The 72,089-nt window shown below is 39.1% G+C and overlaps 1 protein-coding gene across 4 annotated transcripts; it reads left to right on the plus strand.

Moving 5' to 3' along the window:
* Positions 1-12,812: 12,812 nt before the first annotated feature.
* On the plus strand, positions 12,813-52,227 carry LOC148125478 (uncharacterized). Of its 4 annotated transcripts, XM_087936583.1 has the most exons (5): positions 12,813-13,514; positions 15,926-16,097; positions 27,207-27,353; positions 47,192-47,261; positions 50,883-52,227. In XM_087936583.1, the coding sequence occupies exons 2-5, from the start codon at positions 16,043-16,045 to the stop codon at positions 50,944-50,946; spliced, it is 336 nt and encodes a 111-aa protein (XP_087792709.1). In that variant the 5' UTR covers positions 12,813-13,514; positions 15,926-16,042; the 3' UTR covers positions 50,947-52,227. The 4 variants fall into 4 exon arrangements, 2 of the variants coding, with proteins under 2 accessions (XP_087792709.1, XP_087792710.1); XR_015744164.1 differs by lacking the exon at positions 27,207-27,353; XM_087936584.1 differs by lacking the exon at positions 12,813-13,514 and having other exon boundaries at positions 15,134-16,097.
* Positions 52,228-72,089: the final 19,862 nt, after the last annotated feature.

Consider the following 72,089-nt stretch of genomic DNA (forward strand, 5'->3'; position numbering starts at 1 on the left):
AAAACACCTTGAGAAGATCATCAAACCAACAAAAGACTCCATAATTGCTGTAACAATGGTACCTAATCCCCACAACCAATTGTTAGATTCATTTATTTATTTTTATGCCAGAGCCTAAATTATTTTTAACTGCAGCCTCTTACTGGTTTGCATTTCTGTATCTGGTTTAGATGTCACTACTGTATTGAGAACTACATATATATCAAATTTGTTCAGAAAGTGAGATATCTAGGACCTACCAGTCCAAGTTAATCAAAAGCATCATTAATCATCGATACTATCCATATCTCAACATTAACAGAATATCAGAACTTCCATCCACAAAGTAAGCAATAGGGAAAGACTTGGGGGCGAAGTGTGTAAAAAAAAACTCTCAGCCCGGGTCTATAGGAAAATCCATTGCATATTGTCTGTGTCTTTACTTATGCATTATCTCAACAATGTCCATGGGAATGGGTTTGATGGGTTTAAATATGGAGGCCTCTGGTTTAAGGAACAAGTGACAGGAACAATACTACACAATAGTGCTAACAACACTAAGCTTGCAGGGATACTCAACACCCCAGAAGACAAGCTCAAGTACCAAAAAGATATTGACAGATTTGAACACTGGGCCCTATTTCACAAAATGAAATTCCATGTAGACAAAAATAAGGCTTTATGCTTAGGCAAGAAAAACCAGATGACTAGGTACAGACTAGGTGATACTTGGCTTAAGGACAGTAACTGTGAGAAGGATCTTGGACTCCTAGTGGACAATCACTTAAATATGATCCAGTCATGTGCAGAAGCAGCCAAAAAAGCCAATTCAATCCTAGGCTGAGTGAATAGAGGAAGAGAATCAAGATCACATAAAGTTCTAGTACCGCTTTGCAAAGCCTTAGTAAGTCCACACTTGGAATACTGCATCTGATTTTGATCACTACAATATAAAAAAAAAAAAAATGGTGAGATTCTGAAAAGAGCAACAAAAATGATTAGGGGAGTAGAAGCTAAAACATACGAAGAACGGTTACAGAAATTAGGTATGTCTCTAGTTTAATGAAAAGAAGGACTAAGGGGAGACATGATAGCACTGTTCCAATATTTGAGGGTCTCCTACAAAGACTAGAGAGTCAAACTATTTTCCAAAGCACCAAAAGGCAAGACAAGAAACAATGACTGGAAACAAACCGAGGAGAGAAGCAACCTAGAACTAAGGAGAAGTTTCTTAATGGTGAGAGCAATCAACCAATGGAACTTTTGGGTGTTTCATCACTGGAGGCTTTTAAGAAGAAACTGGACAGAAATGGTATAGGTTCTCCTGCTCAAATAGAGGATTGGACTAGAAGGCCTCTGTGGTCCCTTCCAACTCTACTATTCTACGTTCCATGAAATCAAGTCTTCCAGCTGCACATTTTATCTCTGAAAAATGCTCATCGCCCTAAAACTTGATAAACTTCTTGTTTTGCTGTCTTCATAGGACTGCAGTAACGCAAGGCATTCTTCTGAAACTAAAGGATATGCTTTAACATTTTTTGACAGCAGCATTCAGACTGGTGGAGCTAAGGCCATAATGGCCTGCACTGCACTGTATTTGATACCTGAGACCTGAAATTAATGTGGCAGCTCATAATACTGTGCCTTTTCAAAATATCATGTGACAAACAGGCTGCAGTTACTGTATTTTCAATCCCCCTCCAAAGAGTTATAGCTATATTGATTTACAAGGTCTATCTGCATCCAGGATAAATTCTGGAACTGTCGTATTTGGATGCATTCATTTTCTTTCTTTCTTTCTTTCTTTCTTTCTTTCTTTCTTTCTTTCTTTCTTTCTTTCTTTCTTTCTTTCTTTCTTTCTTTCTTTCCTTCCTTCCTTCCTTCCTTCCTTCCTTCCTTCCTTCCTTCCTTCCTTCCTTCCTTCCTTCTCTCTCTCTCTCTCTCTCTCTCTCTCTCTCTCTCTCTTTCTTTCTTTCTTTCTTTCTTTCTTTCTTTCTTTCTTTCTTTCTTTCTTTCTTTCTGCTTATGCCTTCTCCCTCATTCTCCTTTCCCTTCCTGTCAAGCTGGTGTTGTTGTTGTTGTTGTTGTTTTTCAAAATATATTTTTAATCATTATCCAATAAGAGGTTAATCACTTTCACGGCTGACTAGTTTAATACCCAGATGATCCAAAATGTAGCTTTTTGTGCATTCTGAGGTGCATGTTATGACCGTTAACAAAATTCATCAGCAGTTCATCAAAGGAGCTTATGAGCAAAGCTCATTAGCACTTCAGTGGGAGTTAAGCCTACATGAACTCTTGAGAGCAAATGATGAACTCTATCCATTGGGGCAACTTATGCCCCAAGTCACTGCAAAAGCTGATAATAACTGCATAATAAGGGGAATGATCCTTATGCAAGCTGTCTACATATAGAGACTGAAACTTGGATGAGAATGGCTATGTTAATTTTACTTTAAAGTGCATTTGCTTGTATTTCAAGATACAATTCTCAGGGAGGAAAGGAGATTACAATTGTATCTGAACAATTTCATAGGTTCAGGACCTTATTTACATATTACAATGTTATTTATAGAGCACCCTTTTTCTGATACAGACATTAAAAGGCAGGTTGGCATACTATATTAAAAAGCTGAAGTGCACTACAATCTGCTTCACAAGATGTTAGATAATATGGTATTAATAAAATCTAGGAGAACTTGAACATCGCAAGAAAATCCATCTTTCTTGCTCAGTTAGACAGCATTACTTTTTTGGGGGGGGATATGGATTTTATATGAACTTGCTAAAACTGTGCGCTAGTTTACAAATGAACGTATGAATTTTCAGCTAATTGATTTTACTGACATTTTATTGTAATCATGCCGCTGTCCTGGTACGATCAATTATCCTCCACTTTCAAAGAAAAAAATAATAAGAGGACATTTATTAAAGTGTGAAAATGATACTGAAAAGGGATGGAATGCCCTTGTAACCATAGGAAAAAATAAAACAAAACAAATAATCATAGAGCAATAATTTTAGAAGGACTGGTAGAGGAGTAAAAAACAGAGGCATCAGCCTAGAATCATTACATAGCCACAAATGAACTAAGTCCAATCCTTCCAACCCTTTGATTGCCATTGACCCTTATTTAACTCTAATCAGGTGAGAAGATTCCTGCACATAGACTTTTAGCAATAAATCAATTAAATTGAACCTTGGCAGATGGACCTGATCTTTTGCATATGACAGTAATACCTTTATTAAGCGGAGTAATTTTTTTTTTACTAATTCTAAGCTTATTCACCAGGCGCTGTAATTAAAAATATAACTGGATTTCTGTACTATATCTTGAAACAAATTGCTTTTTGCCAAAAGATTTGTGAGATTCACAAGCTGGGAATTGCAAGGAATAGTTTTGCAGAAAAAAGAACTGAACTTCCATCATGAAACTTTCCAGAATGCTTTCAGCATTTTCCTTTCAGCTTCTGCCCCATCTGGAAAATTATGGATTATGTCCTGTTCCAGAAGATTTACTTTGAGTAAATCCGCAAAGAGCTGGCTCAGTAGAAAGCGGAGCATGTTATCCCTAGGTCTTTTGGGTAACGTCTGGCTGGAGAAATCTGGAAGTTGAAGTCCATTCATCTTGAAATTCCTAAGGTTGAAAAACAGTGATCTACAACTGAAGGCAAACATACATGTTTCCGGATAATATTGCAAGGATCCAATATGGGTTGATCACTGGGACTACAATGTGAGAGAGACACATTCTAGTGAGAGAGAAGTTTCATATGTGTATATGTATATGTATGTGTGTGTGTGTACATGCATGCGTGTGTGTGTGTGTACCACTCATGCATCATCACAAATTCTCCAGAACCGTAAAGCCTACAAACTTGAAATTTAGTACAATTGTTCTTCTTGGCTTCTAGGCTCACTAAGAAAGGATTTTTAGAAATGATCATCAGGGCATTAGTATTTCCTATATTGTTATTATTAACACGCTCTGATGCTAAGGAGTTCCCCCTCCCCACCTGAAAAGAAATCTGTTCCAAATGCAAAACACAAGCAGAGGAGAGGAGTTTCACTTTCAGTTTTAGTTTCACACCACCAAGCAGCTTTAGTACAGAGTTGAGCTAAGCCACACCCAGGCTCCTTGCTGTCTCCTTGCTCACACAGCAAATACTGCTTCAGTTTCCAAAGAGCCCTCAACTCTCACATATATTGACAGGACGCTAGACAGACGGATGCTGGTAGGTAGAGACATAATTTTTCCCCTTATTTTCTTCCCCCCAAATTAAGCCCGACCACATAGTTTGATAGTGAAGCACAGGTATAAAGCTAGTACATTAATAAGTGCAAAGAGAGAGTGAGAAAGTAATGACATCTAACTCTCTTTGGTACATCAGACTACAAAAATCACACAACGTCAACTTTTTACTTTATATTTCACAACTTTCAACCAATGGAACCGAAGTTGCCTTCAGAAGTTGTGGGAGCTTCATCACTGGAAGCTTTCAAGAAGAGACCGGACTATCATCTGTCAGAAATGGTATAGGGTCTCCTGCTTGGGTGGAGAGGTCAGACTAGATGACTTACAAGGTACCTTCCCACTCTCTTAATTTGTTAAATATTCCACAGTCGATATCACTATCTTGTTAATTCCATCAGTTTTACTATCCTCTCTTCCTGTATGGGAATTAAGTGTGTCTTTGTGCATAGAAGATGAGTTTTATATTTAAGAATTTTGTGAATTAAAGTTAAAAATTTGATCCCAGGATTTCTTTGCTTTATTACAACTCTACCAGAGATGGTTTTGAAAAATACCCTGTGGCTTCAAAGTTGTTCTGAGACATTGTCCTTCTCACTTATCCCTTAGCTATATGTTTTCAATCACAACGTACCCAATCTTGTTAAGTTAATTTGGAATGGTATTAGATTTCAAGCAAAATTCTTCTGGTTTTTTTTTTTTTTATAAAGCTACGATTCCCTAAAAAAAATAAAGCTGTGCTAAAAAAAAATCACCTGCATTTATGCACAAATGTATCCTTCATGAATCAGATAGAACACCAATTTTCAAAACTCTTGTGGGAGTCTTGGATTAAGTGTGACAATTAAAGGAGAGAAGTTTATGAGTGTTGAGTCTTCCGTTGTACAATTCTCATTCCTGCAGGAAGCAACCTCCTAGAAATCTCTTTTTTTTTTGTCCTAAATGTATATAAAAGCATGAAATCAAGATCACCCAAGTTTCTTTCCATAACTTTGTGGGCTAACTCACTCCAAATCTTTTACTTTCATTGCCAGTGATTTTGTAGCCCAAAGGAAAGCTGAGAGGAAAATTAATATGTGCAGTTATCTCCTGCGTTCTTTAAGCACTTGTTGGGAAAGGTATGAAAGTATCTGAAATACTTCCAGCTCATTTTATTTGCACTATGCCTCAATATATATTTTTTTTCAGTGTATAACCATTAATAGATTTTGTGCTGGAGGTGTTTCATTTTGCAGTGTATTTAAAGGTCACAATGTACTCTGAGAATACAAGAGAAATCCATTCCTCCTGATCAGTAAACAACTTTGCCTACTCTTACCACAACTGCATGTACTTATTTTGTCTTAACTTGTTTATGGGATTTTTAAGGTGTCAATGTTTTCATGCTTCTACAGCAGAGGGTCACTTGGATTGCAGTGAGAGGTTGTAATGGAATACAATTTAACCCCTGGCATCTCCTCTATATTTAGAATATCTGTAAAATCCTTCCTTTTTAATGATCGTTCACCCCTAATTGATTGGAGAATAGACATTCTTTATGCCTGGATACTTTTGTTCTATTCTAATTGATTATTTATTTATTTATTTATTTATTTTTATATTATCTCTGGATTGTTTTGTTTTGCCATGGTGAATGAACAAAACTAGATAAATATTGAGGATATACTAAAAGAAAACAAGCAGTCTTAATAAAACCCTGCATCCAAGATTGACACTACACATCTGATAAAGTGATTGACAAAATTGTAATAAAAGAGGTGACCTTACAAGAAAAATGTCTGTTATTTCAAAAAAAGTTATTAGGGTCTCCTATTTTGTTTGGAAAACACAATGAGGTTGTTGTTTTAAGCATTGCTTTTCTAAAATTTATTTTACACTATCAATCTGTGCCTATTGAAAATAGAAACCATTACAAAAAGGAACGTGGTTACATCAGATATTGTATATGTTTTGTTTGAGCAATGAGAGGCTGAACCGGAAAAGTGTCCACCTTGTCATTCTAGGGGAAAGGACTTGAGGTGTCTGTTTGTCGCCGGCCAGTAGGCCCAGGAGGGGCTTATGGTCGGTGACCAGTTCGAAGAAATGGCCAAAAAGGAATTCGTGAAACTTTTTCACGGCTGCAACAGCTGCTAGGGCTTCCTTGTCTATTTGGCTGTAATTTCGCTCCGTGGCCGAGAGCGTCCTGGAGAAAAAGGCGATGGGGGCCTCGGCGCCATTGGGGAGTCTGTGACTAAGGACCGCCCCAATTCCAAAAGGGGATGCGTCTGCTGCCAGTACTAAAGGAAGGTTGGGGTCGAATTGGATGAGCACTGCCTCTGACGTAAGTAGTGATTTGACGGCGTTAAACGCCTGGTCTTCTTTGTGCCCCCAGTGCCACGGTGACTTTTTGTCTAGTAATCTGTGTAGGGGTTCGGCTACTGAGGCTTTATGGGGCAAGAAGGATGCATAAAAGTTTAGGAGCCCCAAGAAAGCTTGTAGCTCCTTTTGGAGGTCGGTGTGGGAGCTTCGTGGATCGCCCTAACCTTGGACTCCAGGGGGTGAATGCCAGAGGCGTCAATTTTATAACCCAGAAAGTCCACCTGTCTAGTGGCAATGGCACATTTTTCTTTTTTTAACCTGAGGCCATGCTGTCTGAACCTCTCTAACACTGCTCGCACTCTCTGGAAGAGTTGGGGTCTGTCCCTGGCCGAGACCAAGATGTCGTCGAAGTAGGGTACTACACCAGGGAGGCCCTGTAAAATCCGCTCCATGAGGGACTGAAAAATACCCGGGGCAACACTTACGCCAAATTGGAGACGCTTGCATCGGAAGGCACCCCTGTGAGTGACGATGGTCTGAAGTTCCGCTGTTTGGTTATCAACAGGGAACTGTTGATATGCTTGAGACATGTCCAATTTAGCAAAAATACTGCCCGGTTCGAATGTGTGCAATAAGTGCTGAATGACGGGCACAGGGTAGGCGCTAACTTGTAAATATTTATTGATTGTTGTCTTGTAGTCCGAGCAAATTCTCAGGCTACCATCTTTTTGAGGGTGTGACAATGGGCGTCTCCCACTTGGCGAAATCTGTTGGCTCAATGCCCCTTGTTTTAGTAGCTTATCCAATTCAGCGTCTAGTTTTGGTCGAATAGCAAATGGAACTCTACGTGGTTTTAATCTGATTGGGACTGCCTGGGGTCAACGGTGAACGAGATGGGGGTTCCATTATAACACCCCAGCTCCTCACTGAACACATCTGCGTAGTCAGCGAATAAGGAGTCAGTGTCTGAGGTTGAGACAGCATGGACTCCTGTTAACCCTAGGCCGAGGTGGGGAAACCAATCGAGCCCCAATAAGGTGGGTAGATTGCCGTTAACTACCACTAGAGGTAGGTGGCCTTTAAAAGCTCTAAAACTGCCAAAGAACTTGCCTCTGCCGATCACGGGAATGGCCTTCCCTGGTAGTCCTTCAGACCGAACTGGCATCTCTGAAGCCGGGTAGTAGATAGGCTGGGGTGGAGTCTCTTGAGGGTGTTCCACGAGATTATTGAGAGCGCTGACCCTGTGTCAACCTCCATGTGGCACGGTTTACCTTCTAGGGAAACGGAGAGAGAAATTTTACTAACAGTGTGGCAAGTACGCCTGGCAAGGCGGTGCGTGCGACAGTTTAATACTTGCCTCTGTGGTCCCGAGTGCGAGGACGGGGTCTGTGTGCAGCGCTTTGGGGGCTTGGCAGACTCTCGCAATGTGCCCCTCTTATGGCAGTTGTTGCAAACGGCTCCTTTAAACTTGCAGGTGGCCCTTTGATGTGATCCCCACAGGCTAGGCACAGAGTGATGTGCTTGGGTGGACCGGTGTATTCTTGTTTGGCCCCTACCTGCGACCGTCTGTCATTGGTGAGGCGATGGACATCGTTCTCATCGTTGTGGGCTTCCTCCGCTTCCACCTCTTCGGAATGGACTGGGAACGCTGCTAGCTTGGCGCTTGGGCCCTGAATTTCGGTGGCTGAGTTCATTGCTAGCTCGGCTGCTAGGGCCTCCTCTACGCTTGCGCGAGGTTGAGGTCTTTTTTAGCTAGCAGTCGCCTCTGTAGGTTGAGATCCTTGACCCCACAAACTAATTGATCGAGGAGCATGTCCTCCAGGTATGTTCCAAACCCGCAGTGCAGGGCTGCTGTTCTGAGGGCGGCCATATATTGGTTGATGGTCTCCTTACTTGATTGCTTCCTCATTCGGAACGTGAACCTCCTGGCGATTTGTGAAGGCCTGGGAGCATAGTGGTTTGTGAGGATCTCAAGCAACTCGGACCACGGAACGTTTTTCAATTCTCTCGGCGCCACGAGTGCTGCAGCGGTATCGTAAACGGTGGCTCCGCAGTAGATTAGGAAATAGGATTTTTTCCGATGCTCTCCCGCATCCGCCAGGCCGACCGCATCGATGTAATGATTGAAACGGTTCTTATACGATTCCCACTTCTCTTCGTCTGGTTTAAACGCCGGGAATACTGGATTGGAACTCATGGTGCTGGAACGGCTGGGCTACCTGCGAAAAAATCTCTCTGGGACTACGAACGCTTGTGAGTTACTAGTGATATCAGCTCTGGAGAGGTTTTTTGCTACCCTCTCTTTCTCTCTCTCTGGGTTACCACGTTGGCTGCTAGCCGTTGGAGGTGTCTTGATTCGCGCCAAAAAAAGTGGGCGTTAGTGACTCTCTACAGCGCTGTGCTGTGATTCCTACTGGCTCGAAATTCAAATGACACCCGTTTGAATTTCGCGCCAAATGTAGAGCGGCTGCGCTCGCAGCGCTTCACTTTCCCCGTAGCGGGCTAACAAGCGCTACAGACGCTTCTAACTATTTGACTCAGACCGCTTTCTCTGGCTGCGGATCTGTGTTTGCTCTTTTTGATCGCTCGTTTCGTTAGCTGACCGCTCCCTCTGGCTGCGGATCAGCGTTTCCCTTGTCGCCAGCCGATCGCTCTCTCTGGGCTGTAGATCGGTGGCTAGTGACTCAGCGGTTGCAAGGTGCTTCTGGTAGCCATCCCACCTTCGTCGCCAGTGTTTTGTTTGAGCAATGAGAGGCTGAACCAGAGCATGAGTGCAACAATACTTTATTTTACAATAAAGGGCTGACCGTGCTTGCCAAGCCTGGAACTGGCTCGCAGCAATCAGCAACCAGTTGGACCCCGCAGCCTGCTTTTATAGCTGGCTGCTGGGGAGAGCCAACCAATGGGAATGGGGGAAATAACGCCCACGTAAAGTGAGTGGACCTGAGTGAGAACTCCTTGAGTCCTCAGGACATAACAGTATAAGATTCTATTTTTCATGCAAGCTCTTTCATATTCTGAAAATGTTATATGATCGAAGGCAATCAAAGGTATTAGTCTATGATTCTCCAACCTAGATAATGGGAAACCTGAACTCCGAAAGTCCAACATTTGTGAATCAGGAACAAGCTAAGATATTGAGGTTGAGATCATGAAGTGAGCTAGATGATCATTCCATAGCTGTAATGTATTTATATATTAAAAAACCAACCATTTTAATAAGATGATCACAGGCTGAGCTTTTAAAATAAATATAACCAACTTTTCGCTGCACTATTATGAATTCTCCATGTTTGAAATAGTTATGTGATGGCCTACCTACCGCTTTTCCTAAGATTGATCTGCTTTTCTTGGACATTCCAGATAATCCATGAGAAGTATCAATGTTATGAAATCCAGTTTCTTACGTCCAGTATTATTAGTTGAAGAAGAAAAGGATAATGTAGCCTAAAGGGCTTATTAATTTTCAGATAGCTACCCATGGAACAGGACAGTATGGAGGAAGTGTTCACAAGAGGGTAGATTTTACACTTCAATTGACAACCCAAGGATTTGCTGATACAGTTCTACTATATAGGAATTACTGGATAATCATTGAGTCTGTCATTGTATGTTGTACATTGTACATTGTATGTCTTTCTGGTTTGGCACAGCAACCAAACAGGATAGAGACAGACTCCAATGGATAGTTAGGACTGCAGAAAAAACAATTGCAGATAATAAAATCTAGGAAACAAGGGAGGGAACTGTAAACTTAAAGAGTGAGATAGAACAGACCACACAACAAATAGAACAAGGAAAAAAGAAGGAGGAGACTATAAAGTTGGGTGAAATAAAGTGGGGAGAATATGAATTAGGAGGTAGAAAAATGGAAAAGAATAAATCGAAAGATATTTTTTGGAAAGAAAGAGATATGATTCGGCAGACTCATGGGTGGACTGGCAGGAAAAAATAGTGTGGATGGAAATGATGGTTGGGTTGAATATGAAAGATGTAGATAAGGACCCAAGGGAGGGGTATGGGAAACAAGTCAAAAAGGGAAGAAGTGAAACTTCCAAGAGAATGAGAGATGATGGATAGAAAGGATTCTTCTTTTTTTTAAAAAAAAAAAAAAAACTAGATTTGCTGTACTAAAAAATAGAATAGATTAAAAAAATTAGGAATAGGGGGAATATTGTTATACATATTTTACATAACACATCCAAAGTAGAATGTTAGAGGTTAAGATCAGATTTTGAAGAAGGATGTAATCAGGTATGCTAAAAAATAATGCTATTACTATTAGAAGGATGTAGCAAATATTGAATAATTGAAAAATGAAGGATTATGTGCTGATATAGATATGTATAATAACATTAAAGTAAGTCTGATTAATGTAGTAATTTTTATTTGTACCAATATTACTTTTGTATCAAAATGAATGACATTCAGATGCCACACTGTCCATGAAATGATATTGGTGTATGTTTAAATTTTTTTTAAAAAAACTTTACATTTAAAAAAAGAAAATAAAAATCAGTTGCAACCCATCTTTCTTCCACTAAGGATCTGTACATTACATGAGTCAGAAACAGAGCTGAGAAAATATCTACAACCCTTCGCATTCTGGATATAAACTGTTTCAACTTCTCCCTTCAGGATCCCGCTATACGGCATTGCATGCCAAAACAAGTAGACAATGAGACAGTTTTCCTCCCATGCTGTCACTGTGCTGAACACCTAATTCCTATGGCACTGTCTTATGTCTAAGTATATTTACCCATGTAGTATAGCTGTATTACTATTATCCTTTTCATCTTCTCATCTTTCTCATTTTCTCATCCCTTGTCATTTGTATTGAATGATTTGTGATTGTACCTTATGATTTATCATCTTATCACTTACCACTTAGTGGTTTTGCACGTACACTGAGATCTTATGCACTGGAGACAAATTCCTTATGGGTCCAATCACACTTGGCTCATAAAGAATATTCTTATTCCTATCATTTGGTAATAACTGTCATGGAACAGAGGTGTTTTAATTGAAGTGCTCTTTCTTGTTCTCTTTCACAACAGTTGATATGGGGGAAGAGTCAGGCAAACCTATTTAAAAAGATAAATAATTCAGAGAATCTCAGGTGCAAATTAGAATTTTTTTATAGATTACTTTTCAATACTTAAACTAAACCAATAATTTGTCTGGCTGTAGTTAAGGAAGCTAAAGCAGAACTATTTATGAGGCCACTTACTAGAACAGGCAAACCGGGGCTACTGTAGCCAACTGTTTATCAGAGATGGATGAATCATCAAACTCTCATCCATTTGAATTACCCCTATATTCAATCATCCCACTATTTTGCCCTATTGCTGCAATTATCTATGAATATCCTTGCATCTTTCATAGAACTTTTCATTCTTCTCTGATTTTCCTAATACATGCATTTAAGTATGAAGCTTTCCCAAAGAGAGAAAAACAGAGAATATATAAAAATGTTAAGCAGGGAATTATAGCACAAAAGTCAGAGCTATGTGAAAACCAAATAATTGATTATAATTAATATTTTAACATTAATATAAATTTATTAATATCCATCATAATAAATAATAAAGGATGAAACTTAAATAAAACAATACAGAAAGCTAATGCAAGCTAAAAAAAAATGTGGAAGAATTTAAAAAAAGAGTAGAAGTTTCAGGAAAAAAGGTAAAATAAAGAATTAAAGAAACACAAAAAATAAGAATACAGTAAAGGAATATAAATAGACACACACATTACATGTACCATACACACACACACACACACACACACACATATATATGTGTGTGTGTGTGTGTGTGTGTGTGTGTGTGTGTTTTTAAAGTTTTCGGGTACTTACATCTATGGTATTCAGCTTTGTTTGGATATTTTCCCGTCCATTATAGTTGTGCTTTTAAAGTTGTAGCAATGTTCGCAGAATCTCATCTGCCATCATCAGGCTTCTGTATGATGGCAGATGAGATTCTGCTGAAACGTCGCTACAACTTTAAAAGCACAACTACAATGACGTGGAAAATACCTGAACAAAGCTGAATGCCATACGTCGCGCGTACGTCGTACATACATACATACATACATACATACATACATATATATATATATATATATATATATATATATATATATACACACACACACACACACACACACAATATACACACACACACATATACACACACATTTATATATGTGTGTGTGTGTGTGTGTGTGTGTAGTACATTTCTGTTAACATATTAATATTTACTTCTGATTCAACTTTTGCATTTTCAATAATATCCTTCAATACGTCTAATGTTAGAATATTTTGTTCCATTCTGCAAAATTGTATGCTGAATTTATGTGTTCTCCTTTAATTATAAATATATTCTTATAATGTCCAATTTTAAAAACATTATCTTATTATACTTTTTAAAAATAAGTTCAAAACTAAAGCATTTTTCAGGAAATGGGTAAGAAATGGACTTAATTCATCTGTAGCTTTCCAATTTAAACCTTTAATCACCTTTTTGCTGTATTTTTTAAAATTAGTTCTTAAACCTGAAGTTATTTTTTTCTTTCTTTAAAGATTGAAGGGAAACTTACCCAGTGTTGTCAAACCTGTCAACACAAATGTTGAAAAGATGTTAACAAGCAATTTTTGAAAGTTACAGACTTACTATCTTTTCTAAGGCCTCAATTGTTGTTTGAGCAAGATGGTTATTCTGTTATGTCTTAGACTCTAAACTTATCAGAGACTTCTATTTGCACCAGCTCTCTGGAGCACTTGTGAGTCATCTCAGGTCCTCTCCTTGTCCAGAGAGGTTTGAAGAGCTGGTCCACTTGCCAAATGGGATGCAGTGGCTCAGTGGCTAAGATGTTCAGCTTGTTGATCAGAAAGCTTGGCAGTTCAGCGGTTCGAATCCCTAGTGCAGTGTAACAGAGTTGAGCTCCCATCTGCCAAGCTAGCAGTTTGAAAGCATGTAAAAATGTAAGTAGAAAAATAGAGACCACTTTGGTGGAAAGGTAACAGCATTCCATGCGCCTTCGGCATTTAGTCATGCCGGCCACATGACCACAGAGACATCTTCGGACAGTGCTAGCTCTTCGGTTTTGTAATGGAGATGAACACCACCACCCTAGACCCAGAAATGACTAGCATGTATGTGCAAGGAGAACTTCTACCTTTAGTTTACTAGCCCTTTTTTTTTTTTCCTTTGCCAAAGTCTTCATTTCTGTTTTTCATGGAGCATTCTTCAGTCCATTATTTTTCCTCCAGAAAGACATTAAAAATTAATTATATTCTAATATGCATATTGCTCCAGAAAATATAATCAAGTTCAATATATTTGATTTTTTGCTTTCTTTTTGCTTTATTCCTTTATTTTTTCTTCCTTATTTTATTTTAATTTGGATTTAGTTTTCAACTTTGTTTTTATAAAAAGTTTCCATAAAATTATATTAAAAAAAAAAAAAGATTGGAAGGCAGGAATTCTTAAAATGAGATTCAGAATGAGAGTTACGGCAGAAGAGGGGATGGCCGCCAAATCAATTTAAGACAAAGCAAGCTATCTTCTGAATCACAAAATCAGAAGCCAAACTTAATATTGAGAGTCTTACTATACAAGGTAAAAGAATATTACTATTTCTTTCACTTCAAAGAATATCCATGCTAATATTCCCTGGTACTCTATCACTATCACATCACCCCAAATCTTTATCACTCTTCTAATATCTATTTACATGTTTTCTTATGAACAAACTTCAAAACTGATATTTAGATAAAAAATACATTTGGGTACACGGAAATGAAAAAAAAGCGAATAATGTAATACTAAAGAGTAAGCATAAACTACACAGGTATTCATAACTGCTGTTAAGAGTTCAGAAGTCACTTTTTATAGCTTTTTTATCTCATTCCTTGTCTTTTTTCTTTTCCTTTATTTTTTTCCTTCCTTTTTTCTTTAAATTTCTAATTTTACTTTGTAAAAAAAGTTTGCTAATTAAAACTAACTTAAAAAGGGGAAAATACACAAAAATTCATATACTTCTATACCACGTGTATTTCTAACATGTGATGAACACTACTGATTGTCTGCATTAGCATGGCAATTTAAATTTGTCTCTCTAATTATCCATGTTCCCATCAATTTTAATTATCTTTTTAAATCCTATTGATTTTGAAAGAGGAAATTGAAATATATCCTTTGCTTTCTAAGTGATTATGATTAATAAACTCAAACTTGCGTAAATTGCATTTGTTCACAAGCCATGTTTGCAAGGTTTAAAAAGATGAAGAGAAGAATGTCAAACCAGTGATGGAGATGACTTCCTTCAGAAAATAGAAGGTCACCCATAATGAGAACAACAACAACAGCAACAACAAGATGCACACACAGAGAGATAGACACAAAAAACCAAAAACCTACTGTCAAATTCTTCCAGATCTTTATTTTCTTATATAATCCACAAAATAAATCATTGCTAGTCAAGTCTAGCCAGATATGGGATATCTGGTAGCGTACCAATCTTTAGAGAACTAAATAAAATTAGGGTAGATAAAGGAAAAGGAAGGAAAGGAAAAGTAAGGAAAGGAAAAAGGAAAAGAAAGGAAAGGAGGGAGAAAGGTAGGTAGGAAGGAAGGAAATCGAATTCACATGAACTTTAAGATGAAGAAGAAGAAGAAGAAATCAAAATCAGGATTTATCTACATGAGGAGAATTTGTGATGGGCATGATAGTATTTACATCTTCATTTCCACAGAAGAGCATGACTGAATAAGGTAGGAAAGTAATAGGGAGATTTACTTAGACAATAACTACCTGCTAAGCCAGCTGGTGCAGTCTTTCAGGAAGGAATAAATGGGTCAACATATTCCTTCATCAGCATTTTTCTTTTCTAGCCAAACCACCTGCCTTTCTGAAAGACAACATGTAGCCCCATTGGAACCAAATTACATTATTAAAGAGACAGATTTCTAAATATGTGGACTATCTAGACTCTCCTCACCCCACCCTTAGAAAGCAACTATACCTTGTCACGAGGAAGTCCTTCTCTTGATAAATGTGTTTCAAGCAAAAGTACGGTCCTTTTAGCTGTCATGAAAATGTGTGCAGTATATTGGAGTTTAATTGCTGGACAATGTGACATTCTATTAATCCTCTAAGATGATGTGTTAATAAATTCTGTATGGGCTTCAGCTTTATCCTCCCCTTCCTTCTCTTTGAACTCTTCAACAATACGAACAGGTTGACTGTGTCGAAGATTACTTTTGAAATATTTGTATCAAATTTCATAGCTGGAGTCCTCCTCCCCTCCAACAATCTTCTTGGTACAATGTCTGGCCTTTAGATAAGAAGCTCTATTCCAGCTGCTTTGTTTTGTGTTTGCTTTTAAATCTAGACAAACAGCAACTTGTTATCGGAAGAAATATCCATCTGGTTCGGTTCCAAGCTGAGAGGAAGACACTGGAAATAAAATGAAGGCTGGAGGCTGATCAAAAAGAAGGTCCATTTATTGATGAAAAGAGGACCACATGAGTTCTGGGCAGCTGACAAAATGGAGTTGAGAGTGGGTGAGTTTTTATACCTTCTTTGGGCTTTGTATTTGTGCTTCCTGTTCTTCTGCAAGAACACGTCCTTTAATATTTTATTGGCTGTTGTCAGATTCGTAAGGAATCGTGAAGGGGTCATGTAGGGGTCATAGCTGGCTCTATAGGCAAAAGAGATGCAAATCCTAGGTGTTCATCTGAGCTAACTTGCTTGAAGTTTGGACTGCTCTGAGGGTGGTGCAATGAAGGGCTTTTGTTCTAAAAGAGTGTTGGATAGTTCCTATTGTAGCTTAAGGGCTTTCGTCCTGTGTTGGATCTTGGCTGAGGGGCTGCTTCTAATGCTACCATTCTGCCTTTGTTTCAAAATATCCTGTCTTGAATGGATTACCAAATCTGCATTTCTAAAAGCTGGCCTCCTCAGTTTCTGCTCGGGGACCACGGAGACTGGGGCTTCTAAAAAACACCTCTCCATTTCTCATTTAGGAAAATATAATATTTTGCCTTTTTAACATCTCTCAAAATATTTCATTTTTTCTGGGGTGTACTTTTAAAGGTATGAAATATGGAGGGAAAAGTATACTTATGTAGTTAGTTGACTTGTCCATCCTGTGTTGGACTTAATCACCACCATTTTCAAACCACCAGATGCAAAATCTTATTAGCTAGGAAACTATAGGATTAAAGTCCAACTGATATGCAGGATATATAGAATAGATGATAGATAGGTAATAGAAAAAAGATAGATAGATAGGTCGGTAGATAGATAGATAGATAGATAGATAGATAGATGTCGGTAGCTTGCTAGCTAGGTAGATAGGTAAATAGGTAGGGGATAGGTAGATAGATAGAAAGATAGATAGATAGATTGATAGATAGAGATGCACTTAACAGATAATGTTGTAAAAGAAAAGAATACAGAGAGAGAGGGGAAAGATTTATCTTCACTAGGGTTAATAGCTTAACAGATAATCACAGTTGGAAGGGACCTTTATAGGTCATCTAGTCCAACCCCCCGCCCAAGTGGGAGACCCTACACCATTTCTGACAACTGGTAGTCCAATCTCTTCTTGAAAGTCTCAAGTGATGATGCTCCCACAACTTCCGAGGGCAAGCTGTTCCATTGGTTGATTGTTCTCACTTCATCTCTCTTCATCTTGCTGTTCTGATAAGAGTTTTCATTTCATCCCAAATCATTGATGGCTAAAAAGAAAACATATAAGTGAAGGTGTTGCTTCATGGTCAACAAAATATGATTATTTCTGAATTATCAGCTGCATGACTGCACTCTGTACCCTCCAAATTGTCAAATTTATTGACACCCCCCCCCCACTTACATAGTTACAAAATGTAGATTTGCTTGATTCAGATCAGTGGTGGGATTCAAAATGTTTTACTACCAGTTCTGTGGTGTGGCTTGGTGGTGTGGCTTGGTGGGCGTGGCAGGGGAAGAATCCTGTAAAATCCCCATTTCCTCCCCACCCCACTAACCTGCTTTCCAGTTCCGTTCCCCTGAGGAGGGCAACAAAAGAAGACCCAGACAATCAGCTGGGACTCAATGGGAGTCAGGGAATAGATGGGGTTGGCAGGGCCAGTCAGAGGGGGTATTTGCCAGTTCTCTGAACTACTCAAAATTTCCACTATTGGTTCTCCAGAACTGGTCAGAACCTGCTGAATACCACCTCTGATTCAGATGATCTTAGTTCTACAGGAAGTTATACTCTTATATTTATGGATACTCAGGCACGCTATGTTTGATCTTAGGCAAAAGATTGAGAAGGATTTAATGGTAAATGGCTAGAAACTGATCTGGAATGATTGATAGATTTTAATCAGTTGCCATGATAGCAAAGCTACAGAAATAGTACAAAGGGCTGAAGGGTACAATGTATTTTTATTTCTTTCTTTCCAAAATGTGTTGCTTTCATGAAATAAGTCAAGCTTTCCAAATCTAAACAACAGTTAGTTGGGGATGAGGGGGCTGGGGTGCTAAGAGATTCCAAGCATAAACAAAGCCCATAGAAAACAATCAAAGTAATTAGAAACAGATGGGCTACGTAATATGCAGCCTCAGTTTGAATAGTAGCTAAAATACCATGTGAACATCTGAAAGTCAAAGCTATTCTCCCTGGACTGAGTTGTGAAGGGTTGGCTTGCAGTAAAAGCTCTTGATGTTCAGAAGGAGAGTTGAAGATCTAGGGTTTGTGAATTAATTAGCATATTCATGCAATGGAAAAGGTTACCTGTGGCATAATGTTGGCCGAATATTAATTTATTGAAGGGTTGTCCATGTTGTCAAAGAAGGAGAAGGAGATGGGGAATGGGAAAGAAGGAAGGAAGGAAGGAAGGAAGGAAGGAAGGAAGGAAGGAAGGAAGGAAGGAAGGAAGGAAGGAAGGAAGGAAGGAAGGAAGGAAGGAAAGAAAGAAAGGGGAGGAGGACGAGGAGCTCAAATCCAGAACTGGAAAACAAAACAGGGATAAAATGTAACTGCTTCTGGATATCTTTTTTCCAGGCTGATGTTTAAAAATCTTTACTGAGTAGATTATTTTTACATATGAATAAAGTTTTTTTTTTTATCTTGTGTGATGGTGCTGGGCCAGAATGACAAATTTGTGGAAGAAAATATGCTGCAACATATTCGGCAACATGACAACATTCAGCAGCTACCATCTTTGATAGCATAGCATTAAAGCAAATTTTAAAGGCCTGGAAGCTAAACCACACAACCCATGATAGCAGGAACTAGGTATGTCTAATCTAAGGAAGAGAAGAGGACATGATCAAGAGTTGTTTCAACACAAAGAGAGGAGAGGAGAGGAGAGGAGAGGAGAGGAGAGGAGAGAAGAGAAGAGAAGAGAAGAGAAGAGAAGAGAAGAGAAGAGAAGAGAAGAGAAGAGAAGAGAAGTCTTCTAGTCCAATGCTCTGCTTAAGGCAGGAAATCCTGTACCATTTCAAACAAATGTTTGTCCAATCTTTCTTAAAAACCTTCTGTGTTGGAGCACCTACAACTTCTGGAGGCAAGTTGTTACACTGGTTGATTGTCCTCCCTGTTAGGAAGTTTCTCCTTAGTTCTAGGTTGTTTCTCTCCTTGATTTGTTTCCATCCATTGTTTCTTTTTTTTTTAAACAAGTTTTATTGATTTTACAAACAAACAAACAAAACAAAACATCATTAAACATTAAAAACATAAAACCTCTTTCCATTGTAGATCTTTACAAGGCAGGTAACACATTGCTTTATATCACATACTTATAATTTATCCCATTTCCATATAAACACGTAAATTCCCTTTACCAAATTCCACATTGTTTCTCTTTAATCATTATTCAATCATATTTCCTTTCTAATTCATCTGCTATTCAATCATCACATTTATATTTTCCTCTGGCTTGTTTATAATTGTTCTCATCTAGTCTTCCTCCGAGATTTTATTATTTAATTCTTAATTAAACACACACACATAAGACGTAAACATAAAAACATAAAACTTTCTTTTAGAAAGTAACTTGGCCCCAGATTACCTCTTTTTGTATGGACTTCAATTGAATTCATGCTCTTCTTATATACCATTACCTATCTTGTTTACCATTCTATATCTATTATATAACTCCTCTCCACTTTTGCCTCATCTTAATTCTGTTTTATATATTTAATCGTGCTTTAAGGAAAAATATTTTTATATCTTTTGTCCATTTCTCCATTTACATCTGTCTCATTTCCAATATAAAAATGAATAGTTTCCCCATCCATTGTTTCTTGTCCTGCCTTCAGGTGCTTTGGAAAATAAGTGGACCCCTTCTTCTTTGTGGCAGCCCCTTAGATATTGGAACACTGCTATCATGTCATGGGAGCACCATCACTTGAGACTTTAAAGAAGAGATTGGACTCCCATCTGTCAGAAATGGTGTAGGGTCTCCAGCTTGGGCAGGGGGTTGGACTAGATGATCTACAAGGTCCCTTCCAACTCTGATTTTCTGTTATCTGTTATGTCACCTCTAGTCTTTCTTTTCATTAAACTAGACATACCCAGTTCCTGCAACCTTAGGGTTAAGGTTCATTATGTCATTAAAAAGCCCATCAGAAGTTTAACTGCAGATAAGAACTTTGATGCTCCCAAAGTAACTTTCCCAAAGTGATAAGGAACGGAAAGCCTTTAACAATGAAAACCACCAATGCACATATCATCTATAATATGCAGTTGGAGCAAGCTAAAAAGTAAAGGGCAAAAGGATCAGCTTGGATTAGATCGGATCCTTTTACACTTCATCCGTTGAAAGTAATCTTTTACACTCCAATGTGTAAGGCACATTTAGAAAAACCATCGTTATGGGTAGCTAGAGTTTTTGCCGTTAAGTTGACGGCATAGTTTTCCACAAGTACCCCTGTATAAGGTTACACAGAAACAAAATCCACATGGAGGCATGAGTGTGCGCACACACAGGGAGATACCCACCACTATAACTCTCTGGTTTGGCACAGCAACCAAACAGGACAGAGAAAAACTCCAATAAATAGTTAGGATTGCAGGTGGAAAAAAATAATTGCAACCAGCCTTCCTTCCTTAGAAGACCTGTATAGTTCAGGGGTCAGAAGGAGGACGGAGAAAATATCTGCAGGCCCCTCACATCCTGGACATAAAGTGTTTCATCTCCTCCCTTCAGAATGCCACACGGCACGCCAAAAAAGCTTGGCACAAAGACAACTTTTTCCCTCTCAGGCCATCCCTCTGCTGAACACCCAATTCACACATTACTGTTTTCTGTCTAAGTATATTTACCCATGCAGTAGGGCTGTGTTACTATTACACTTCTCATCTTCTCTGCTACCCTCTCTTATTGGTAACATATTATGATTTTAATTACTCTGTTGCTTTGCCTGTACACCGAGAGCTTCTGCACAGGAGACAAATTCCTTGTGTGTCTAATCACACTTGGGCAATAAAGACTATTCTGTTCCGTCCCACTCCATTTTTCTTTCCATTCTTCATTACATTATCCTATCCCAGGGGTAGGGAAACTTGGCTCTTCTACCACATATGGACTTCAATTCCCAGAATTCCTGAGAGAGCCAAAAAAAGGTTCCCCATCCCTGGCCTACTGGTTTTTCAGTTGAAGTCTATAAGTGATAGAAGAGGCAAGTTTCCCTACCCCGTCCTATCCTATCCTATCCTATCCTATCCCATTCTACCCCACCCCACCCCACACCATTCCATTCCATTCTTCATTTCATTCTTCTGTTCTGTTCTGTTCCATTCTTCTTTCTATTTTTCATGCCATTATCTTATCCCATGCCATGCCATGCCATGCCATGCCATTAATTCTTCATTCCATTCCATTCTTCATTCCAATTATTCTGTTCTGCTCCATTCTGCTTTCCATTCTTCATTCCATTATTCCATTCCATTCATTCCATTCCATTCTTCATTCCAATTGTTCTGTTCTGTTCTGTTCTGTTCCATTCTTCATTCCATTCTTTCATACCATTCCATTCTTCATTCCATTATTCCATTCCATTCTTCATTCCATTCCCTTCTTCATTCCAATTGTTCTGTTCTGTTCTGTTCTGTTCCATTCTTCATTCCATTCTTTCATACCATTCCATTCTTCATTCCATTATTTTGTTCTGTTCTGTTCCATTCCATTTTTCTTTCCATTCTTCATTCCATTTTCCCATTCCATTCCATTATTCTGTTCTGTTCTTCTGTTCTGTTCCATTCCATTTTTCTTTTCATTCTTCATTCCATTATTCCATTCCATTCTTCATTCCATTCCATTCTTCATTCCAATTGTTCTGTTCTGTTCCATTCTTCGTTCCATTCTTCCATTCCATTCCATTCCATTCTTCATTCTGTTATTCTGTTCTGTTCTGTTCCATTCTTCTTTCCATTCTTCACTCCATTCTCCCATTTCTTTCCACAGGGAATATAAAATGGAACTTATTCTAAATAAAGGTTAGCTATACGGGATAAAATAATGTATTATGTGGTTCAGAACATCTGTATCTTTGTTTTTGTCTTGGTCTTAGAATAAGTCGCAGGATATGAATAAGTTATTGGGGTTATGTAGCTGCTTGGATGACAGCCAAAATGTGGTACATACACTAAGGATTCAAATTTAAAAAAAGGATATTAAGACAGCTTGGCTGCAGCACAGATGCTTAATGAAACCTTTGTTTCTGTTTTTAGGAAGGATTAGAGCATTAAAGAGCAGTGTGGTTAATCTAAATGAGAATCAGTTTTTACTTAAAAGGAGCAGGTGGGAATTATTTTCGCATGGCTGGTAATAAAAAACAGATATAAAACATGGAGCCAATAATATGTGAGATCTTCCTCCTCCTCCTCCTCCTCCTCCTCCTCCTCCTCCTCCTCCTCCTCCTCCTCCTCCTCCTCCTCCTCCTCCTCCTCCATGAGAATCCAAATGTATCTATAAATTTCATTTCTTCTGCTAAATTCATCTCACTAATTCAAATTGTGCTTCCTCCTCATCTTCCTCCTCTTTCTCTCCCTTCTTCCCCAACCCCTTCCCCTTCTTCTCCCTCCTCCTTTCTCTCTCTCTCTCTCTCTTTGTTTCTTTCCTTCCCATTTACTTCAAAAATAACTTGATGACTTGCATCATCAGAAGATATAATAAAACAGTTAAAAAAGAACAAAAGATAACCACCTGGACTTTAAAAAAAATAAACAACTGAAGCAATGAAAAGCATGGCAGGGGTTCCATGGCACAACCAAGTTCCAAATCTTCAGGACCTTCCAGAGAGTGGGCTTCAGACAGGTACGCTGTTTCAAATACTCTTTCCAGATTTTTGTTAATCAGCTGTGAAGATTAACAAAATCTGTCACGCCAAAGATACAGGGCAAACTGAAATTGCCAGGGGACATTTTCTCTCTTAACAGATGAATACAGATTTCTTTCCCTGGACTTTTCAAACTAGTCAGTGCCTTATTATTCTTTCAGGAAACAACAGAGAAGTTTCCAACTTGAAAAGTTTCTAGCACAATTGGAACCACACAAGGTGTTTTAAAAATTAACACAAGATAGAAGAAATCTCTTTGCCACCGTACCAAGTCTAGAAAGTAGTTATCTCTACTGTGGATGCCTTTCAAATTTATCGTTCCAGGAATCTGCTGTTTGAAAAAAAATTGAATTTTCATCAAAGAAGATTCCTCCAACAGAATTATGTTTAAAAATCGCTGTAGAATAGTTGATCCATACTACTGAGTCATAGCATATAGTCCAGGTGTGGGCAATTAATTTCCGCCCAAATTTTACATGAGAAACTGGGACTGTTGTGGAGGGTCGAACCAGTAGGATCACATGCACGCAGATACATAAACTGGAAAATAAATAAAAAATAGCAATTGTCTTCAAAAATAAAAATAATTTATGTAGACTGTTGAAGACAGCCAAAGTGATTGATTTGGCCTTAGGGGCTGCAAACTGCTAAGGTTTGACATAGACATTAGATGTCATTCATAGAGCAAATTCTGATAGCTGACATAAAAAAGCTTAAAGTATACAGGTCCTCCTCCTCCTCTCCTCCTCCTCCTCATCCTCGTCCTCCTCCTCGTCCTCCTCGTCCTCCTCTTCCTCCTTATTGTGCAAAGCAACAACCACATCAGTTTTGAGGTCAGACCTGTGGTTGCTGGTGAAAGATAGATAGATCAGGCTAAATCTTAAAAGATTTTATGTTAAAAGATTTTATCAATAGTTGCCTTCTATCAAGTGTGCAATCAACATTTATGGTCATTTGCAATTTTTTCATTACATAGAATGCCGTGATTGATGGATAAGCCTGTAATACCTGGGATATAGTATTTCTGTCTGATGTTTCTGTCAGTCTGTCATGCCATTTTTGGTTTAAAACTTCATCAAATTTACATTGTTTAATGCATGCCTTCCTTCCAAATCTATCCTTTTCTTGAGTAATTTATTAAGGCAGAGAATATGAAATCTTAGCAATATCCAAACATTTCCTTTCCAGAGAGTTGAAAAGTGTGCAGACATTAGAGTGAAAAGTCTCTTTATTATCCCAAGGACAAAATGTGCAAGATGCAAATTTAATGAAATTCTTAATTGTTGGTCCCACAGTCAGCCAGATGTTTAGATTGAATTTGGCATTCTTCTCCATATATCGAGTTCTTCCTAAGGACCTGGGATAAGCAGATGTTGTTGTTTGATGGTGTTCAAGGTATCATCTTAGGATGTTAGCATACCTTTGTAAACTATTGTGCAGTCATTTGCCCTAAGAAGACTGAAAATATAACCACAGCTATCTTGAATAAGATAAGCTGACCTCAGTCCTCCATTAAAAGCATTTGTCAAACCATTTGAAATGAATTTAACTCCAGTCTTGGAAGTAAATCTTCCTGCACTAGAATCTCTCTTTCTCTTTCTCTTTCTCCGTCTCCATCTCCATCTCCTTCTCCCCATATCCCTTTCTCCCTCTCTCTTTCTCGCTATTCTATCTATCTATCATCTATCTATCTATCTATCTATCTATCTATCTATCTATCTATCTATCTATCTATCTATCTATCCATCTATCTAATCTGTCATCTATCTATCATCTCCATCTTCTCTACAACTATATCTATCAAGGGGTGGGATTCAATTTTTTTAACAACTGGTTCTTTGGCCATGGCTTAGTTGGTGGGTGTGGCTTGGTGGTCATGTGACTGGGTGGGTGTGGCTTGGTGGTTATATTATTGGCTGGGAATGGCCAACTCAATATCACTCACATTGAGGCACACTTCTCCTCTCATGACTGTGGGGATGCTGTACCAGTCATAAGTATGAAAAATGGTCATGTCACTTTTTTCAGTGCCATTGTAACTTTGAATGGTCACTCCACACAAGCAAAGTACCAACAAAGGAGGGGAAAAAATCTCCAGAGACATTCCTGAGACAGGAAGTCTAGTCCTGCCAAGAATGTAATAAGGGTTAATGGAGAGGCAGTTTCTGTAAGCAACCCCAGAATGTTTCCTTCTTGCCTTCCTTACAGGATTAGTCCAGTAATTTCTTCTAACAGCTAGTTCTCCGAACTGCTAAGAATGTTAACAACTGGTTGTAGAAAATAGGTGCGAACTGGTAGAATCCCACCCCTGTATCTATATCTATTTATATCTATTTATCTATCTATCTATCTATCTATCTATCTATCTATCTATCTATCTATCTATCTATCTATCTATCATCTATCTATTTGTCTGTCATCTATCAGTTTAATTCATTAGTTTCATTAAGCTTATTAAGATTCATGCAAATACAGATTTCCATTTTTTTCCTTTGTTCTTCAGACATTCAGCATACACCATGGTATAATTTCTTTGATCCCCTTAATTACAGCAAGCTCTTATATCCTTTCCACTCTGGCAAATACAGTGAGAGTATTCTTATGGGATCAGTTAACCAGTCCATTTAAGTTGCTCCTTGATGTCTAAGAATATTACTCAGTCCATAGCCTTTAGTCATATACACAGCAGTTTCATAGTGATATTCTTTATAATTTGTAGATGTTTTAAGTAGCCTGGTGGTCTAATAAACCTCCTTTCTTTTGTAGCTTAGAAAGTTAGCAGAGGCTTCCACAAAAATAACAGTGGCTTTGTATCATAATCTATGGAATGTTGTAATTGTCATTCACTGCCAAACTGGTTCTCCGTATAGGTTCAGGGCTTGCTCAAAATGGAGGATAAGCAAAATCCCACCCCTGACTTGTGAATTTGTGTGTGCTGTGAATTTGTGTGTGTGATATGCAATAGCAAAGAGATCTGTTTTAAAACATTTTTTTTTTGCACTCAAGCTTCACAATCCTTCTAATATGCTGGATTTTTAAAGAGTACACAGGGGTTTCTGCTTTTTCTTCCCAAGCTGCATGATCTTGAAATCTTTGGGCTTTTTACTGGGGTTTCTTTTGTTCATCTTACTTAGCTGCAGAAGTGAAGTCTGTCTTGGCAAAAGGCTGTACCTTCCACAATAAGTATTTTGTGGAGACAGGTTATTTTTTTCTTCCCAAGTAGCTTTCAGGTTGCCTCTGTTCTGCGATCTGCACTTTTATTAGCTCAGGTTACCTTACCATTTTGACAGCTTTATGAAGACTTAGGTCTTCTGTGGGCTGAATTCTCTAAGACAAACCAAATTACCTTTAATCCTCTACCTCTAAGATAGTCTTCCATTTTCTCAACAAAACCACAATATTCTGTAAGCTCATAAATGTCTCTAACATATAACTCAATTTTTCATCACAATTTTATTTGCTAAAAAAATAGACCATCACATAGAACATATTCCATTTCTGAATGAAATGAGTCTTGAATTTAGCCAGACACTCTATTCTCCCCCCCCCCCCCATGATTCATTTCCTCCTCAAAAATAAAGGGTCTTGTGATGATGACCCAAAGGGGCATGGCACAAAAGCAACATAGTCAGATAATCTGTAGGAGTCCCTTTATTAGCTCCAACTTTGCCCCCAGTGTCCTGGTTACCTTCTGGCTGGAGAAAAACTCTCCCAGGAACAGCCTTTGGCTGCAGAGATTCAAGTCTAAAACATGGTCAACAAAAAAACCTGTAATTATAAGTCCAATCAAGGCAAGATGTGGTAATTATTCCAGCAGGGCAGGAGAAGGAATTCCAAGCATGAAGGAACAGCAGTAATTCAAAACAGTTGGGAGGATGCCAGAAACACAGACAACCAAAGTCATCACAAGATAAACTCACATTTGTTCCCTGCAGATGCCACAATCAGCTTGCATCTCTTTTAAACTCTCATTCCCAGGTGTGGCTAGTGAAGGGAATCAGGGCCCTTTCCTCCCCCCATAAGCCATGCAACCGACATTGCTCTCTTCTCTGTTATTCTCTGTGTGCCCAAGGATGAAGAGGGGGTAGGCCTGGGTCTTCCTCTGAACTCCCTTTCCCTTGTTCTATCTCTTCCCTGCTCTGCCCAGCCGGACTTTGCCCTTCCCCAATTTCCTGCACAGCCAATGAAGCCACACTCCCACTCCCTGTCAGCTGTTCGTCTTCCTCCTCCTCAGGTTCAGACTCCAACAGGGGCATGCCAGGTTTGCACATATTGTTTTCCCATAGGACAGAGAAGAGAATTTTGTAACTACCAGCAGCAGACAATATTTTTTTTCTATTTAGACCATGACAGAGGACTAATCAAACTCAAGGCATCTAGTGAAGAAAATGAGATGTGTCTTAAGTTTCTGAGTTTAGATTTGGATTTATTCCCTGGCACAGAAATTCAGAGGATTGCAATTGCTGATGGAGAAAGACTTTATGCAGAAGGTAAGACTCAGAGCTGATGATGTGAGTTTTCTTCTGTTGTAGTTTCATGTCCTCCATGAGTTGTGTTCACTGACCCTACCCATCCTTCAGATAATTAAAAGAGGAATCCTGAAGGGTGTAGGTGTCTATCATGCCCCAACATATAACCTTTATTTACTGCTGTTGCTCTCTAGCCCCATCTAGTGGCCAGAGGGACAAAATATCAAGTATATTGTTTGACGCTGACCCAATCCATTTTACACACGAGCCCTCACTCTCAAACTAAGTGCAAGCTGGGAAACCAGACTTCATTTCCTTTAGCATTTAGAGAAGGCAGAAGCACAAAGAAGAATCCATCTTAATCTGCGGCACATGGTCATCCAAGGACAAACCCACATCACACATACAGAGCATCACTGATGATACTTAAACTGCTTCTATTGCTTCAATTGTTATGTTCACTCAATGTTATGTAACTCAATGGCCTATCTTGTATTTGGTTCTCATTGTATGTATCCCTATTTTCCCCAAATTTCACCATATCCTGTTCTTTCAATAAAGCATTCAGATCTACAAACGTGGTCTGTTTTATTGGAAGATAGGTGGGTTTAGCTGAATGTCAAGCTGCACACAGACTAACATGCAGTGAGGACAGAACAGTGTCAATGGAAGAGAGATTGGAAGTTGAGTTGGATTCACATAGAAGTTGAATTAATCAGAGCCAGCATTCTCTTTAAGTCAAAAAGTAAATCTTTTTTTCTAACTACAATACTATTCTGTAAATGTTTAACATTATTGCTTTTGATTGTTTCCAATAGCTGAGCATTAAATTCTAGAAACTGGTATAAGGCTAAATGGTTGAAACTATAACATCTTTATGACCCAATAAGATTCAAGTTGATACCAGAAAACTATGGCAAATAATCACCTAATCATTTCTTGATCTCTTCTTCTTGTTATTGCTATTGTTGTTATTTTTACAGCTTCCATTTGCAGTAGAAATCTTTTGTCTTATAAAGGTTAAAACCTCTTCAAATTTTATTTGAGCCAGACCATAATGATCATCCTGATCTATGTATGCTATTGAAAAGTGCTGGAGGAGAAGTGTTCTTCATCAAGACTGCATGCAATTTTTTCCAAACATAGAACTTCAGTTTTCTAAAATCATGATTAATTTTATTTTAATTTAGATTTATAACAGTATCTGGCTGTGATATTGTTTCTCTTTGATCCAGTTTTAGATAGATTTGTTAAGATGAACAAAATAATGTGTCCTAACTGTGCTGCTTGCTAATATATATATAGAGAGATATTTAAGTTATATATTCCAGAGCCTCCTCGCTACAAAGGTCTACATAATTTTTTTATAGATTCTCTTTCAATCTCTTCTTACTACCACCATCGCTCCAGGAAAACAAATTCTTTCCCCAGACCCTCTTCTCAATGTCTTAATATCTGTTTCAAAATTTCCACTGGGAGGCATTGGAATTTTAAAAAAGGTGTCTTGCAAGGACATTTTAACAGCTTCAATTCATCCTAAAATATTGGTGTATCTTTTTAGGCCAGGTTTTCATTTTCTTGTTTAAGTTTTTTTTCCCCAAGTTGCAGTATGGTTATAAATGTATTTCTTAATATTTTTATAATATTGACCCCTAAACATTTTAAAGGTTTATATGCTGTTAGAATTTTTAAGTCTCCAGATGCCTCTTTTGAATTTTAGGAGGGGTTTGAAGAAATAACTTCAAATGTGAATTGATAATCCTGACATCTTTGCAAATTCTTCCAGCACCTTCTTAACATACTTCATTGAATAGAAAACATTCAAGAGGGGATCCATGACATCTATGAATAAACTTTAAAGATATTGACTAATTGTGTCACATGGATCAGATTATTATTAAAAACTATGCTACAACCAGTTTATAATAAAATTTATAAAGTGTAGTCCTATTCAGGGCCTAATGCTTTAGAATTGTTAGTATCACTTTATTATGCATTGGTAAGACCCTACTTGGAATATTGCATCCAGTTCTCTCTCTCTCTCTCTCTCTCTCTCTCTCTCTCTCTCTCTCACACACACACACACACACACACACACACACACACACCTCTAGAAAGAGCGCAGAGAATAGCAACAAAGAAGATTAGGAGACCAGATGCTAAAACATACAACATACAAAGAATTACAGGAACTGGGTGTGTATATAGTCGAATGAAAAGAAGGAATGAGGGATGACACGATAGCAGTGTTCTAATATCTGAGGAGCTGCCACCAAGAAGAGGGAGTCAAACTATTCTCCAAAGCACCAGAAGGCAGGACAAGAAGCAACGGATGGAAACTAATCAAGGAGAGAAATAACCTAGAACTAAGGAGAAATGTCCTGATAGAACGATTAATCAGTGAAAGGGCTTGCCTTCAGAAATTATGGGGGCTCCATCACTGGAGGTTTTTAAGGAGACATTGGACAACCATTTGTCTGAAAAAGTATAGGATTGCCTACTTGGTGGGGTTGGACTAGAAGACCTCCAAGATCCCTTCCAACTCTATTATTCTGTTAATAGAACACGAGTTATAACTATCAGTAAACTGATATTGGACCTAAAATGACCTCATAATGATGTCACACAGGAGCAAAAAGTATATTGAATATATCGAGGCACTCCATATAAGATGGCAACCAAAACTGGGTGCGGAATTTAGATTCCTTTGCACTTCCTGAAGAAGAAAAAAGTCTGTGAAAAACTGTATAGATTCCTAAATACCTCTTGGAGGGAAAGATCAATACAAATCGTAAACCAAACTATGTGCTCTGGTTGGTTTCTTGCCATATATATATATTTTTAATTGACAACACAATGTCCAAAACTTTTTTAAAAAGTACAATAAAGCTGATAGTTACCATCCAATTCCATTCCATGGAGACTTTTAATGCATATTTCAGATGCATTCTTGGGGAACAATACTATTTGATTGAAAATTGGATCTTGTTTTCTGAAACCACAAATCTGGTATAATCATCTTATATAATCAGAGTTAAATTGCCTCTTTCTGTATTTCTGAATAGAATGGGAGGATAACTTGAGCTAATTTTCATTTGAGACCCCAGTTGCAGATCTGTCTGATCCACCGTTTGATAAACTGAACATGCTTACTGTTCCTAGAAATATGGTAATTAGGACAAAACCAAACTTTGATTCTGTTTGTCTTTATAAGCCTCTTGGCACTTTTCTCATGTTTAATAAACAATATTCTTCTTAGGGTTCCTCCTATTCATACAAAAAACCCCAAGATATACAAGTGTTAGCAAGTGACAATTTGCTCTGTAACTCTTATTGCAGGGGTGTCAAACTGGATTTCACCTTTGGTTTGCATTGTCCTAATGGTCTCTAGAAGAAACCAACTGAAGAATCTGATTTTCATATAAGATAAAACATAATTTGGCAATAGAGCATTGTTATTTTGTTGTTGGGAGCGTAGATGCTAAACCATTCTTAAATATTAATTCAGCCCAGCAATGCACAACGTTTGCAAAGCACGTTTTCTGTGATGGAATATTTTGCAGGAGCTTTAATGCTTAGTTCCCAGGCTTTCTGGATATAGAAGCTGTTTGAAGTTTTATAGAGCCAGCACACTAAACTGAACTAGATGGACCAAATGTTTGATTGAGAAGTTCAATCAAATTGTCATAGAAGCTGTTGCATTTTTTTAAAAAAAATGAATGTCTGATTTATAAATAGTTTTATGTTAATTTGCCCAATTCTTATAAATATTTGGGTTTGCATTTTCCTAATTAGTTTATAGAGCCAGTTTGGTGCAGTGCTAAGCCACCCCTCTCAAAATCATAAGTTCTAGTCCAGCCTTGAGGCACAGAATCAGTGGGGCCAGCCCACCCTCTCAGCTTTAGGAAGGAGGCAGTGGCAAAGCATTTCTGGAAATTTTGCCAAGAATACTGCAAGGACTATGTTCCATACTAGCAGGCTTGTAGGCCTGCATTCCTATTGGTCTGGAAAACTCGGGCCGTGATTGGACAGAACTAAGCGTTCTGATTGGTTCTTATTCGGCTGCCGCGATTGGGTAAAACCAAGCGCGGCAAGCTCAAATGAATGTTGTAGGCTGCCTAGCCGCAGCCAGCTCTATAAAAGGAGCTGCCTTGGCTGGGAGTCTCATCTCAGTATCTGGTTTCCTAATAAAGAGCTGTTGTCACTATTTCGAGTCTCTCCTTGGGACCCACCGCCCAGACACAACAGACTAGTCTGAGCAATCAACACTGACTTAAAGGCCCAAACACACAATTTATGTATAGAAGGTAATTTCACCGGCAACTGATCTAATATATCTAAGAATGCAGGTATTATATTTAAAAAGGTACATTCAAATTTTAGAGGCAAGTTTTCAAATATTCCTTTTTGAAGGTGAGCTAATAACAACATTTCCTGATTTAAAAATACATAAGAAAACAATTCAGCTGAAGATAAACTATCCAGTGGAGGACTTTACTTCATATAGAATATTGGAATATTTCACTCAGGGCTAAGTTTTAGACGCGTACTTAACATTAATTTCCCCCCTAGTGTGTAATATAAAACTTCAGAGTGTGACAACTATCTCAGATACCTAATTCATTTACCTTCTTCCAGATCTGGAACATATGTCAAAGCCAGGTGTGCACCATCAATTAATCATCTGAACTAAGATAACACACAATTATATTGTGCTATGTTTTCACAAGGTTTTGAGTGTGCTGATGCTAGCCTTCCTGGAATTACATCCCAAGCATAGCTTCTAGTGCAGCACTTTAAATCCATTTCTGGCAGCACTGTTCCTTTTCCAGTATGTCTCCATTTAAACAGCATGGCTTTCAGAGAGATGAAACAAAACTCCAGTTCATTTATGAGCAGTTTGAAGGTCAAATTGGAGTGCTCCAATGACAGCTCATTCTGTTCAATCTCATGCTCTGCTGGCTGCAGCCCAGCATGTTGGAAATGGAAAGAGAGATGTGTTTACATCATTTCTTCCTCCTCCCACCCCCAAAAAAGCAGATTGGAATATATCTAGGACAGCTCACAAGCTTCCCTAAATATGTTGCAGGCTTTGGTGAGAAAGAGATTTAGACGTTCTCCGAATCATTTAGACCCTTACTTCGTAGGGCTCTGCTCTATCATGTCTTCTCTGGCAGCTTCTGAAAACCAAAATTATCCATGGATGGAAGCAAGAAGTTGAAGCTAGTTGAGAAGGAAGGGGACCATGAGAGAGACGTCCAATAGTCCAGGTGCAATTTAACAGAATTTCAACCTATGAAATGTAAAAAATATCAAATGAGGTCTTTTTTTAAAAAAAAAAAGAGTCACAGAATACAAATCAACAAAGGTCATTTGGAGGATTATTTTTAAAGATTACTATTGAAAATGAAAAGAGCAAAATTATAATAGTGCTCATTTGGAAAAAGCATGGGAATATCTTCAGAGATGGTTCCTGCTGTAGCAAAATTGGGAAGAAGGGAGATTGTTCAAGATCCACTGTGCCCCAATAAAATAATGAAAGAGTTGGAAGAGATTTTGGAGGTCTTGTAGTCCAGCCACCTCTCAAGCAGAAGAACAAATGGTTGTCCAGTCTCTTCTTAAAAACCTCCACTGATGGAGCACCCACAACTACTGAAGGCGAGACGTCCTACTGATTAATTGTTCTAACTATTAGAAAATTTCTCCTTAGTTCTTAACTGCTTCTCTCCTTGATTAGTTGCCATCCATTGCTTCTTGTCTTGCCTTCAGCTTCTTTGGAGAATAGGTTGACCCCACTCTTCTTGGTGGAAGCTCCTCAAATATTGGAACACTGCTAACAAGGAGTTAGACTGGTGAAATGGATTAAGTCCATAGACCAGAAGCTCTTCTCTCTTGTTATATATGCTGTAGTTAGGAAAGGTTGAAACCCATCAGTGGTGGTATTCAATTTTTTTTTACTACCAGTTCTGTGGGCGTGGCTTGGTGGGTGTGGCAGGGGAAGGATACTGTAAAAATCTCCATTCCCACCCCACTAACCTGCTTTCCAGCTCCGTTCTCCTGTGCAGGGCAACAAAAGAAGACCCAGCCAATCAGCTGGGACTTGGGAGGCAGAGAATAGATGGGGGCAGGGCCAGTCAGAGGTGGGATTTGCCGGTTCTCTGAATGACTCAAAAATTCCACTGCCGGTTCTCCAGAACCGGTCCGAACGGCTAAATACTACATCTGAAACCCATGCTTCTAAATAGAGGTGAACCAGTTTACCTATAGAGTAGTATTAACAGTCAAAATATTATCAGAGCTTGCAGAAGATTTACAACTAAAAACCTAGACCTCTGTCCAGAATAAAAGAACTTTATAGAAAAAAAGAATATTTGATTAATAAGGATAAGGATATTATATATTATTTCAAGGTAAAAATGTTAAGCATAAAACTTTCTGATTCACCACACATTTCCTAGAACTGAAATATATCATATTTATACTTCCGAATACTGAATTCAAAAAATGATGGAAACCTATAATTAAGCAATATTTCTCAGTGTGTCATGCTTTTGCATATAAATCATTTCCTGGTTAGAAAACACAGCGATCAAATTTTATAGATAGAGGGGGAATATATTCCGGAACTGAGAAAGCTTTTGGGTCCTCAGTGTTAATCCCTGTAGAATTTATTACAATGTTTTGAAGGAAACTCTTTGGCTGCTTTTCTTATTTATTTTCACAATTTCAGAACAAATGCACAAGTTTAGAGCGATTGCCCTGAAAAAAAAAAAAAGCCATTTAATCTACTTGAAATATTAGGTCTATTTCAAGGCTATAATGACACTATGACTTCTTTACACTACTGAATAAAAACATTATATATTGTATGTGTAGGTGAAGAAAGTGTCAGAAACAAGTGGTTAATACAGAAATGGAAAGAAGGAAGGAAGGAAAAAGGAAGAAAGGAAGGAATAAGAAAAGGAAGGAGGGAAAGAAGGAAGGAAGGAATAAGAAAGAAAAGGAAGGAGGGAAAGAAGGAGGAAGGAGGGAATAAAAAAGAAAAGGAAGGAGGAAAGGGAAGAAGGAAGGAAGGAAGGAAGGAAGGAAGGAAAATGTATATTACCAATGAATAAAACTAACTGAACAAAAAGTTAAAAAAAAAACACCTAGCAGATGAAGAAACAATGTGAAAATTCACTGCTTACTCTTTTGAACCAGGAAATATGTTCACTAACACAGTTGTTTTCTCTCCCACTCTTGTATGAATTGCTCAGGGAAAAGTGGAATGCTACGGTAAGTTTAATTGCTTATTTATCCCCAAGACTGTGCAGGATAGCCTGTCTCCAGCTGTGTTAACCATCCCACACCCTCCAGGCCACATCCCTGTGTCAATGCTCTGTGTCAATGCCCCCCCCCCCTTCCACCAGAAATCATGCCAGGTGGCAGTTCCAACCAGTGGTGGGATTCAATTTTTTTTTTACTACCAGTTCTGTGGATGTGGCTTGGTAGGCATGGTATGGTTTGGTGAGCGTGGCAGGGGGAGGATACTGTAAAATCCACATTCCCTCCCCACCCCACCCCACTAACCTGCTTTCCAGCTGTGTTCTCCTATGCAGGGCAACCAAAGAAGACCCAGCCAATCAGCAGGGACTTGATGAGAGGCAGAGAATAGATGGGGCTGGCGGGGCCAGTCAGAGGTGGTGTTTGCCAGTTCTCCGAACTACTCAAAATTTCCGCTACCAGTTCTCCAGAACTTGTCAGAACCTGCTGAATACCACCTCTGATTACAAACTTTTAGAATTAGAGGTCCCCAACACACACACACACACACACACACACACACACACACGTTCTCTCTCTCTCTCTCTCTCTCTCTCTCTCTGTGTGTGTGTCTCCATGACATTTTAATAATTACAACCTTAACTGAATTAGTGAAATGAATTAATTAATAGTTCCTAAAAAAGGTTTCATTAACTTATGACACAAGAAAGATGAATTGAATGAGTGGATAAAGATTTAGGCAACACATCAGTTCTCAAAGTCAACTGTAATTCTTCAACTTAGACCAAGGGTGAACTTTATTCTTACTGGCTATAGAAAACAGAACTAGTTAAATATTGATTGCATGTTAGGTATTCTCTTTTATGGTATAAATTATGAACAAACTTTAATTTTAAAAATCAAACTAGCAAGACAGTCATAAAATATTTTGCACAGAAGGATTTTCTCACTAGGTTTAATGGAGAAAATTCTGGGGTAAATGAGTGGTAGTGTGAATTATTTAGATGCATCCTGCCATGTAGGCAATGTTACAGATATATAATCTATATTTGGTAAGTCTAATACTGTGTTTCTCACAAAATAAGGCCAGGCCTTATTTTATTTTTTTTTGAGCCCCGAAAAAATGGCTAGGCCGTCTTTTTGGGGGTGAGTTAATTCCCCCCCCCCTTGCATCCTCATCTAGAGCGCCCCGCAGGCAGCCTCGCCACCAGCCACTCCTAATGGGTGATCATGACGAAGCGCAGAGAGCTCCCTACTCCCACCAACCACCTTTGCTGCAGACCCAAGACCTTTGGCACCTGCTGCTGTTGCGTTCCCTTCTGCCCATTCCACCGCCGTGTTTGAAGTGCCGCTGCCATTTGGAGCACCACCGCCACGTTTGGAGCTGCCGCTTCCGTGTTTGGAGTGCTGCTGCCATTTGGAGTGCAGCCACTATTTGGAGCACCGCCACCACGTTTGGAGCTGCCGCTTCTGCATTTCGAGCTGCCACCATGTCTGGAGTGGCGGCGCCACTCCAAATGGCGGTGGTGCTCCAAACAGCGGCAGTGCTCCAAATGGGGAAGCGGCAGCTCCAAACGCAGAGGCAGCTCCAAATGCGGACATGGCAACTCCAAACAGTGGCAGTGCTCCAAACAGCGGTGGGGTTCCAAACACGGCAGCAGCTCCAAATGCGGAAGCAGCAGCTCCAAATGGCGGTGGTGCTCCAAATGTAGAAGTGGCAGCTCCAAACGTGGCGGCAGTATGGGCAGAAAGGAAACCAACAGCGGCAAACACTGAAGGTCTTGGGTCTGCAGCAAACCTGCTTGGCAGGAGTAGGGAGCTCTCCATGCTCTTCCATGATCGCCCATTAGGAGCAGCTGGTGGCGAGGAATTGCTGCCTGCAGGGCGCTCCTAACAGCAAGTCCCCCCGCCCTTCCCCCTTATTCTGCATGTTTTAAAATAGGCCTAAATTTGGGGGGAGGGGCTTAATTTGATTTTATGCCAATAAAACCTGCTGGGCCTTCCTATTGGTGGAGGCCATATTGTTGGAGAAACACAGTAGTACCCATCAGTTTTGAAATGAATTACTTATGATTAATAGTAATGGAATAATTTGACCAAATTATACAGAGAATTATTTCGGAGAAAGGAAATTTATGCATAACATTTATTTGTGAATGCAATCTGCCAATTAACTAGAAGCATAAGCTGTTTATATATGAAAGTATCTTGGCAAATACATAAAAATATAATTACTTGCTTTTTGGAGTAAACATTAATTAATATGTTAATATTCTGTAATGCAGAACCAATATCATTTTCACTTGTAATCTCATTCTTAAGGAGTCTAGATTTTACAATAATTATTATTTATAAGTTTTATAGCTATATATTTTAATCTGATACACTGTTTTAAAATAATGTGTCTAAGCATTCAGATTTGGCTTGTACGGAAAGAAGAGGCTGGTAATTTACTGGTTTAATAAATGTTTTATGTTATACATAAAACATTACAGCTTTTAGCACTTAGTAGCAATGTGAATTGCAGCCTAGACCAGTAACTTATGCTATGATGATGCAGTAATAAAACTGTGATTGCTGAAATTCACCAATGGAACATGGATTATGTTTTAAGACAGGCAACATCTATACTTCTAAATTGCAGGAAAGAATTAACCAAAATAAAGGTTTATTTAAAATATCTGGATGTTTGAGCTAAAGTCTAAAGTTGAATTAAACAACATGACATCTCTAAACTTATCCTGATTATCACTTCCTTTTCCTTGAATCAAAATAGCTAGTTTTGGAATACATCCAAATTAGGTGACAATCACTTGGGAAGAAAAGCTCACACTAAATTTCATGCCTTTGTATGATAATGTTCTTGGGAGTCTTAAAAACAAAAGTGAGAAAGACTTCCCAACAGGGGCAGGCTTCAAAAATTTCAGCAACCGATTGTCTGCCTGCCTGCCTGTTGATGGGTGGGTGTGGCCATGGTGGGTGTGGCCTAATCATCCTCCTGTACCATGGCAGGGTGGCCATTTTCACCCTCCCCAGGCTCCTGAGGCTTTCCTGGCCTGAAAATGGCCTACCCCAGGCTCCGGAGGCAGGAAAGGCCCGTTTCCAGCCTTCCTGAGCCTCCATGTGGGTCCTGCACTTACCTGGCAGCCAAAACAGGCCACACAGTGACTCCTGGGAGGGGCAGGTGGGGGGGAGGGGCGAGGCCACCCAAGGGTGGGAATTACTGGTTCATCAAACTGGTAATTAAAAAATGGTAAAATCAGCTACCGGTTCACTTGAACTGGGGCAAACCGGTAGCAGATCACCCCTGCTTCCCATTCCTTACCTTCTTAAACAGTCCCGGCCTTCTGCTATCATTGCCAAACAGGAAATCAAATTATAGTAACAAAATTTGAAAGTCTTAAAACACTTCTCCTCCTCATTGCTTTTACTTCCAGAGAACTGAGGAGGATCCCTTCTGAGTTATTTTCTCCATCCCATTCCTTTGGTGGGCTGAGATATCTCTTGTTGCCCTACCTGTGCCTCTTCCTTTTGTTTCAAAATGTCATTGTTTCAATCTATTGCAGTCAGCAAGTTGTAAAAAGAACCCTTGGAAACAGCAGTGCAGCAAAATGGAACTCTTATACGACTAGAAATATTTGAAGATACTTTCATTTCTTTCTATGATCCTTGAGCAGTTTTGGGTGAAGATCATAAAACGGAAGGAAAACGTTGAACCGGATCTGAAAGTTTCAAAGATTTTCTCTTAATAACTGACCTGCTGAACTTTCTGTCTCTAAATTAGTGGTTGAAGATGAAGGGTATGGTGAACAAAGTGAAACCTATTTTTTCAAGTTTCAATACATCTGCAATCTACATTACAGATTAAGGCCAGAGCCTGAAGAGGAAACTCAAATACTTTGGCCACTTAATGAGAAGGAAGAAGTAACTGGAGATGAGTCTAAGGCTAGAAATGATTGAGGGCAAAAGAAGAAGGGGACGACAGAGAATGAGGGGTCTTGATGGAGTCACTGAAGCAGTTGGCGTGAGGTTAAATGGGCTCTGGAGGATAGTAGAGGACAGGAAGGCCTGGAGGAACGTTGTCCACGGGGTCACAATGGGTCGGACATGACTTCGTGACTAACAACAACAACAAATCTACATTACTAGAATTTCTCAGTTAAGCCTATTAAGAAGAAAGGTTACCAAAATTTGTGTGTGTGTGTGTGCGTGTCACATAGGATTGCAGCAAATAGAAACAAAGATTATACCTGTGTATGGTTTGCCAATTGCACAGTGGCAGATAGGACAGCACTCCAGAGGGTTAACGTCATTGTCCAGAAGATCAGTGGTTGCCCTCTCCCCTCTTTGGAAGAGCTTTATTGCTCCCGCTGCCTCAAGAAAGTTCAGAACATTCTCAAAGATCCATCTCATTCTGGGCACCTTTTTTTTTTTAACTATTACCATCGGGCAGATGGTACAGGATAATAAAAACAAGAACAAATAGGCTGAAAAACAGCTTCTATCTGAAGAAACAGCTCTACTGAATTCTTTTGTATAGTGCAGTATTAATGCAATATCAGAGGTTTTCAATTCAATGTATAGAATGTGAATGATGAATGTTTGTGTTTATTTTCATAGTCATAATGTATACTGAAGATGGTATTTAATTTCTTTATACAAGGTGCAATGACAATAAAGTAAAGTAAACTAAATTAAATGAAGCACACTACAATATCTAGCAGTAGACTTGATTTTGGAGAAATTTGCAGTGAATTCATCAGGAAAATGCTCACTTTTTTCCTGTCATTTCTACTATCCAGCTCCAACTCAGTCTTTGTAACTCATATTTAGGCTTCTTACTCTTTAAGGTACTGGAAGCCCACCAAGTTAGAGATTTGTTCTGATTTGGAATGCCAGTGGTTTTTTTTTTTCCCATCAGCTAGTTCTGCGAGAGCAAATTAACAAAAGTCACTTAACTATTTGGAATAAGAATGCTGAATATGTGCTTGATCAAGAACAATATATAAATTCTGCCTGAGTTCACTTTTGTCTTGGCAACATTTCTTACTTAAGACTTCTCAATTACTCCAGTTGATGAAATTTCTGCTGATAAAATCCATAACAGGGTGGACCTAGCCACTTGGAACTGCTATTCTTTTCTCTGAGAACGATTAACTCCTTGCTGAGGTCTGATGAAACTTGATAAGAATTTAGTGGGATTTTGTTCCTGGATCGGAAGGCTTAACAACAAAAATTCCTGATCAGGAAAGATGAGACACTAAATCTACTTAAAATGTTTGCTTGCCTGAAACAATTAAACAAATACCTTGGATGTAGGATGAGGGTGGCGATTTGTTCTCTGAACTAGTGGATTGATTTCTGAATGCTTCATTAACCCTTGAAATGAAAATTCAGAAACCTACCTACAAGCTTGGAGAATGAATCTCCACCCACAAAATTAAGCATCTTTTGTGGAATGCTTAAGCACAGTGGTGGGATTCAAATAATTTAACAACTAGTTCTCTGCCCTAATAAGTTCTTCCAACAACCAGTTCACCAAACTGTCAGAAAGTTAACAACTGGTTCTCCCAAAGTGGTGCGAACTGGCTGAATCCTATCACTGCTTAAGCATTCAGAAGCTACAAATGGTCAAATACGCAACAGCAGAATGTGTGTGTGTATGTTCCAGTATAACTCTGGAACACCTCAAGCAATTTCAACCAAACTTGGTACACAGATTACTGACTCTCTGGAAACAAATACTGTGGGGGGTAAGACACCACTAACACCCCTAGGGTGTGTGTTCTGTTAAGATACAGCCTGTTGTGCCTTCAAATGCCTTCTACTGTACTGCCTTAACATGGCTTCTAGTGAACAGCACTGTGGAGTTGCCATGGTAACAGCTTCAAAAGGGGGCTCTCTCTGGTAATGGGAAAAATCCAAGATTAGAAATTATGTTTGTTCCAGTTAATTGTCACCAAAATCAGGGTTTTTCTTGTCTAATACAGGATTAGGATAAATAAATACTCGGGCAATGTTGGGTTATTGGTTAGTGTTCATATAAATACCTCTGCTGTGCAAGCTGCATAAGCACCAAGGTGACTTTTGGGTACAAGCGGGAATGATTTTTCAATCCAAAGGAGTAACACAATATATTATTGTTTTTTAAAAAATATTTTTCTAAAAAAAAAATGTATTATTTTGTGTGGGGGGCTTTTCTGCTTTTAATCCTTTTTCTAATGCTACCTCAAGTCATCTTGGTAAGACAGGTGGCTATGTAAATGTTTAAATAAATTATGCACATAAATAATAAATGGAAATCCATGCTAAACAATGATGAATAAAACATATTGCTTTTTCCGATGCTTACAAAATATCTTTGTTAAGTATCTGTCATCAGGTTATTTTTAGGAAAGATAATTGCATGCCTTAAAAAGTAAAGTTATCTAAACATCACACAAATATTAACAGTTTAGTGAACACAGCTTAGTATACCAAACAATGATTTATTTAAGACTTTTTGATGAGACCACAATTATCTAATATTCTTCTTCCAACAGCTAGAAATTCTTAGGAAATTAGCAATCAGTTAAGCAGGTTAAGTAACTACAATGTCTTCTTTTAATATTTCTCCCCTTCTAGGAATTGACCCATAAATGGGATTCTTGCCCACTTTGTACTTGTATTAAAAATGAATTTGTGGTTCACTTGTGTGTATGCTTGCCTTGGAGATAAACTCCTACTGCAGGGGTGAAGTTCCTTACTTTCAGAGTGCAGAGAAATGAACATTATCTCAAAGTAAGTAACATATTTTCTTTCTTTCTACACGCTTATTATGCATAAAGTAAGTTCCCATAGGTCCATTATATTTTAAAATGGAATAGCAAAAAGCAGAGAAGGGAAAGAAAGAGACACACAGAGAGAGAGATCATTATTCCTTTGAAAAATCAGTTTCTGTTAGGTATATCTGGATTTCAGTCTTAGGGGGAACAAATACTGATTGATTTGAATGGGACTTAAATTCATATTTGCCTTTCAGAACTTTTTAAAAAATGTTAATGCCCTTAACATTATAAAGTATTTCAAAGTATTGGGGACAGTTTATAGAATTTCCATCATATTACTGGAAGTGATTGCCATGTTGTTCCTGCAGATAACATGGAAGCATTTTTATGACTAACGGCTAAAATTGTGAGCAGGCACTGCTTACTTATGAAGTCTGTTACATTCTCTGTTTTTAAGTTCTTATCCTTCCCATCTTGCATAAGCCAGACAGCTGCCAAACAAACAGCACCTGTCTGGGGAAAATTCGTCCTCTGCTAGGGAAGAATAAAGTTATCGTAGCTGTTGACTTTTAATTTCTGTCTGCAGATCCCATTTCAAGGATGTATAAGGGCTATCTTGAGAGTAAGTAGAATTAGAACTAGGGAGTTGTTTGTTTCTTGTATATAGCTGCCCAGAGACACCTCTAGATGAGATGGGAGACAGAATTCCCTACGCCTTGGACAATCTGGAACTGTGCCGCCTGCGGTCCGATCTAAGCATAGTACACAAATGGTCTGCAACAATATCTTGCCTGTCAATGACTTCTTCAGCTTCAACCACAATAATACATGGGCAAACACCCGATACAAACTCAAGGTAAACCACTCCAAACTCGATTGCAGAAAATACAACTTCAGCCACAGAGTGGTCAATGCCTGGAACGCCCTACCTGACTCCGTTGTTACAGCCTCAAAGCCTCACAACTTCAATCTCAAACTGTCTACTGTGGACCTCACCCCATTCTTAAGAGGTCCTTAAATGTAAATGTGTAAGAGCACCAGCATGCCTACTGTCCCTGTCTTACTGTCCCCATTTATCTGTATTTACTTCCTTTATTCATGTTTATGTTCATACCTATACTTGTTATCTTGTGCATATTTGACAAACAAATAAATAAAAAGATAAATAAATCTAATGAACAAGCAAACAACTAAATAAATAAATGAAAACATTCATTCCCTTTCTTCTGCTTCCAAGCCTTGTGTGGAATCTGTTACACAGTGTACATGCTAACTCATCTTGGTGCTCTCTGAACTTGGTTGTTTTCTTGCAGATGTTTCATTACCCAGCTAAGTAATATCAGTAGTAGAAGAGAGAGGGGTTTGTGGAGGAGGAGGAGGAGGAGGAGGAGGAGGAGGAGGAGGAGGAGGAGGAGGAGGAGGAGGAGGAGGAGGAGGAGGAGGAGAATTATGAGGTCCTTGGTGCTCTCTGAGCTTGGTTGTTTTCTTGCAGATGTTTCATTATCCAACTGGGTAATATCATCAGTGCTAGAAGAGAGAGAGGTTTGTGGAGAGGAGGAGGATCTATCAAAACTCTTCAATTCCTTCCAGTCTTCCCTTACTTCAATGTCTCAAATAATTTGACCACTTACTTCCAGTCACTTTGCTGGATTCTCTTATTCCGGCACTGCTCACTCATTTGCAAAACATATTTTAATGATTACTTTAGCAATGGATATATGTTATCTATGGCAATCTATTCACAACCTGTTCTTTCAACTCTCCTGATAGTGGACACATCACCACTTTAACTGATGGTCATTGTCTTCTTTCCTTTCCTTCTACCTTTCCAATCTGTATACAATCCTCCATACTGTAGGAGATGACCAGTCTGAAACTGAGGGAAGGGTCAAACGTGTCATTGGTCATGAATCCCTGTGCCCCCACAAGAGATCTATGTCCAGCCCACCTTGAATGTCTTTCTTATCTCCTGCTCATTTCTCTTGACTGTTAATTGGTCAGATTCTTGTAGAGAGCTTAAGCTTGCAATACATCTTTATACTCCTTTGAACTGCCTGAATCTCCTGATTGCCCCTGTGCTTGACAATTACAGCCCGTTCCAGAAAGCCAGAAAACCTCTCACACAACCTTGGTCATTTGTGCCTCATGTGAGAACTTTGGCTGTCCATCGTATCAGGCCTCTTCTTCATATATCCACAAATCCCACACTCACTCTCCAGTCTACTTGCTCTTTCTGCAAACATTTCATTTTCATTTCAATCATTTGCCAGTATTTTTTATTCTATTTCTTTCATTTATTTTATTTCCATTTTCTCCATTTGTGTTGAAAATTTCAACATTCTTCACCCAAATAAAACAACACGCAAGTCCTGCCTTTAACTAAATTTTCTCAGTTTTCCATCATAAACAATCAACAAATTAGACAGAGTACATGAAGGCAAAGAAAAGTATAATTCCTGGTGTCAGGGAGCTAAAACAATAATGGCAATATGTTATTTATGTTGCCTTAACAGTACATGTACAAACAGAAGCCCATATTTAGTGTAACACAAAAGTGCAATAATAGATTAGATGTAACAGGAATGGCTATTTCCCATTTTTCTTCTTTAAATGCAACCATTGTTCTCTTTCCACAATATATTTTCCTGTTGTGGAAAATAGATACCTATTCCTGCATTTTATTTTAACGTAATGTTTTTCTCTTTATGCTAGTGTTTGTTTCTGTCTTTTTTCCTGTCAAAAAAGTCTCTGGTTCCAATTTTGGAGCTGTCAATTTTACCAAAGTCCTTAAGCACCTTGAGATATCTCAGTCTTCACCCAAATTATAGCTAAAACAGAATTACATCCATCCTAGGGTTGTTGCCAAGATGATTGCAATGTTACATATTTGAAGTGTTTTCAGCACATGGCACACAAAGCTGCTCAAAGCAGAGCGATAAGGGTATCACAATACCTTATGTCATACTCCACTGTATAGATATGTATATATCAATACCAAGAGATCATGATGGCCCTCACTCTGTCAAGGACCTAGGAGTACTCATATCTAATGACCTAAGCACCAGAGCTCACTGTAACAGCATTGCCAAAAAGGCCTTAAGAGTTGTAAATCTAATCTTATGAAGCTTCTCCTCTGGAAATATTGAATTGCTAACTAGGGCATATAAAACCTTTACTAGACCAATACTCGAATACAGCTCATCTGTCTGGAATCCACACTGTATATCAGACATTAATACAATTGAGCAAGTCCAGAAGTATTTCACGAGAAGAGTACTACACTCCTATGCTTGCAACAGAATACCCTGTATCACCAGGTTTGAAATTTGGGGCTTGGACAACCTAGAATTACGCCGCCTATGGTTGGACTTAAGCGTAGTACACAAAATTATCTGCTACAATATCCTACCAGTCAATGACTACTTCAGCTTCAACTGCAAAAATACAAGAGCACACAATAGATACAAACTCAATGTTAACAACTCCAAACTTGATTGCAAAAAGTAGGACTTCAGCAACAGAGTGGTCAGTGCCTGGAATGCACTACCTGACTCTGTTGTTACATCCTCTAATCCCCTCTCCTTTAACCTCAAACTATCCACTATTGACCTCACCCCCATTCCTAAGAGGTCCGTAAGGGGTTGTGCATAAGTGCACCATTGTGCCTCCCGTCCCTGTCCTATTGTCCCCATTTAATCATACCTATTTTCTGTATTCTTACTCGTGTTTATACTTATACCTATTATTTTGTAAGCGATTGACAAATCAAATAAATAAATAAATAAATGAATGAATGATAGAAAGAAAGAAAGAAAGAAAGAAAGAAAGAAAGAAAGAAAGAAAGAAAGAAAGAAAGAAAGAAAGAAAGAAATTAGGCTTATATACTGCTGTATAATGCTTTACATTATTCTCATCATTACAGTATAGAAGCATTATTTGTGTATTTTCCCCAATAATTTGGGTCCTCATTTTATCAACCTCAGAAGGATGGAAGGCCTGTCACCATCAAAAGCTAGGCTGTGGGCAGAGTTTGACTGCAATAGTGCACTTTAACCACTGTGCTACTAGGACTCTTGGGTCCATGAGTCCACAAGTTCAATTTTTGATAGAGGCCAATGAATTAAATTTCTGGTAGAGGGTGGTTCCTTATCTGAATCTGTTTACTCTTAAAATTGACTTAGAGAGAGAACCTGGACTCCATCTCTTTGTGTGCACCAAGTCACACCTAACCCCTGCTTAACACTATCTGAATTGAACTTTTGGTTTCATGGAACATGATGTGTTCAACATGCATTGTGCTTCCTGTGGGATCATTAGTTGCTTTGTAAACCAATGCACCAACTCTAGAGCCAATTCTAATATCAGTGTTTTCCATCTCATTTAACTGAGATTTCATAGGTTTGGCCTTACAGCTCACAGCGCTAGCTGCTTTTAACCATTCTCAGATATATGATAGCTGAAAAGCTAGCTGCTTTTCTCAGGGTGTGTATCTCTTTCTCTCTACTCCATCCATCCATCCATCCACATCCATTCCATTTCATCTGTCCATCCATCCATCCATCTATCCATCCATTAATCCATCCATCCACTCATCTATCCATCTATTAGTCATCTGTCGTCTGTCGTCTTTCATTTATCATCGCTCTCTCTCTTTCTCTCCCTCCCTCCCTCCCCCCTCTCTCTCATAAAATAAGGAGGGAAAAAATTCCCCAAAGTATACACCTGCCTAAGATTGTTGCTCTTATAGAGCAGATATAAGCACTGCAGGGTTGATTTTGTAGACAATCTTATTTTCTGCAGACCAATCCACTTAGAGAATTCAAAGTAATGCATCTTAGTTGAACTTAGCCCTGTGGAAGCTGGACTTCTGATCACATAGCCAAGAATCAATAAAAAAAAATCTTCCCACATTCCTGTTTACATAACCTGGCAGATAATTAAGATTCTACATCCTAATAAACTAATCTTCCTCCTTCATTCTTTCCTAACTTTCCTCTCTTCCTCCCTCTCTCCTTCCCTCCCTTGTTATTCCTTCCTTCCTTCCTCCCTCCCTTGTCCATCTTCCCTTCCTTCCTCCCCCTCCCTTGTTCTTCCTCCCTCCCTCCCTCCCTCCCTCCCTCATACTTCCTTCCTTCCCTCCTTCCCTCCCTTGTACTTCCTTCCTTTCTCCTTTCGTCCTTCCCTCCCTTCTTCTTCCTTCCTTCCTTCCTCCATTCTTCCTTCCCTCCCTTGTTCTTCCTCCCTACCTCCCTTGTACTTCCTTCCTTCCCTCCTTTCCTCCTTCCCTCCCTTGTACTTCTTCCTTTCTCCTTCCCTCCCTTGTCCTTCCTTCCTTCCTTCCTTCCTTCCTTCCTTCCTTCCTCCCTCCCTTCCTTCCTCCTTCCTCCATTCCTCCTTCACTCCCTTATTCTTCTCCCTCCCTCGCTCCCTCCATCCCTTGTTCTTCCTTCCTCCCTTCCTCCCTTTCTAGAGATACTGTTTAGCTTTCCAACAATTTCAAAAGGAACAAATCATTCCAATCTAGATTCAGGATTTATACCTTCTACTCATTGCTTATACATAAATGTAAATCAGCATAAACTATAAATATAGCTGAGTGATTAACTTCTACTGAAAATGAAATTTGAACAGATTTTCCCCAAAAACCTCTTAGTGCTTCCCCCCTCCCACTCTCTCCCTCCCCACAAGGCAAAACAGTTCTATAAAATGTGTATTCTCAAAAGGGTAGATATAAGCAGTCAATTCCCTTACTTTCAAACAAACTCTAATAATAGTGTTTACATAATTGCAAAAATTAAAATTAATTCAAGTCTCACTATTTCATTCCAGGTTTTCCAGCCTTTCTTCTGCTTGACAATCTATGTAAATATGTGGATAATCCATGCAAATACTTGGAAAGGTAATGCTCAATAAATTGAACAATCTTGGTTTTTTTAGTATCTTAATGGAAACAGAGGATTGGTTATCGTGTATCAATTCACTATCATTATCAAGCTATCAATTAGTAAGACTATCTATTAGCAAGGCCATCAATTAGCAAAACTATCTTAGCCCAAACTTACAATTGCTTGTCCACAGTTTAGCAATGGACTTCCAAATTAATTATCCAAACATTTGTGAGTTGCTCTTGATATTTTTAACAATAAAAATAGAAATAATAGAGCAATCGCTTTTTGATGTATGTTCAAAATGGAGAAACTATTATAAGAAATCAAAATGTCTAAGTAGTTTTCCAAATTTGACTTCCATTAGTAAAATGCTCATTCAAATGCAGAAAGAGAAATGTTTAATGAATGAAGGGATGAAGATTCTTGCAGGTGTATAGCTTGAATCTGTTTTGTGGCATGTAAGGGCACAATATTAATTTTCATTGTCTTCTTGTTTCTAATCGTTGGAATAAAATTCAAGCTTATTTAAACATCTACAAAATCCAGCTTGTTTTTTGGGACAAAAACTAATATATAAAATAGCATCTAGCCCAAAGAAAGTCATTACATCACTACATCATATAAATTAATGATCCATTCTTAGCACACATCTAATAATTAGTTCAGCCCACCTAAAATGCATAAGTTTATACTGTATGGGAAAAAAGTATCTTAATTAATCTTAGCTTTAATTAAGGCTAAAAATGTTCTTTGTAAATGCTTAAACAGTTCCTGCACTAAAATATCTACTATACATTTCAATTACCACATTGCCCTATAATTTTCAATACCTAACCCAGCAACAACAGCTATTAATTGTATGTGCTAGAAGCTGCATTGGAACATTTAGAATAATCAGATCCTAGCTACGTACCAGCATGTGGTTTAATTAAAGATATTGCAAACATGTGCTTCTTCACACCTCTTCAAACAACTGTAGAGTAGGCTACTTATGGTCAAGGATTAATTTCTCAAGAATTATTCCTTCCCACCTGCTTCAAAATAACTTATTCCAATTAATGAATTTACAGTGAAAGGTCATGATATTATCCCAGCATTTTATGTCCGTATAAATGTATACAAATGACATCAAGCAAACTGGACTGACTGGTCATCCCTGACTCATATATTTCAAAATCTATTGAAGGATCACTTCCACCCAGTCTCATCTACCAATCCCATCAGGCCACCAGAAGGGACATATTGTCATGACCCAGCATATAACTTTATATACTGTTGTTGATCTCTAGCCCCATCTAGTGGCCAGAGAGAGAAATATTAGGTATATTGTTTGAAGCTGACTCCACCCATTACCCATTAGTCTGCACTCTCAAAACAAGTGCACACTGGGAAGACTCCATTTCCTTTAGCTTTTGGAGAAGGTTGTCTCAAAGATGCTTTATTTTTCCTTAAGGGGCAACTGGATTTTCTTTCTTTGAAGACATTTCGCTACTCATCCAAGAAGCTTCTTCAGCTCTGACTGGATGGTGGTTAAAGGGAAGGGAAGAAGCAAGACAACAGAAAAACAGAGTTTGAAGGGGTCTTAGAGGTCTTCTTTCAACCACCTACTCAAGCAGGAGATTCTATACCATTTCAGATGGTTATCCAATCTTTTCTAAAAAACTGTTCTGACCCTGGCTTCATAAACCATAATTATTCACAAACTCATTTTAAAAACAAAACTAATCTTATTGCAACTCTGGGAATTGTTTTCATTCCCAGCTGGAATTAATCTCAAACAATCCCCCAAGATAAGCACACACCTTTCAGTTCTGTGAAGTGCTGTCAAAAACAGAAGCATCAAATTAACTAGAACAGAAACCAACCAAAGTACAAAAAAAACAACCAAAGTACAAAGAGCTTCAAGGATGACTCTGAACCGATCGAATGACTTTGCTTCCTGCAAAGGTTTTGTCATCTTTGCCTGTCCTTTATACCTTAGGGGAAGGGCAATACCTCCTAGCCTTACTTCCGAATCGCCCCTTTTGTCTCAGCTGCTCTTGCCTTCTAGCAGCTCTGTGCACATGCACATTGGGAACAGGCTCCCCTTGTTCCTCTGCCTCGCTGCTGCCATACTCTGTAGTATCCAGAGTCAGCACTCCACTCCCAGATGGTCCTGGCCCCATCTCTTCATCGGATGCAGGACCCTCGTTTGAGTCCTCTCCAGACTCCCAGACTGGTCCCTGTTCTATCGCCAGAACAAAGATAGACTCGAGACCGGAGTTGAGTTCAGGTCTTTATTAACTGTCAGTAACTTCAACTAAACTCGAGCCGTGGCAGCCTCTTTTATAGCGGTTACTCGCGGCTTGCAACCAATGGCATCATTTTAAACCTCCTGCCATTTAGGCAGCCAATCATAACATGTTGTTAACCACCAATCGCTAGGCGGTAGTGGTCATCCAATCGGAACGTAGTATTACGAGTATGCAAATGTCTATATACAACACCCCCTACTCTTCCCCATTGTCCGATTCCACTGCTATCTGCACAGGCTGCCAGCAAACCACAACAAAAACCTCCAGGGATGGAAGTACCCACAACTTCTGAAGGCAAATTGTTTCACTAGTTTATTGATCTCATAAAATGGATTCTGTAATTCTGAACAGCAAGAAATCTCTACTACCATTCCATTTTAAAAACTCCAAATCTTTTTTCAATGCAAAAAAAGCTAAATACTCGATCTCTCCCTCTCTCTCTCTCTCTCTCTCTCTCTCTCACACACACACACACACATTTTTAAGACCAGTTATTTAAGCACATATATGACACTCCTTTACAGTAAGACAGACCCTAAAAAGAGCTTTGGGTCTTTGTTTTGAATGGATACAGTGGCTTCTTTTGCCACTGGCTACATATTTTTGTTGTGTTACTTTAACACAAGGGTCTTCAAACTTGGCAAGTTTAAGACTTGTGGAGTTCAACTCCAAGAATTCCTGAGCTAACATGACTGGAAGAGGAATTCTAGGAGTTGAAGTCCACAAGCCTTTTAAAAGCTGTCATTTAACATTTTGCTTCTCTCTCTCTGTCTCTCTCTGTCTCTGTCTTTCTGTCTCTCTCCCTCCCTCCCTCCCTCCCTCCCTCCCTCTCTGTGTCTCGTCTCTGTTTGCATGGATGCATAGATGGATGCAGAGATAGATATATGATTAAATTAGAGGTGGTATTCAGCAGGTTCTGACCAGTTCTAGAGAACCGGTAGCAGAAATTTTGACTAGTTTGAAATCCCACCTCTGATTGGCTCCACCCTCATCTATTCTCTGCCTCCCGAGTCCCAGGCTGATTGCCTGGGTCTTCTTTTGTTGCCTTGCACAGGATAAAGGAGCTGGAAAGCAGGTTAGTGGGGTGGGGAGGGAATGGGAATATTGCAGTAACCTCCCCCCTGGAGTGGAGTGGAAATGGAGATTTTGGAGTATCCTTCTCCTGCCTGCCCACCAAGCCACACCCACCAAGCCACGCCCACAGAACCGGTAGTAATTTTTTTTTTGAAGCCCACCACTGGATTAAATTGTTCCTTTCTTACTTTTAAATTCCCCTTCTTCTATGTGTTGTCATTTATAATGATATTCTTAACAACTGCATTATGTTTTTGCTTTCAGATGGGCAAACAGATGGATAGAGGAATATTTCCAAGTTATTCCAAGAAGCAAAAAAAAAACATAAACAGAAAGAACATCATGACTGCTTTCCAACTCTTTGCAATCAACATCAGTAACACAAATAGAACATCAGATAATAACTGTTTTGTTTGTTTTGTTGGTTTGTTTTGCAAGTTGTAGGACAGAGGATTTGCCCCTTATCCTGTTGACTATTACAACAGAAAAACTAGGAAAGAGAATTGAAAATGGGCATGATAAAACAAAAATCAAAATGAAAAGTATATCTCAAGATGGAAAGTGAAATTTCAAGTGAAAACCTTGAATTTTTTTGAAACAGAAGAAAATACATCAGAAAAGAAAATCCATCCAATTTCCACCAATTATTCTTTACAGTTTCAGAATCTACTGAAATAATATGGGTGAAAAATTGCAGGGGAAAAAAAATCTGGCTTTATTGTATTTTATGTAGATCATGAACCATGTTTGAAAATTCAAGTCTGCTACATAAAAGGAAAAAAAAAACAGCAATATTGAAAGATCATGCTTGAAAAACAAAATGGTAAACAAAATGTAGTCTAATCACTTTATTAATTGTGCTTGAGTTCTGCATTTCTTAATTGCACATTGGGGAATATAGGATGGTGAGAGTTTTTTTCTTTAAAAAAAGCATCTGAGATGCAGCAAGGAAATTAACAACTTCAATTAAGAAAATGTGGGTTAGTCACACATTGGCTACAAGCCATAGTTTTCCTCAACATGGCTAATAATAATTTGCACCAAAGCACAAAGAACAATTACTGGAACTGGGTATGACTAGTCTAGAGAAAAGAAGGACTAGGAGAGACATGATAGCAATAGCCCGTTGACTTAAATACTACTTCACAGTACTCTACAGCCCTCTCTAAATGGTTTACAGAGTAAACCTCTTGCCTTCAACAATTTGGGTCCTCATTTACCCACCTTGGAAGGATGGAAGGCTGCATCAACCTTGAGCCAATCAGAATCAAATTGCTGACTGTGAGCAGAGTTAGCCTACAATACTGCATTCTAACCACTGAGGGAGGAAGGAAGGAAGGAAGGAAGGAAGGAAGGAAGGAAGGAAGGAAGGAAGGAAGGAAGGAAGGAAGGAAGGAAGGAAGGAAGGAAGGACAAGCAATAGCACTTAGACTTATATACCACTTTACAGTGCTTTATATCCCTCTCTAAGCAGTTTTACAGGGTCAGCCTATTGCCCCCAACAATTTGGGTCCTCATTTTGCCCACCTCGGAAGGATAGAAGGCTGAGTCAATCTTGAGCCTGGTGAGAATCGAACTGTCAAATTGCAGGCAGTTGGCAATCAACAGAAGTAGCACTCTACTTCTGCACTCTAACCACTGTGCCATCACGATAGCATTATTCCAATTTTTGCATGAAGATGTTTCACTTCTCATCCCAGAAGCTTCTTCCATTCTGCCTGAATAGTGGAGAATGGAAGGATTTATATTCCTGGCAGTCATCTGGCCGTTAGCACTCTTTCTGAATGTTGTTGAGCTTTATCTGTGCCCTCAGGGTCACCTGAATCAGAGTTCAGATGGGTCTAGAACCTTCTTGGAACTGCTGAAAGGATTGTGCTGTAAACAGGAGATAGGAGGTGTTATATTTGTCCCCTTCTGTAAAGAGACTGTTCAGTTTTAATATAGATGGCCTCTTTGACCCTTCTTTCAAACCAGCAGTTGTCTCTGTCCAGAATGTGGATTTTGTTTACAAACTTAGTATCTTTTAAAATATTCTACCAAATATTCTACCAAAAGTTGGGAGCCTATTATCCAAATATTCTACCAAAAGTTGGGATCCTATTATCACATGTGGTGGACCTGTCCGGCAGTGAAAAAACATTGGCTGAAGATGAGAATTGGCTAGAAGAGATGATGAAAGTAGATATGAAACTGGAACTATTTCTATTAGGGATAATAGCAAAGAAATACAATAAAAGACTCACATATTTAATCATACATATAGTAACAGCCACTAGCATCTTATATGCACAAAATTAGAAAAGTGAAAGGACACCTACAGAAGAGGAAGAGGAAATAATTAAAAAAAATACTAGAGTGTGCCAAAATGGACAGACTTGCAATGGAACTTAAAGATAAAGAGGAATCAGAGTACTACTTAACATGGGACATTTTGTATAATTGGATAAATAATAGAAGCAGAGATTGGTGTTAAATAAGGACAGAAGATCAACAAAACACATATATACGGGGGAGGGAGGAGATGTAAGAATAAACAACGTAAAAAAGTATATATTTGAACTGTACAATATGAAGTGCACGAAGTGAGGGTTGTAATAATATATCATGGTGGAATTAATAGAGACAAGTTGGATGTATGATATGATGGAGAGATTATACTGTGTGATAGTTTTAACTAGAAATAGAAATAGAAATACAGTAGAGTAGAGTAGAGTAGAGTAGAGTAGAGTAGAATAGAATAGAATAGAATAGAATAGAATAGAATAGAATAGAATAGAATAGAATAGAATTCTTTATTGGCCAAGTGTGATTGGACACACAAGGAATTTGTCTTGGTGCAAATGCTCTCAGTGTCCATAAAAAGAAAAGATACATTTGTCAAGAATCATCAGGTGCAACACTTAATGATAGTCATAGGGTACAATAAGCAATCAAGTAATACTAGGAAACAGTCAATATAAGGATACAAGCGACAGTTACAGGATGTATAACATGATGGGAAGGGGGGGAAAGGGACTTGATGCAACCAGTGCACAATGATGTCGTATAATTATGAACAGTTATATATATTAAGGGAAAAAATGTATAATAAAACTTAAATAAATAATTAAATGAAAGGTTCTGCCATAATTACAAATAATATGACTTCTCCTGTCATCTCACAAAAGAAAAACCAGAGAATACCACTGTACTGCAGTTTCCACGTGAGAAGCTGTGGCGCTCCAGAATATAGGTGGGTGACCTCCCATCTTCTCCTTATCTAGAGAGGATCCCAAGAAACCAGCCTATCTCACCTTATTCTTTTTCTTTGCCACGTCCATTGGTTCCACCTTTACAGGGATGCATTTCCCTCCAAAGCCCTTTCCTTTATTGTTCCAAATAACAAATATGGATCATTTTGACACATAGAATCAAATTGGAATGATGCCAGCTCAGCTCTTGTGAATGCATTTGAATAAGCAGATATGGCAGGATGCAAAATGATTTATAACATGGTATTAGATTAATCCATTTGAATGCAAACACATCTTTATGTTCAGAATACTGGAAGAATTGAAAATCTGCAAAAAATTCTTATATGAACTGTTCTATAACCCCTAAGCAAACAGAGACAGTGGATTATTTATGCTTTCAGAAGGCAAAATACAGAAAGATGATTAGGGGACCGGAAGCTAAAATATATGAAGAACAGTTGCAGGAATTGGGCATGTCTGGTTTAATTTAAAGAAAGACTAGGGGCGAGAGCAGTGTTCCAATATTTGAGGAGGATGCTACAAAGAAGAGGGGGTCAAATCAATATATCTTTCAAAGCACCCAAAGGCAGGTCAAGAAGCAATGGATGGAAATTAATCAAGGAGAGAAGCAACCTAGAGCTTAGGAGAAATTTCCTGGCAATGAGAACAATTAAATCAGTGGAATGACTTGCCTTCAGAAGTTGTGGGTGCTTCATCACTGGAGGCTTTTAAGAAGAAATTGGACAACCTTTTGTCCAAAATTGTATAGGATTTCCTACTTGAGCAAGGGATGGGCTAGATAGAAGACTTCCAAGGATCCTTCCAACGCCATTATTCTACATTTCAAAAATAAAGTTTATAGCTCCTTCCCCCCTGCCCCAAATAGTCATCCAGAATGAATATTTTGACAGAAAATATATGAATAGTATTATTACATGTTATCTTGTTTTCATGCTTTTTTGTTTCAATCTGATTAATCATTGATCAATTAAACGCAGGCTACCAACCAAGGGACATTCCTAATTTATGTTCAAGAATTTTAAGATACTTAGGACAGCCTAGGCACACCATTTTAGTTGGTTAAAACATACAGTGAAAGGTTACAGGTACTGGGCCTGGCTAGTCTAGTGAAAGAGAAGGACCAGGGGAGATATGATAGCAGTCTTCCAATATTTGAGGGGCTGCCACAGAAAGGAAGGAGTCAAGCTATTTTTCAATGCACCTCTAGGCCAGACAAGGAACAGTGGATGGACACTGAACAAGAAGAGATTCAATCTGGAAATAAGGAGAAGAACAATCCACCCATGGAACAGAAGTTGCCTTCAGAAGTTGTGGGAGTTTCATCCCTGGAGGCTTTCAAGAAGAGACTGGACTGCCACCTGTCAGAAATGAGGTAAGGTCTCCTGTTTAGACAGGGGGAAGGTGGGCTAGATTGGGGGTGTCGAACTCACGTCATCAAGGCAGTATCATGTTATGTATCAGGACTTTTTTCCCCTTCACTAAACTCAACGTGGGTGTGGCCAGTGTGTGACGCTTCTGGCCCGCAGGCTGGGAGTTTGACAGCCCTGGACTAGATGACCTACACTGCAGAGCTGGGCTGCTGAGGGTTCACAGGGGTTCAGGAGAGCCCCTAGCTAGGATTCTGTGCACTTCAGAGAACCCCCAAATCCCACTCCTGGCTGGCCCCGCCTACCCCACCTCACCCCTGCCAGGAGTCCCCATTTTGGATGCAAGTAAGTGCAGGGTGCATGCGGAGGCTTGGGGAGGGTGAAAAATGGGCCTCCTGGAAGTTTGGGAAGGCTGGAAATGGGCCTGTTTCCAGCATCCAGAGAACCTCCGGAGCCTGGGAGGCTGTTTTCACTCTCCTGGAGGCTCAAGGAAAGCCTCCAGAGCCCAGGGAAGGCAAAAATCCTCACCACCATGGTGCAGGAGGCCGACTAGGCGATGCCCACTAGGGCCACACCCACCCAGCAACTGGGCACAGAACCCATTGCTAAATTTTTTGAAGCTCAGCCCTGCTACAAGGTCCCTTCCAACTTGGTTAAAGAAAAGTTTAAAAAGATATAAACTCAATAAGAATTAAATAAAGGAAGTGCTCCTTATCTAGAAGTATTTCCTGACGCTAAGAACAATCCACCAATGGAACAATTTGCTTCCAGTCCATCACTGGCCTGAAGGCAAACCTCCATCATTGGAGGTTTTTAAGAAGAGACAGGACAGCCACATGTCTGATATGGTATGGGGTCTCCTGCTTGAGTAGGGGGATGGACTGCAAGCTCTCCAAGACTCCTTCCAACTCTGTTATTTTCTCTAAACTCTCCACTATAGTGTACAAGGAGAGAAGCAGCAAATAATTTCTCTCTGAGTGGAAAGGCCAAAGCAGTTCGTGCACTGAGCAAAGAAATTAGCAGAAGTAAACAAAAATTTAATATATCCCCTGAATAACTTCTGCCTTTCAAAAGTTCTGAGCGGGCAACATTTTTCTACTTCTTCAAAACACACAAAATGCTCTTCACTGCTCATTAAGAATTCAGTGGGGCCTGAATGGACTAAATAATAGATTGGCTCATTTCAACCATCAGTTTTCTAGATTAAAGAATATGGCTACAGTTAGGAGCATGTTATTTCCTCTATTTACAGAGCCAGTTTGCTGTTCCCACTCCACATCTGAATGCTAACTATTTGTATACCATACCAAATGCCTCTAAGTATAAACAACCTCTTGAGATCCATCTGGACATCAACGACATCCACATTTCTCTATGCAGGTTACTGACACCTACATATTGTGTTTCTTTTATTGAAGGATCATCCAGGCCACAACGAGAACAAAATAAGAATACAATCCAACAAAATCCTTGTGGCATGTTAGCACACGCTTAATAGAGCCTTACCTAAAGTAGATCACTTCAGTTCACTCTCTATTATAGAGAGCTTCAGGGAGACTAACTAGACTTTTCTGAATCCTCTCAGAGAAGAAGTTCTCATAATGTATTTCATACAAGAACTGTATATGTAGCAATACAAGCAAAAGATATAAAAGAGCAACCAAAGAGCTTCGGAAAGAATTCTGTCTCCTACTATTTAGGAAGGCCATGAAAACAAAGCTGTTCAGAATTGCTCTTTTGGGCAAAATCTTGGTTATTGGGATGGCTAGTCATTGGTAGAAAATAATTGTATCTTCCAGTTTTGTTTGCCCCAAGCATACACTAGCAAGAATCCCTATATCTGGACCAGAGCAAGTGTACACACCACTGAGGGCTAAATATAATTTTATATCTATTTGTTGTTGGCAAGAATCAACATTAACTAATTGACTACTGACAAAAGGTGGAAAAAAACAGGGCAGAGAAACACATGATAAAAGGAAAAACAATTTAATAATAACCTCTAATTTTATTTAGCTTTCATCTCTACCTCCACCTTTATATCTTAAAAGGTGGAGGACTTTCCAGAGCTACAAGTCTGCTGCACTATGAAAAGACAGAGTGATGAATGATGAATGGTGTATCAGGCAATTATAAGTGTACTAATCATGAGAATAAGGATCGTACTTATTTAATTAACAGACTTGAACACTGGGCCCTATCTAACAAAATGAAATTCAATGTAGAGAAAAGTAAAGTCCTACTCTTAGGCAAGAAAAAACAAAAGTACACATATAGAGTAAGGGAAACCAGGGTTAACAGCAGTAGCTGTGAGAGGGATCTTGGAGTCTTAGTGGACAACCAATTAAATATGAGTCAGCCGTGTGCAATGGCAGCCAAAAAAAGCCAATGCAATCCTAAGCTGCATTAAAGAGGGATTCAATCAAGATCAAGGGAGGTACTAATACCACTCTATAAAGCCTTACTAAGAACACACCTAGGATACTGCATCTAGTTTTGGTCACCATACTATAAAAAAGATATTGAAACCAGAGGTGGTATTCAGCAGGTTCTGACCAGTTCTGGAGAACCAGTAGTGGAAATTTTGAGTAGTTCGGAGAAATGGCAAATACCTCCTCTGACTGGAGATGTTACAGTATCCTTCCCCTGCCATGCCCACCAAGCTATGCCCACAGAACTGGTAGTAAAAAAAAATTGAATCCCACCACTGGGTGAGACTCTACAAAAAGTGCAGAGAAGAGCAACCGGAATGATTAGGGGATCGGAGGGTAAAACATATGATGACCTGGAACTGGACATGGCTAGTCTAGGGAAAAGAAGGATCAGGGGAGACATGAAAGCAGTGTTCCAATATTTGAGGGGCTGCCACAGAGAGGAAGGGGTCAATCTATTTTCTAAGCACCTGGAATAATGGATGGAATAGTGGATGGAAACCGATCAAGGAGTGATTCAACCTAGAAATAAGGAGAAATTTTCTGACACTGAGAACAATCAACCCATGGAACAAAAGTTTCCTTCAGAAGTTGTGGAAGCTTTATCACTTGAGACTTTCAAGAAGAGATTGGACTGCATTTGTCAGAAATGGTGTAGGGTCTCCTGCTTGGGCGAGATGACCTACAAGGTCCTTTCCAACTCAGTTAACCGGTAATCTGTAATTGTTTTACTAGTAGAATCTGAGTTTACTTACTTTTTTTTTTGGATGGGGTTGTTTGTGTGTTATTTTATGTTGTGTAAACCTGCACACATCTTCTGTGAGCATCATGACCTAGAAATGCACCACATAAATAAGACAAAAGGATATCACAAAAATCAATGCAACAAAACATCCCTTTCAGATGAAATAAAAGATGGAATTCCCTTTCCACATCAATGTGGAGTCAAATCAGATTTGAAATACTATTTTTTCCTCCTTTGAGACCATCTGTCCTTGGCTCTCAAATATGACAAACCAAGAGAAGAAATTTTGATTGTTATAGAAGCATGGATGTTACAGAATACAAAATAACAGAGCTGGAAGGGACCTTGGAGGTCTTCTAGTCCAATATCCCGCCAAAGCAGGATATTTATACTATAATATTTCAGACAAATTAGAGTATTTAGAGTGCTGACAATTCAAAAGATGGATTTTTACTTGCATTCTCCTAAATTTGGAACATTTTGACCTTGAACCCAGGAACACACCTTCTCATTATTTAGAAAATCAATTGAAAAATATTCCCCAAGAGTTTGGAACAGAGTACTTCATATGACCGGATCAAAACATTAGTAGTCCACATATTGCCAGCTATGTTCTTTAGGATCACTTTCTGTGATCTGAATCATGCCTTTAAGCATGATACCCAAAACAGGTAAAGGTAAAAGGTAAAGGTAAAGGTAAAAGTTCCCCTTGCACATACGTGCTAGTCCTTTCTGGCTCAAGGGGGCGGTGCTCATCTCCATTATGAAGCTGAAAAGCCAGCGCTGTCCAAAGACGTCTCTGTGGCCGGCATGACTAAACACTGAAGGCTCATAGAACACTGTTCCCTTCCCACCAAAGTGGTCCCCATTTTTCTACTTGCATTTTTTACATGCTTTCGAACTGCTAGGTTGGCAGAAGCTGGGACGAGTAACGGGAGCTCACTCCGTTATGCGGCGCTAGGGATTCAAACTGCCGAACTGCTGACTTTTTTGATCGACAAGATCAGCGTCTCAGCCCCTGAACCACTGCGTCCCCTCAAAACAGGTATAAAGATGCTTAAATGCCTGTGGAGCAGAGATCAGGCGTGGTTTGTTCCAGGTCTCTCTTGATACATGGAAACATTTATTCAGCTGAACAAAGCTGGTTCCTCCCATAAGATTGGAAGAACCCTGAATACAATTGAAAGCATATCGATTTCTTGTTTTTTCTTGTTACATAAGAAGAAGTCAGCACCAGTGGATATGGTATAAAAGTTATAAAAACACCCAATAGAATTAGATAAATGGCAGAAACTGTGGAATAGAAATTGTAAGCTAACAATGTCAATGGCTTACAAGAAGAATTTATATAAAATGTTTTATAGGTGGCATCTACCACCAGTGAGATTAGCAAAGATGTATGAACAGTTATTAGCTAAATGTTGGAAGTGTAATCAGATACCAGGTTCATACTATCATATGCGATGGACATGCTCAAATATTGTACTAAAATACATACTTGGTTAGGAAAAAATAATAAAACAACATATAGATCGGAAACCAGAGATATTCTTGTTGGGTATATTACCAGAGCAAAGGGAAATATATATCTAATTTTACATGTGTTAATGGCTGCAAGAATTGTGTTTGTACAACAATGGAAAAATGTAGATCCCTACAGATGAAAGTTATTTAAAAAGTATTAGAATGTGCTGAGATGAATAGATTAGTATTTAAAATGAAAGAAAAGGAAGAAACGGAATACTTCTTGACATGGGACTTGGTTTATCAATGGTTAACTAACAGAAACAGAGATTAGAATTAGGATTAGAATCTAAAAAGATCCAAAAGCTAATAAAAAAAAAACGTTTTGCATTGAAAATTTTGTAGGATGGATAAACTAATTTTATTATCATTTTACAATTATTACTGATGTGTTTATTATGTTCATTATTATGATGTATGCCTTCTGTGGTTTTGATCACATGTTTAATGCATAGGCTGTGGTTTCTTATGAAACTTTCCACAACCTTAAAGGCCTGAATTTTAATTCTGTAATTTCAACACAGTAAGAATCTTTTGACCAATTGTCAGAATTATCAGAATCCTGATTAACAAACCACTCAGAAGTTAAGAGATGGGTAGCATGCAAATTCCTCCATTCAATTTTTCTTTAATCTAGATAAAACTTTCAAATTAATCATTTTATAATTCCATGATCTTTTTATTGATGACTCAAGTGACACATCAGAAGAGGAAAAGAAAAACAATTACCGTATTTATCGGCGTATAACACGCACAGGCGTATAACACGCATTCCCTTTAAGAGGGAAATTTCAGGAAAAAAAATATGCGGCGGGCGCAGCGCTGACATCATGTCACGACGCTGCGCCGCCGCTAGGCACTATTGGGAACGGGACATCGGCGTATAACACGCATACATCATTTGCCCCCTATTTTCAGGGGGAAAAAGTGCGTGTTATACGCCGATAAATACGGTAGATAACTTGCAAGCCAACATCTGATTCTGGTATTCACACCAAAAGCCTTTTTTAAGAAAGATGGGGAAAACTGTCCTTGTGTCTAGTTGTTCTGGTGTGCAGGGCTCTATAGCATTGTTTTGAGAGTAGGAGTTGAAACAGTTTATGTCCAGAGTGTGAGGAATCTGTAAATATTTTCAGAGCCCTCTTTTGACTAAATGTTGAAGAATTGAAGAATCTTGCTTTCTGATGGAGTTGGGGCAACCAAGAAACCAACAATGGTTCTAAGTGGAAAAACATATTTCATACCAAAGATACTCCATAGCAAGCATTGGTAGAATCAGGGATTTGAAAAAAAAAAAAGAACACCATTTGCAAACCACACTTGCCTTAGACTGCATTAAAATTGAAACTTTGCTTCAGGCTAAATCCAAGGATATTTTATTTCACACACCATCAGAAGTATAAAAAGATAAGCTCTCTGATCTTCAAATAACTTTAGTTTTGGTGGGTTACTCCATCCTCCTCTTTTTTTTTAAATATTACAACTATATTCGGCTGATTTTTTTTTTAATCTGACCAGTTGCAAGGTACAGTATTAACACATAGCTGGGTGTAAGAAATAGGAAGCAAAAGAAATGAAAGACACAGTACAAAAGGTAAAGGGAATATAATTAAAGTTGAGTTATATCAATATTATTTATTACACTTCCCTCCCCATAACTTATAATAATAGGTTATGTGGATAATAGGTCAAGCTATTTTCCAAAGCACCTGAAGGAAAGACAAGTAGTAATGGATGGAAATCAATCAGGGAGAGAAGCAACCTAGAACTAAGGAGAAATTTCCTGACAGTTAGAACAATTAATCAGTGGAACAACTTGCCTCAAGAAGTTATAAATGTGCCAACACTGGAGGTTTTTAAGAAGAGATTGGATAACCATTTGTCTGAAGTGGTGTAGGGTTTCCTGCCTAGGAAGGGGGTTGGACTAGAAGACCTCCAAGGTCCCTTCCAACTCTTATTTTGTTAACTTCTAATTTTTGCAAACTATTGTGTTCACCATTGCATTTATATCCAGTTTTATATGTAATCATCTATTTTTTCTTTATCATCCTTATTCACATTTTCTCCAAGATCCGCTTAAACTCTACCAAGCAATCTTACATTCAGTCCTACGTTCATTGATATCCTTCACTAGTTCTCTCATGCTTTCATTATAAATGATCCAACCAATCATGCTTTTTAATTCATTATTTTTTCCACTCAAACAGTCTTAAACCCCATATTTAAACCAATCAGAGCTTTTTCTGAACAGATATTCAATATAGTCATCATTCTCATTCATTATTGGATATCTGTGGACAGTAGACTTCCCCTGCCTATCAAAACTTGGTCAAATGAGGTTTTCTGTAACATGCTATCTGGAGATTCTCAGTCATACAGGGCGTGGTTGTCCCAAAGGTGTTTTCTTTCAAAAGGCAATTGGACTTTCTTGTTTTGCTAGAAGAGGTTTTGCTTCTCATCCAAGAAACTCCTGTTCTGACTGAACGGTGGGGGGTTGGAAACATTTATATCTTTTGCAGTCATCTGGTCATTAGTGCTCTTTCTGAGATTTGTTGAGGCCACTTGAAGGTTTATCTCTCTCCTCAGGATCACCTGAATCCTATAGTTTGCAGTTTTTCCTTTCATACTCCTGTACCATATCAAAGGCTGTTATATGTGGAAATTATATATATTAAATTACACCTGAGAAAGTGAAGAACAGATTCCATGTTTATCCAATATTTGAACTATGAATTATTATTGGACAGTTATATAACTATACCTGATAAACATGTACTGTTTTGTAATTTGTTATGGTCTAAAATAAATGTCAGGTTTTTGGCCGGAACATGGGGGTTGTATTTCTTGGCATTAGGATATATGTGGGAGATACTGGGTCATCATGACCCGAACAGAACTGGTTAATGATCCATTGTGCTTAGATGGACAAAACAGGAAGAGAAGCCATGAGAACAAGGGTAGTTTCCAAGGACAAGGAAACAGGTGCTACACTATGGGTGTGGTGTAGGGAGATACGTAGCTTGGATAGATTGTGAACATAGGAAAGGGGCAGAGACTGTATATTTGAACCTGTATATAAACCCCAGCACCCCTGGGGAAAACGTCTTCTGCCATGAGCAGAATTCCCTTTTGCAAAAGCATAATAATAAAGCTCTTGTTCACCGTCTCCAGTTGTTTTTGTGATTATTATCACAAAGGGTGTTCACCCCAAAATTGCACAGCGAAATGTTTATGGAAATTCTCAGTGTAACAGGTAATGATAATTTAGAGAAAATGGTAGATTAAGTAACCATAACAGTCATAACTTTCCAATGCAGCATTTCCTACTGAGAGTAAGAAAAACATTACACATTGATTATTTTATTTCTATCAAAACCTACTCCAAACACCCTTCCACTATTTCATGCAAACAAGGATTTCCCCAGATTACTTTGCTAATCAATATAGTTTTCAGCAACCCTTCGAATAAGAAGGCCATGTGATATACTAACCTAAATCAATTGTTCTACTTTATTTTAAATACAAGAGTATTTTTTTCCTAGGCCTAAAGCCATGAAGTATTTTCCAGACATCATTGAATTCCCATGCTGTTTCTAAAATACATTGATTTATTGCAAGTTTCATTTAAGTTTATGTCTAATTTTTACCATGGAGGATTTTTTTTTTTTTTTTTTTGGAAAAAGAGTTTCTACAAAAACTTGACATTCCAGCATTCTTTGGATACATTCTTCTTCTATCAGCTCAAGGAGCCACTACTTATTTATTTATCAAACTTAGGTGCCCCCAACCTTGCCTAGGAAATAGGCTCATTTATGGCTTCCAAAGAGCCTCCAAAGCCTGGGGAGGCCATTTTCATCCTTCTGGAGGCTTGAGGAAAGCCTCCAGAGCCCGGAGAGGGCAAAAATGTCCCCTCATGCCATGGTGCAGAAGACCAACTAGGCCACGCCGACCATGGCCACGTCCACCCAGCAACCAGGCAGAGAATCCATTGCTAAATTTTTTGAAGCCCACCCCTGCTTGCAATCCATAAAAACAACAAGATGAAACACCAAAACTTCAAGATAATATCTATTAATGCTAACATTGATTTAAAAAGGATAAAATGGGAAGGAAAGGAGCAAGATATTTATGGTGGGGTGGGAAGGAGAGGGTCTTATTTTAGTGCATTAACCATTTCCAGAATGACATGCTCCCTTTAGGTCCCCAAGGCAGTTGGTTATATAATAGTTATATAACTATACCTACAGAAGATAGGTCAGATCTCACCTTGAGGGACACAATTTTCCAGCGGGTGGCAGAAAAGGCCCTCTTGAACCCACCAGCCAGAATTCCTTGACCGACCGGGTCGAATGGCTTCTTCTGTCGATGTGAATGGGGCCAGCCAATCCCATTGGATGTTGATTCATTCCCCCAAATAGCTACAAATCATTTCAATCTTGCTGTCAAGACAGGAGGATGGGGGGGAGGGGATGGAACACACCATCTATACTCTGAGAACTAATGAATTTTTGTGTTTTAATTTGGTCACCGTTAATAACTATCAATAATAGCTGATATGTGTCAACTCATAAAACATCCCTATGCCTATTTTAGTAGTTGCCATAAAAAGTGGGGGGGAGGAAGGAAATCTGGAAGAGCAGTGCAGCAGTTTGAAATCGAAAGTACATTCCAACTCTTATCTTTAAAAGAATGTAACTAAACTACCAGAACTTTTGCCCGTGAATATATTTAATTGGAGAACGTGATTGATGATACCCAGCCTGTGAATGTGCTCAGTTGGAGAATCTGGTTTATTAGACACCCGGGAGGGTGGGGGAAACAGGGTCACAGGGGACTGTAAATTGCATATGCCAGAGTTGGCTTCATACAGGGCAATGCCGGTATGTCGCCTCTAATAAATCCTTTGAAGTTTTTTTGAAGTTTGACTCAAGAAACATGATTTAATTAGGGTGATTGCTGGAATCCTGACAATATGGAGATTCTCAGTCATCCAGGGCATCATTGTCCCAAAAGGTGTTCTTTCAAAAGGCAACTTAGTGTTTCTTTTTTTTTTTTTGAAGATGTTTCATTTCTCATCCAAGAAGCATCCTCAGTTCAGAACTATCAACTATCAATAACCATCGTCTGATTACAAGGTGCAACATTTCTGCCGTTCACTGATGATCTTTGCAGAGCAACAAAGATTGATCAGATACATCTTTCACGTGACTTATCAAAGTGACCTGTGACTTACAGAAACATCTGGATTCAGAGAAGCAAAACGTACCCACTGGATAGGATTGTTAACCTGTGGAAATTCAGTTTCCCCTTCAATATTCCTTAACCTGAAAGGAATATGCAGTGGTGCGATTCAACCGGTGTAACAACCGGTTCACTTTTCTTTTGCGCTCTGGGTTTGAAAAAGCCCACTTTCAACTCTAATACTTACCTTCTACTGCAGCCACAGTGACTAAAACAGCTGAGGCACGAGAAACTGCTCTGCCGTGCGAATCAGCTGTGCTAAAAAACCAGGAAATAAAGCACAGGAAAGGGCAAGGTTGGGTGGGTGGGACCAAATTCTCACCAGAACTACTGGTTCATGCAAACTGACCTGAACCGATAGAATCCCACCACTGGGAGTATGGCTTGCTAATGTTGAGGGAGAGCATATAGGTTTACAAGTTTGGATAGCTTTATCATTTCATTTCTTAGTTCCCATTTGCAAAGAAAAACATAGCTCTACGTCTGCAAAGTTTGGCCAGCAGGTAGTTTTGTTCCTTACTATGTAAAGAAGTGCTCGTGCAACCTAAATGAAGAGAAATTCAATCTGAATTTTGTTCAACTTAAAAGTCAAGAATGAAATGACATTCTTGGCAATGTTCCTGCACTGAAAATTGATTCTCTTCCCTCCTGAGTGGATTTACAATCCTTCGCTTTTATTATTGCCTCAGTAATTCACTGTGTTACTCATTTCAGCTGTTATAGGCAAGAATGTTGTCCCCGTATTATCTTTAAAGCTAGGGTTGTCATTAAAATCAGTGTACATAACTTGCTTTTTTTAGTGAAGTCAGCCACTGTCTCCTTACCATCCCTCTATGCAATTTCTCATTTTGATATCTTTTCCTTTTAAAAACTGCAGGCCACACTTTTCAAAGTGCCAATAGAGATCTCATCAAGCAATCAAGCAGAAAAGAAATAAAGTATGTAATAAAAAATGGGAAAATAATTTTAAATGCACAAATAAGCTACATCCTATCCTGGGTTGCCTATCTCATACTACATGTATGTATTTATTACTTATTATTAAGAAAATTTATATGGCTGCCCAACTCCCCCTTGGTGAATCTGGGGAGCTCATAATAAGGTAATAAAACCTCAATTCAAACATCAGTAACTCCCACCAACTCCTGGTGACAACAACTAGACAAATCACTCGATGGGCTCCATAGCATTCTGGGGTCCCCAGATCCCTTGGCAGAACCATGTCTTCAGGGTCTTGTGAATGAATGTCAAAATGGGAGGAAATCTTGTTTCTGTTGGGATGATGTTCCATGGGGAAGGAGTAGGGGTGGGCTTCTGTGGGTTTTTGGGAGTTCAGAAGAACCCCTAGCTAAGATTCTGCACAGTTCGGGGAACCCCCAAATCCCACTCCTGGCTGGCCCTGCCCACCCTGCTTTTCCCTTCCTAGGAGTCCCCACATGGCTCATTTTGGATGCAGGTGGGTGCAGAGCATGTGTGAAGACTCAGGGAGGGTGAAAAACTTCCAGAGGCTCCAGAAATAAGCCCATTTCCAGCCTCCAGAAGCCCTTCTGGGGAGGCTGTTTTCGCCCTCCTGGAGGCTCAAGGAAAGCCTCTGAAGACCAGGGAGGGTAAAAATATCTCCATGGTACAGGAGGGCAACTAGGTCATGCCCACCATGGCCACGCCCACCCAGTAACTGGGTAGAGAACCCTTTGCTAAAATTTTTGAAGTCCACCCATGGGAAGGAGCCACCACTGAAAAACCTATTCTTCTTGGACCCAATAGATGGACTTCCTTAGGGACCCAGAGCCTTCTCACTCTGTTGGGTTGGGAAGATATGTCGAGGAGAAGACAGTCCTTCAAATATACCATTTCCAAGCCATGTTGGGGTTTGAAGGTGACAACCAGTATCTAGAATTGGTCCAGAAAGAAAATCAGCAGCCAACACAGCTTCCACAAATCTGTATCCAAATCTACGCTTGCTCAAAACAAATCAAATTTTGCATCAATTGAAGCTTCTGGGTCATTTTCAAGGCCAGCCACATGGGTAGGATGGTGGTATATAAGCATTGCAATACATAACTCGAACATTTGGAAATCATCGACACATTCATGAAAGGACGATTAATCAGTTCTGTCTTATTATGTCATAGTACATTCATGAACTGGAATAGAGCTTAGTAACAATGTCAGCCAATGAGAGCTGAATTGAGGGCTAAAACATAAAGAGAAAATCTGGGCGTGGTTTATCTCTGTTCTGTGCTCAGCTCTAAAGTGAAAGAGAAACTAACTTGCTTGCTGAAAACTAGAGCTCTTCTCTGAACCTATAACATGTCTGTTTCTCAAAGGTGGGATTCAATTTTTTTTACTACCGGTTCTGTGGGCATGGCTTGGTGGACATGGCAGGGGAAGGTTACTGCAAAATCCCCATTCCCTCCCCACCCCAGTAACCTGCTTTCCAGCTCTGTTCTCCTGTGCAGGACAACAAAAGAAGACCCAGCCAATCAGTTGGGACTCGGGAGACAGAAGAGATGGGGGCGGGGCCAGTCAGAGGTGGTATTTGCCGCTTCTCCAAACTACTCAAAATTTCCACTACCAGTTCTTCAGAACTAGTCACAACCGGCTGAATACCACGTCTGCTGCTTCTGTTTGAGTTTGTTCCATGTTGGAGAAATCTACAACTGGTTTGTAAAATTTACTTCATATATTTATAAAGAAGTTAAATGAAGCCTCAGTCATCTGTGTTTACTTTTCTGGCACTGAATTTACACTGCAATACTCTGAACATATTATTCTCAGGACATCATGATACAATCCAGTGAAAAGATTGCAGATGATGTTAAAAGCTTTAGCTATTATTCAATGAATCAATTATTCAATAACCAAATTCTTTTTCTGGACAGAATTTCACCCCTACTTCCTTCTTTCACTGACACATTCAGAATTAACTAACTAAGAAATGTAGGAAAAGTCCAACCCTTCCAAGAGTTCTATTTTTTTTATAAAACATTTTGGGCTTCCTTTGAAAAATGATCTAGTGACTTTTGACTTACCTTCTAACAAAGTTCAGCTCTGCAATTTTAAATCTGATAACTAGCAAAGAGATGTAGTCTGTTTCTGAGAAAACTTCATTAGCCCATACTCAGAACTATTTTTATGTATGTAGGAATGCATTTTAAAACATTAATTTGATCTAATTTATTTTTTAATAATTATTTAATTTAATTTAATTTGCCACCCATCTCACTGATAAGGTGAGATTCCTTCAATTTCTTTGAAATTCTGCTAATTGATTTAAAATGGAAACATTAGATTCCATGTACACATGAAGCCATGTAGCATAGTGTTAGAGCGTGGTATTGCAGGCAACGTGCCCACAGTCTGGAGTTCAATCCTGACAGAACACAAGGTTGACTCAGCCTTCTGTCCTTCCAAGGTCAGTAAAATGAGGACCCAGATAGCTGGGGGCAATAGGCTGACTTTGTAAACCGCTTAGAGAGAGGGCTGTAAAGCACTACAAAGTAGTGTATAAGTGCTATTGCTATTGCATGCCACTTCCATCAAATGGATTATTATTGAAACATTCTGACACTACTTTCATGCCTTGATTTGCTTATATTCATGTATTCATTGGTTGACAATTCAAGCAATGCTGCAATTTTTCTAAGGGTCAGTTATGGAGAGAGAAAAACAGAGTCCCAACCAAAAAAACAAAGGTTGAAACAGATCACTATAAAGAGAATATTTATGGTGTGTATGTGTGGACTTTGCAGGTGTGAAAATGATGATCTAAGAGCTGTGCATTGATTTGGCACTGAAGTATTTTTGCTACGATGTTATTATTGACTATCCATATGGATTGGTGGGAATACTCTAAAGTTGCCAGTTCAACTTGCTAACAATCTCAAAATGTTACAGTAAGAAAGAGAATTCATTGCTCTGCGAGCCCAGTCACCGTTACAATCAGTGGTGGGATTCAAAATTTACCACCACTTGTGGTTCTGTGGATGTGGCTTGGTGAGCATGGCTTGGCAGTAATGTGACTGGGTGGGTGCGGCCAACTCAATGTCGCTCATGGCAAGTTGGGGTGGCACAGGGCGATTGCCTACGTATGTACTTTCTCCCGCCTTCCGCACTTGGGCTGACAAAATAAGGAGAAGAAGGAGAAGATTTGGCTGAACTTTTCTGCCTCCTGCCCCCTGCTTTGCACATACACAGATGGGACAAACAGTGACCATCAGCTGCTTCTTACCTTCCCCAATACGCGCATGCGCAGATAACACCAACTACCAGCTGTTTTTTAGTTTAGCTGAGGCACAGCAATCCACTTTGCCGTGCAAATCAGCTGGGGGTGGGTGGGTGGGGCCAGTCAAAATTTTCCCTACCAGTTCTCCAAACCAATCAAATTTTTCCCTACTTGGATGCAAGAACCGGTCCGAACCCCCTGAATACCAACCCTGGTTACAATGATTTAATCATGCTGGTTTTATCTCTGTTCGTTCTTACTCTTGATGTATGAACTAGATTATTCTGAGAATAGAAGAGAATAAATAAATAAAATTCCCTTCTTACTCTTAAGGATGGTCAATCTGAGGGCTTCTACCAGAGGTCTTGGAGTTTGAGGGTTCTACAAAGTACCTTAGCTGTTCCTGTCCCTTTACTCTTCTGGACAGAGAGCTCTGAGGTTGTTCCTGGCATCTGTTGGAGACAATCTCCCCACTTGGGAGTTATAGCCCCAAGTGTACCTTCCAGCAGTAGGACCACTCTGGCCTTTATTTTCTATGGCTTCTCCAATTCCTCTTTGAGGCCCTGGTACTTGTCCAGCTTCTCATTCTCCTGCTTCCTGTTGGTTCTGTCATTTGGCACCACTACATCTATCACCACCACTGTGTTCTGGTCCTTGTTAACTATCTGTTGATGTTGATGTCTTTCTCCATATCTACATCTATCTCCAGATCTTTGTCTTTCTCTAGGTCTCTGTCTATCTGTCTTATCATCTCTGTCTCTATATAATATCTATCTACCGGTCTCTCTCTCTCTCTCTCTCCCTCCCTCCCTCTCTCCCTCCCTCCATCCCCCCCTCTCTCATCTATCTATATCTGTTTCTGTGTCTGTCCCTTTCTCTATACTTACCTGCTCTGCCTCTGTGTCTATGATCTCTATATCTGTCTCCCTCTCCTTGCTCCCTCTCCCTTTCTTTTTCTTTCTCTCTCTCTCTCATCTATCACAATCTACTTACCTACCTACCTACCTATTCCCTATCCCTATCCCTCCCTCCCCCTCTGTCTCTTTCTGTCTCTCTGACTGTCTCTCCCCCCTTTCACTCACCTTCCTTTCTCTCTCTCTTTCATTTCTCTCTCTCATCTCTATATATCTCTATCTCTGTCTCTGTCTCTGTCCCTGTCCTTCTATCTATCTCTCTGCTCTGCCTGCCTGCCTGCCTGCCTGCCTGCCTGCCTGCCTGCCTCTCTGTCTATCTATCTATCTATCTATCTATCTATCTATCTATCTATCTATCTATCTATCTATCTATCTATCTATCTATCTATCTATCTATCTATCTATCTATCTGTCCCTGTCCCTATACCCATATCCATTTCTATACAAGCATGCACACATGCATATATATTAAACCATTGTGTATTAATCCTATTGCCGGGACTAAATTGACACCTTTTGTACTTTTACAAGCAATCTTTTTTTTTTACTAACATAGGAAGAAAGAAAGGATGTTCCTTCTCTTCCTGTGTTACCTCAGTAAGAATAAAAGAAAAAAAAATATAGAGAGAGATCCCACCAGCCTGCACACTTGCTGACATTTCATTTCTTCAAGGAATTTCAGTTCTGATAGAAAGTCCCACCCTGTGGCGAAGTGGGATAATGTGAAACCCTCAGAACTCATAAGGCAGAAAATTGTATCCTGCTTCTGTCTAAAACTCTGTCATCGTCTAGGAATGGAGCTTCCCTAAATTCTTTCTGCTCTGATAGCCTATGGACATCAGATCAGAATACAGTCTTCCAGGATGGGAGATCTTTCTCACTGGCCCTGGAAAGGAAAGGCTGGGTTCTAATTTCCTAGGTCTGTTTGCTGTGTTTTCTAAACCATTAGGAGAGAAACTACACAACATAAAAGTAAACTCTCAAATGTAGGTCAGCAAGAATATTGCTGTACTGACACTTTGTAAAGTAAAGAGCTTCCTTGTATTTTAAAAAATTTAAAGGGTCTTTTATATAGCTGCTAATAAAAAGAAGTGCCAGATTAATGCTTGGGGTCATTAAACCTAGCAGGTTTCTTTGTTTCTTCAAACAGCATCCATCTCTTCTGTTTCTAATTTTCCAGGACACAGAAAAATGCCTGTGATCATTAATGCGGATATGGGCATATAGGCCACGTACTCAGATTGTGTACAATTGCTCAGGAGGGGTCCTTGTTGCTTTCTAAACTTGGTTATTTTAGATGTTTCATTACCAAACTAGGTAACAGTAAAGAGAAGAGCAACCAAGATGATTGGAGACCTGGAGGCTAAAGCATAGGAAGAACTGTTGCAGGAACTTGAGCGTGGCTATTCTGGTGAAGAGAAGGATCAGGGGAGACACGATAGCAATCTTCCAATATTCAAGGGACACAGAGAAGCAGGTGTCAAACTGTTTTCCAAAGCACCAAAAAGCATGATGAGAAACAATGGATGGAAACTAATCAAGGAGAGAAGCAACCTAGAATTAAGGAGAAATTTCCTGATGGTTAGAACAATCAACCAGTGGAACAGCTTGCTTTCAGAAGTTGTGGGTGCTCCATCACTGGAGGCTTTTAAGAAGAGACTGGGCAACCATTTGTCAGAAATGGCATAGGACCTCCTGCTTTAACAGGGGGTTGGACTAGAAGATCTTCAAGATCCCTTCCAACTCTGCTATCCTGTTATCATCAGTTC

This window comes from Pseudonaja textilis, chromosome 6 (assembly GCF_049901715.1).
Source record: "Pseudonaja textilis isolate UNSWEBS1 chromosome 6, rPseTex1.2, whole genome shotgun sequence".
Classification (NCBI taxonomy): domain Eukaryota; kingdom Metazoa; phylum Chordata; class Lepidosauria; order Squamata; family Elapidae; genus Pseudonaja; species Pseudonaja textilis.

Coding starts and splice junctions, on each gene's coding strand:
- LOC148125478 (XM_087936583.1), top strand. CDS start 16,043: ATGAAAAGAGGACCACATGAGTTCTGGGCAGCTGACAAAATGGAGTTG. Junction 16,098..27,206: donor CAAAATGGAGTTGAGAGTGG/GTGAGTTTTTAT, acceptor TTTTCTATTTAG/ACCATGACAGAGGACTAATC. Junction 47,262..50,882: donor CCATGCAAATACTTGGAAAG/GTAATGCTCAAT, acceptor TTTTGCTTTCAG/ATGGGCAAACAGATGGATAG.